General features: G+C 45.0%; 1 protein-coding gene across 4 annotated transcripts; it reads left to right on the top strand.

The window, feature by feature from the left end:
* Nucleotides 1–1,289: 1,289 nt before the first annotated feature.
* On the top strand, nucleotides 1,290–49,589 carry LOC139548231 (2-phosphoxylose phosphatase 1-like). Of its 4 annotated transcripts, none has more exons than XM_071357766.1 (6): nucleotides 1,290–1,484; nucleotides 12,331–12,474; nucleotides 26,851–27,039; nucleotides 32,738–32,864; nucleotides 47,186–47,325; nucleotides 47,429–49,589. In XM_071357766.1, exons 1-6 carry the CDS (start codon nucleotides 1,298–1,300, stop codon nucleotides 48,484–48,486), a joined length of 1,845 nt encoding a protein of 614 aa, XP_071213867.1. In that variant the 5' UTR covers nucleotides 1,290–1,297; the 3' UTR covers nucleotides 48,487–49,589. The 4 variants fall into 4 exon arrangements, with proteins under 4 accessions (XP_071213867.1, XP_071213868.1, XP_071213870.1 ...); XM_071357767.1 differs by lacking the exon at nucleotides 1,290–1,484 and adding an exon at nucleotides 11,153–11,306; XM_071357768.1 differs by lacking the exons at nucleotides 1,290–1,484; nucleotides 12,331–12,474 and adding an exon at nucleotides 19,244–19,404.
* Nucleotides 49,590–60,948: the final 11,359 nt, after the last annotated feature.

Here is a 60,948-nt window from a genome sequence, read left to right as displayed (position 1 = left end):
CCTAACCACTGTGACTGACCCAAAATGAAGGAAATATTTGATGATGTACAGACTCAGTGAGCATAGCCTTGCTATTGAGAAAGACTGCAGAAGGCAGACCTGGCTCTCAATAGAATGTAATAATCCTTTCCCTGTAGGCTTAGCGAGATAGGGAGGTGTATCCTGACTTTCTTATGCTGTGTGTGAACATCACACATCCTCTGGACTTGTAATACAGTTCCAAAACTGGCATAGAGCCAAAGGGAGAGCTTGAGAATTTGTTCCCATCATCAGAATAAGATTACAGCTTCCTAGTCTTTCTGCCAAGACTCACTACGATATCCCATGATCTTCCCCAGTGTTTTGGGAATACACTGTAACCAGTGTGTGGATGTGGGTACAGTGTAGTAGTTCTCTTAGGGCTCTTGGTCTAAAAAGGAATCTATGGCTTCTGCCATTTTTGGGCCTTCCTCTGACACCACCTGATATAATTTTTTATTGAACCTTTATTTAACTAGGCAAGTCAGTTAAGAACAAATTCTTATTTACAATGATGGCCTACCGGGGAACAGTGGGTTAACTGCCTTGTTCAGGGGACAAACAACAGATTTTTACCTTATCAGCTCAGGGATTCAATCCAGCAACCTTTTGGTTACTGGCCCAACACTCTAACCACTAGGCTACTTGCCGCACCTAAATGATATAGATGTCCTGACAGGGAGCTCGGCCCTAGTGATGTGCTGGACTGTTCGCACCACCCTCTGTAGCGCTTAGCGGTTGAGCGCGGTGCAGTTGCCATACCAAGCGGTGATGCAGCCAGTCAAGATGCTCTCAATGGTGCAGCTGTATAACTTTTTGAGGATCTGAGTGCCCATGCCAATTCTTCTCAGCCTTCTGAGGGGGAAGAGGAGCTGTCGTGCCCTCTTCGCAACTGTGTGGGTGTGTGTGGATCACTTGAAGCTCTTCACCCGCTCCACTACAGCCCTGTCGATGTGGATGGGGGCGTGCTTGCCTCCCTATTTCCTGTAGTCCACGATCAGCTCCTTGGTCTTACTGACGTTGAGGGAGAAGTTGTTCAAATAAAGCAATTCACTGTTAAATGCCATTACAGTACTGGATAGAGTAAATATACGCTTAACTCCTCACTCAATGATAAAACAGATGCATCTGGATGTAAAATAGCAATCTACAGTATTGTCACCAACAGTCAGTCTAATAGCCTTTGTGACATAAAGTCATGTGCTTGTATTGATCTAGTGTCAGACACAACTTGGCAGGGATGACCAGTTTGTTTCAGAAGTCAAAATGATCAAACCAGATGTATCATGAGAACCCACAGCTCTTCACAAGTGTTGGGGCTCCTGTGTGGTGCAGTGGTCTAAGACACTGCATCTCAGTGCATGAGGCATCACTGTGGTATCTGGTTCAAATCCACGCTGCAGCACTTCCGGCCGTGATTGGGTGGCACACAATTGGACCATTGTTGGCCGGGGTAGACTGTCATTGTAAGTAAGAATTTGTTCCTAACTGACTTGCCTAGTTAAATAACATTCCCTGAACCAGTGTTGTTGGTCTACTCTAGACACATGTTACTCATAAATATTTTTTTAAATAGGATCTTTAGCTCTCTGTCCAAATCAAATTTTATTGGTCACATACACATGGTTAGCAGATGTTAATGCGAGTGTAGCAAAATGCTTGTGCTTCTAGTTCCGACAATGCAGTAATATCTAGCTAGTAATCTGACAAATTCACAACAACTATCTTATACACACAAATGTACATATAAATATATGGATGAGCGATGGTCGTGCGGCATAGGCAAGATGATATGGTATAGAATAGAATACAATATATACATATGAGATGAGTAGTGTAGGAAATGTACACATTATTAAAGTGGCGTTATTTAAAGTGACTAGTGATACCTTTATTAAGTCCAATTATTAAAGTGGCCAGAGATTTTAGTCTGTATGTTGGCAGCAGACTCTCTATGTTAGTGATGGCTGTTTAACAGTCTGATAACCTGAGATAGAAGCTGTTTTTCAGTCTCTCGGCCCCCGCTTTGATGGACCTGTACTGACCTCGCCTTCTGGATGATAGCGGGGTGAACAGGCAGTGGCTCGGGTGCTTGTTGTCCTTGATGATCTTTTTGGCCTTCCTGTGACATCGAGTGCTGTAGATGTCCTGGAGGGCAGGTAGTTTGCTCACCGATAATATACATCAATATTATTGTCCGAAGCTATGCGGAACATATCCCAGTCCACGTGATCGAAGCAATCTTGAAGCGTTGAATCCGATTGGTCAGACCAGCGTTGGATGGACCTGAGCATGGGCGTTTCCTGTTTTAGTTTTTCTCCCTGCCAATAGCAGGGGGAGCAATAAAATGGAGTCATGATCAGATTTGCCAAATGGAGGACATGGGAGGGCTTAGTATGCATCGCGGAAGTTAGAGTAGCAGTGATCCAGAGTGCTACCAAATCGTGTCGCGCATTCAATGTGCTGATAGAATTTAGGAAGAATTGTTCTCAGATTAGCTTTGTTAAAATCCCATGCTACAATAAATGCCTCACATAATTATGTGTCCTCACATAATACAATGTCTTTAACTGAAATAAAATGACAATTGAATGATAAACAATGCTCTAAAATTGGTTTGCCAGAAGTTAGTTTCAGTTCACTATGGTTGACGTTCCTCCAGCTGACTGAAGAGAAGGGAACGTCTAGGTTCCTTTTCCCGCTATATTTGGGAGAGGTGAGTTGTGTCAGTGTGTCGACCATATTAGGGTGCTCCATGTTAGGAGCACCCTAACATAGATAATTGATTTGGGGAATACCTGGGAAGGCCCATGTGTGTAAAGTAGCTGAGGTGTGTTTGTGTCACATCCACCATATAAGGAGACTGTCACGGCATGGAGGGATATCCTTACAGCCAGTGTTGGGATCCTCATATTTTACAGGTATGTCTTTGTTCATGTAAATTTGTGGAAATGCTTTGGACATTAATAACGTGCTTTTCTGTTAAAAATGTTGTCTAGACCTAATACTGAGCTGAATCATTCTTATACTGTAAATTATTTCTTGAACTCCTTACCATTTCACCAAATTTGGAACTTAACCTTTCACCCAATTCTCTATATTACCACCTCACCTTACGTATTAACTAACCTGTACCTTCAAGTACAGGTTGATTTGGAAAACTTTCCTGATCACTTACTCTTTTGAAAATGTGTTTTTCTTGAACCAGAGATATGTCTGCAGAGACAATGATCAATGATCAACTAATATCTCTAGCCAGTTGGCTCCTGAACCTCTCTTTGAACTGACCTTCATACCGAGCAGCTGCTGTTAATATATCTGTGTGTATTTTACAGTGTGTGTGTGTGTTTGTGTGTGCACCAGTGGCAATGTTAAACTTTAACCCTTCGCAGGTGCTGGGTTTTTCCTCATGCCACATATGGTACTGGTTGACCTGGAAGAAAGGGGTCCTTTCCCAGCATTCTCTGCTGCTCACGTGTGTCTGGGCACCCAGACCCAGACTGAACCACAGTGACATGAGAGTTAAAAGTACACACTGTAGTTTGAAGAATTTGTGGAGGCCTCCAAATGATGAAAAAATAAAATGGGTCACGGCAATTCCATGGTAACGGAATTACGCTGAGACTCAGAAAACATTGATTCTTAATTGTAAAGTGAAGAAACGGAGTCTCAGCGTAACTCCATTACCATGGAAAATGACCTTGGTAAGATGTCAAGTAAATGCATTCTAATGGTAAGAGATGTCTAAGTAAGATGAGCCCAGACCTGACACAGACCAGAAACTGCCCTGGATCCAGAGTTTCCAGCGCTTCCCATTCAAGATCGGATCCGGAGGTACCTACGTCTTCGTCCTCTGTTCTGTCTCCCTCTCCGGTGGCTTCTACCTCGGGTTCAGATCCTCGGAGCTCCCAACCTTATCAGACCGTGAGGCTGCCTGAGAAACCGGCCCATTCAACATCACCAGCTGTCATCATAGGCAGCTCTATGGTGAGAAACCTCTCGGTCCCCAAGGCAAAAACCCTGTGCTACCCAGGAGCACGAGTACAGAACATCACAAGGCTGCTTCCTACTGTTCTACCACACATGCTGGGAGCTGACACTGCCGTAGTCCATGTGGGGTCAAACGACATCAGGAGGGCTAACTCTGAACATTTTATAATTGATTTTAAAGAACTGATTTTAGCATTAAAAGACTCCAAAAAACTGCCAATCATTTCAGGTCCAGTACCATCGTTGGGCCGCGGGTGTGAAAGATTCAGCAGACAGCTGGCATTACACATCTGGCTAAAAGACTACCGTAGCTCTGCTGGAGTCACTTTTATAGATAACTTTGACACCTTCTGGAAACAGAAGACACACTACAGGAATGACGGAGTCTATCCAAATCATCTTGGCTCCTGGACTCCTGGACGCATTTCAAGGCTGCGTTGAAACAGGATTTATCAATGACCCAAGATCAGCTCAGTTAATCCCTACCATTGTGACAATGAGTCGTCATAATGCGGCATCAAATGTACATTACCCTAGGGGCGTTGGCAGACACAATGTAAATAACTTAATTTATGTCCCCCTAATTGCCCTGAATACCTCTGTTGATCCTACAGCTATTGTATGCAGTAATCATCATGATCCAGAGTTACACTGTTAGCACTGAGGCGTGAATGTGTGAAATGCTTGATAGTGTATGTGATGTCAACAGAATAGTATATTTTCTGGGTGATTTAAATATTGACTGGCTCTCATCAACCTGCCCACTCAATAAATAACTTCAAACTGTAAGCAGTGCCTGCAACCTGGTTCAGGTTGTCAGTCAACCTACCAGGGTAGTTACAAACATCACAGGAATGAAATCATCAACATGTATTGATCACATATTTACTAATGCTGCAGAAATTTGCTTTAAAGCAGTATCTAAATCCATAGGATGTAGTGATCACAATATAATAGCCATATCGAGGAAAACCAAAATTCCAAAGGCTGGCCCTAATATAGTGTACAGTGGCAAGAAAAAGTAGGTGAACCCTTTGGAATTAACCAAGTTATGCAGAAATCCAGGTATCAAATGTAATCTGATCTTCATCTAAGTCAGAATAATAGACAAACATAGTGTGCTTAAAAAACTAATAACAGACAAATTATTGTATTTTTCTTGTCTATATTGAATACATAATTTAAACATTCACAGTATAGGATGGAAAAAGTATGTGAACCCCTAGGCTATTAACTTCTCCAAAAGCTAATTGGAGTCAGGAGTCAGCTAACCTGGAGTCCAATCAAAGAGACAAGATTGTAGATGTTGGTTAGAGCTGCCCTGCCCTGTAAAAAACACTCACAAACCTTTAGTTTGCTATTCACAAGAAGCATTGCCTGATGTGAACCATGCCTCAAACAAAAGAGATCTCAGAAGACCTAAGATTAAGAATTGTTGACTTGTATAAAGCTGGGAAGAGTTACAAAAGTATCTCTAAAATATTTGATGTTCATGAGTCCACGGTAAGACAAATAGTCTATAAATGGTGAAAGTTCAGCACTTTTGCTACTCTCCCTAGGAGTGGCCGACCTGCAAAGATGACTGCAAGAGCACAGCGCGGAATGGTCAATGAGGTTAAGAAGAATCCTAGAGTGTCAGCTAAAGACTTACAGAAATCTCTGGAACATGCTAACATCTCTGTTGACGAGTACACGATATGTAAAACCCTAAACAAGAATGGTGTTCATGGGAGGACACCATGGAAGAAGCCACTGCTGTCCAAAAAGAACTTTTCTGCACGTCTGAAGTTTGCAAAAGTGCACCTGGATATTCCACAGCGCTACTGGTAAAATATTCTGTGGACAGATGAAACTATAGTTGAGTTGTTTGGAAGGAACACACAACACTATGTGTGGAGAACAAAAAGCACAGCACACCAACATCAAAACCTCATCCCAACTGTAAAGTATGGTGGAGGGAGCATCATGGTCTGGGGCTGCCTCAGGGCCTGGACAGCTTGCTATCATCAACGGAAAAATGAATTCCCAAGTTTATCAAAACATTTTGCAGGAAAATGTTAGGCTATCTGTCCGCCAATTGAAGCTCAACAGAAGTTGGGTGATGCAAGAGGACAAAGACCCAAAACACAGAAGTAAATCAACAACAGAATGGCTTCAACAGAAGAAAATACGCCTTCTGGAAAGGCCCGGTCAGAGTCCTGACCTCAACCCGATTGAGATGCTGTGGCATGACCTCAAGAGAGCAGTTCACACCAGACATCCCAAGAATATTGCTGAACTGAAACAGTTTTGTAAAGAGGAATGGTCCAAAATTCCTCCTGACTGTGCAGGTCTGATCTGCAACTACAGAAAAAGTTTGGTTGAGGTCATTACTTCCAAAGGAGGGTCAACCAGTTATTAAATCCAAGGGTTCACATACTTTTCCCACCCTGCACTGTGAATGTTTACACGGTGTGTTCAATAAAGACATAAAAATGTATAATTGTTTGTGTGTTTTTAGTTTAAGCAGACTGTGTTTGTCTATTGTTGTGACCTAGATGAAGATCAGATGAAATTTTATGATCAATTTATGCAGAAATCCAGGTATTTCCAAAGGGTTCACATACTTTTTCTTGCCACTGAATAAGAGGTCATACAAGAAGTTTTGTAGTGATTCATATGTTGATGATGTAAATAATATTTGCTGGTCTGTGGTGTGTAATGAGGAGCAACCAGACACTGCACTTGGCACATTTATGAAATTGCTTATTCCAGTTACTAATAAGCACGTAGCCATTAAGAAAATGACTGGAAAAACTGTTAAATCCCCTTGGATTGATGAGGAATTGAAAAATGGTATGGCTGAGAGGGATGAGGCAAAAGGTATGGCAAATAAGTCTGGCAGCCCAACTGATTGGCAAACGTACTGCAAATTTAAGAAATCTTGTGACTAAGCTAAATAAAAATACAAATAAACTATACTATGAAACAAAGATAAATGTTATAAATAATGATAGTAAAAAGCTTTGGAGCACCTTCAATGACATTTTGGGAAAGAAAGCCAACTCGGCTCCATCGTTCATTGAATCAGATGGCTCATTTATCACAAAACCCACTGATATTGTCAACTACCTTGAGTTTTCATTGGCAAGATAAGCAAACATAGGGATAACATGCCAGCAACAAACGCTGACACTACACATCTAAGTATATCTGACCAAATTATGAAAGACAAGAATTGTACTTTTGAATTCTGTAAAGTCAGTGTGGAAGAGGTGAAACAATTATTGTTGTCTATCAACAATGACAAGCCACCGGGGTCTGACAATCTGGATGGAAAATTACTGAGGATAATAGCGGGCGATATTGCCACTCCTATTTAACACATCTTCAATTAAAGCCTACTAGAAAGTGTGTGCCCTCAGGCCTGGAGGGAAGCTAAAGTCATTCCGCTACCCAAGAATAGTAAAGCCCCCTTTACTGGCTCAAATAGCCGACCAATCAGCCTGTTACCAACCCTTAGTAAACTTCTGGAAAAATTGTGTTTGACCAGAAACAATGCTATTTCACAGTAAACAAATTGACAACAGACTTTCAGCACGCTTATAGGGAAGGACACTCAACAAGCACAGCACTTACACAAATGACTGATGATTGGCTGAGAGAAATAGATGATCAAATGATTGTGGGGGCTGTCTTGTTAGACTTCAGTTCGGCTTTTGACATTATCGATCATAGTCTGCTGCTGGAAAAACGTGTGTGATATGGCTTTACACCCCCTGCTATAATGTGGATAGAGTTACTTGTCTAACAGAACACAGAGGGTATTCTTCAATGGAAGCCTCTCAAACATAATCCAGGTAGAATCAGGAATTCCCCAGGGCAGCTGTCTATAATAAAGCGCTGCTCTGCCTTCTTAACAACACTATCAACAAGGTAGGTCCTACAGGCCCTGGTTTTGTCGCACCTAGACTACTGTTCAGTAGTGTGGTCAGGTGCCTGAACAGACTTAGGAAAATTGCAGTTGGCTCAGAACAGGGCAGCACGGCTGGCCCTTAAAAGTACACAGAGAGCTAACGTTAATGACATGCATGTCAATCTCTCATGGCTCACAGTGGAAGAGAGATTGACTTCATCGTTAGTTGTTTTTGTAAGAGGTGAATGTAATGAGCTGTTTAAAATACTAGCACACAGCTCGGACACCAATGCATACCCCACAAGACATGCGACCAGAGGTCTCTTCACAGTTGCCAAGTCCAGAACAGACTATGGGAGACGCACAGTACTACATAGAGCCATGACTACATGGAACTCTATTCCACATCAGGTAACTGATGCAAGCAGTAGAATCAGATTTAAAAAGCAGGTAAAAATACACCTTATGGAACAGCGGGGACTGAAGAGACACACACAAAGGTACAGACACATTGTGATATTGTTGTATGGTGGTAATGAACATGTTGTGTTGTGGATATGTGGTGGTGTAGGGATGTTATATGATGTACTGTTTTATCTTTAGCTCATTCAGTACAAACATAGTTCACTGTTTTATCTGTTGTTTTATATGTAATGTGGGTGCTTTGGTGTGTTTGGACCCCAGGAAGAGTAGCTGCTGCCTTGGCAGGAACTAATTGGGATCCATAATAAATACAAATACAAAAGATCAACATTTTTTGCAGTGCAAAATACAAACAGTGTGACACCAGTCATAAAACTAAACATCCGTGTCATGATGCAGATATACTCTCAATTAAAACAATTATTAGATACTGACTAGGCCTATATAAGAAACACACACACACACACACACTACTTCCAATCACACACACCCTCCCCATCCCATGACTCTTATTGCCGTATGGGCCTGTGGAAGAGGCCTCTCTAAGTGGAGGCACGTTTAGCAGGCAGCCTGGCTCATGTGACTGTCATACCTTCAGATATTACTGCAGGAACAGACCCAGGAATTTGAGAAAGACAGGCCAGCCCAGGACAGCCTGGGAGCCTCCACTGAACCAACGCCTGATTCAATCATCAATAATCAGAGACCTGCTTGCTGCACTCTGTACCCTGGCCCCAGGACACAGGAAGTGGCCCACGAGGGGCCATCTGAGAGTCACGGGACTGCAGGGATGCTCCTTAGTTAGGCGTCCTACCAGGTCAAATAGATGGGCTGTTCAAATCACACGATAAAAACAGCAAGAAATAAATCAAAAATGTGCATATTTTATACTATAACCAGCAATGAGATCACCAACATGATATGCATGAAGTGGTTCAGTGAAACAGGCCTAGTGTTATCAGACATTGTTATTGTCATTTTCAAGAAGCTTCCATGTGAAGCTACATTATCATGATATGGTATGATCAATAGACACTCAGTGACCTCAGTACAATATAGAAGGTATTTAAGCTGTGGAGGCTGCTTAGCGGAGGACGGCTCATATATATTAATGTCTGTAACGGAGCGAATGGAATGACATCAAACAGATGGAAACCATGTGTTTGATGTACAGTATTTGATACTATTCCACTCATTCCAGTCATTACCACGAGCCCGTCCTCCCCAATTAACGTGCCACCAACCTCCTGTGTATTTAAGTATGACTCAGAAGTATTTCTGTATGTAATAAAGCCCTTTTTTGGGGAAAAACACCTTCTGATTGGTTGGGCCTGGTTCCCCAGTGGGTGGACCTATGCCCTCCCAGGCCCACCCATGGCTGTGCCATTGCCCAGTCATGTGAAATCCATAGATTGGGACCTAATTAATTTATTTCAATTGGACTGATTACCTTATAAACTGTAACTCAGTAAAATCTTTGAAATTGTTGCATGTAGCGTTTATATTTTTGTTCAGTATATTTCTATGCGCCATCCAGCCACATAGGACATGTCTTACTCCAGAGTGGGCGTTCTTCCGTTGTGACAGACACAGATACTTGGTTTTGAAAACCAGAACTCAGAAGATCGTTGTAATTTCCCTTGTTTGATTCGCATTGTAATAGAATAGAGTGATTAACTATGGAAAGTTGCTCTGCCAAGCAACATAATCAGTGCTGTCAAAGTTCAATGTGTCCACAAGGTTGCGCTCTAACAAAGCAGTTCTCATTCAAAGGACTTCAAAATGAATCGTATCTTAAATCCCTTTGTTTCATTGTTTCCCCATCCTTCACCTACCCTGACGTGAAAGAACAGAGCAAATTAAATAACATTTGTTCTTTTTTGTCAGATTGGTGCTGTCACGGATTAGCCTCGTACAGAATGTAAGGTTACGAGATCCGGATTGTTCGTAGGAGGCTAGTCACGGACAATATACCACTTAAAAATACTGATGCTCACTAAAAGGTAGCCTACATCGTCTATCCACCCCTTGTCTTTTTGCCGAAAAGTTGATTTGACAATGATGTTCTTCTAACCAACCGTTTAATTCTAATGGTCAGCTCTACTGTTACAATAAAAGTATACTAGAATGGAGTAGAAACAGTATAGTTCTATATCCAACCTGCTGCTACATTCACTACATTCCTAAAGGAAATAATGTTATTTTTACATTTTCCCTGACACCAAAAAGTACTTGTTACATTTTGACAGGAAAATGGTCCAATTCATACACCTATCAAGAGAACATCCCTGGTCATCCCTACTGCCTCTTATAAATGTGTAAATAAATGTCAGTGTTGTAGTGTACCCCTGGCTATCCGTAAAGTAAAACATTTTTTTTTACATTGTGCTGTCTGGTTTGCATAATATAAGGATTTTGAAATTATTAATACTTTTACTTGTGATACTTAAGTATATTTAAAACCAAACACTTTTAGACTTTTACTCAAGTAATATTTTACTGGGTGACTCTCACTTTTACTTGAGTCATGTTCTATTAAGGTATCTTTTCTTTTACTACAGTATGACTTTTGGGTACTTTTTCCACCACTGTCAAAAGCATCGACTGATTATAGCCCTAGTATACGTAGAGGTATGGGCCGGGAAAAATAACCTTCAAGCTGTTTCTCTGCAAAATTATTCCTATTTTGATGCAATCGTTTAGAATAACTTATTTTATCACAACATCATATCGGTTGATGGCCATAGAATAATGGTGATGACAGGATGATCCTCCACGTTTCACACCAGAATAGTGGAGATGCGAGACAAAAGTAGAGTGGTTTCAGTTGCATATGAAAAGGGGAGTAGGAGGTTAGCACAGCAAAGTGGAGTCAGTAAGTAAGCAGGACCCAGGACAGCCACACGGATAGGTAGTTCAGAGGAGTAAAAGCCGGCACGGCGCTGGGTGGATTCAAGTTCTGATTGAGGCTCGCTACTTGGTAAGATGATCCGAAATAAACGACCAGCAAATATGGTAATTAGGCAGTTTAGCTATTTTCCCACGAGTTTGTCCTGAGTAGGTACATTGTAAACAAAGGCTTGGCGTTTTGTAATAACGGTGTTATTAAGGTAGCTACGAATTCCATGAAAACATTCGATTCTGCAAAAAAGTCGACAAGTTTACTACCACATATTTAGCTTTACAAGCTGTACATTTAGCTGTTATACCGGAAGCATTGATGCTACTATAGTGCATGTGTTCGATATAACAATATGAAAGTTATCTAGATAGCCAGTTCGCTAGCTAACAAATAATCCCTTCCCTTGTAGCTAGCTGGTCAGCATAGCATTGTAGCCGAGACGAGCAGACAAGCTGTCACAATGCGTCAACATTGTTTTAATTAGTGCAATCATCATGAAATAGTATCTCCTCGCAGGTAGCCTACTACAATGTTTCAGTAACGTTAATCACTACAGGAGTTCCACAGAAGAGTTTCATCACATTATGATGCATACAGGTTAGCTACATATAATAACATTTATACATTGAGAAGCAAAAACATTTTTGAGACAGTTTAGTTTCTCCAACAATTAACCTTATAATTGTTTCATATTTGCATGAACATGTTTTGAGAGAACATCTCAAGTCATGTAGACCGTTTCTGAGGAGAGGTGATTGAGGATAATGATTGAGGCACCATTTTTACCTCATCTAGCCATGCTCTTATTTTTAGTCTGTCTAATAGCAGGGTTGCGTTGTGTATAACTGACGTAAATGGTGGGTTTTTTACATGTTCTTTCTGTTTCCCTCCCTGATTGTTCCGACATCCCTGCTCTCTCATAGATCTATTCATAGAAGGCAGGCTGTATAGTGGAACATGCTACAAACTGGCGCTGACAACTTTCTTTAGTTCATTTGTGTGGTTCATTGTGTGCAGCAAAGTTTTTTCTTCTATTGGTTTAGAGGCGTGTTATAGGCATGTTTGTTTCATAATGTTGCTTGTCTTTGTTGTGCCTATTTAGACAGCAGGAATGGGGCAAGGTGTGGGTGGTTGACTGACAGGGAGACGGACCAATCACTTGTCAGGATGCTGGCTCGGAACCGCTTCATCCTCCTGGTGGTGGTGGGGGCGGTGCTGGCCATCGTGAGTCTCAGCCTCCAATTCTGTAAGTAAACTGTGTGTTTGTTTGTGTAGTGTATTGTCTCTACAGCTGCCATTATTTGTGGTTGGAATTTGTGTGTGATCGTGTGGTGTGTATATCCAGGTGTGTTTGTGTATGATCACACGGTGTGTGTGTATTATATCTGACCACTAGTGTTTTCCACTCCAAGCGATCCATTTACATGGAAACAAAGACAGGTCCTCTAGAGACATTCTATATATAGACCAGTCCTATCCACTATGATACCCTGAGATACTCTTAAGTGTTCCCCCAATGACTTGTCGGTAGAAAATGGCCTCTGCCTCCGTTAGGTCATTGTGCCCCATCTCGCCTGTGCATAGAAAAAAATTCTGTGTCCTCGATGGTAATAAATACAAGGAAACAGGCCAAGTCGATTTGTTGCGTAAGACTCTTACTGTGGGTGGATGGAAGAGTCCTTTCGCTGTTATATGGAAATAACATAATTAGAAAGAAGGCTAGACTGGAGAATATTATTGAGCTGCAAAAATAACATCCATATTTGAATGAAAAATCCTAGTCCCAGATTATGTTGGGTATGAAATATGCTGTATAGTGCGTACCTTTCTCTCTCTTTCTGTACCCTGCTCTCTTGCTTCAAGTCTTTACAGACGCCAGAAGAGATTGCAATTCTGTGAGTGTGTCTTAACTCTGCATTGAAAATGTGTGAACTGTGTGACCCTGTTGCCATCTCTCCTCTCCCTCTCTCTCAAAAGCAGAGGTGTGTGTCTGTCTGAGGGGGATTGTAGGCTGAAGTAACTTTAATGCACTACTTAAAACCATTCTCTGCTCCTGCCCTCTAATCTTCTCCTTTAGCAAAAACGAAAGGCAATAAAAGATTATGCTGAATGAAATCCCACTGTAAATTGTTACCATTGAGTGTGTGTGTGCATGCGTGTGTCTAGGCTCGTATGGGTCCCTTACTTTGTCATTGAGAATGTGTCTTGACTCTTGATTGATTTCTCGATCACTTGAGGCAACATGGGATTTATATAACCAAAGTATGGTCTGTGTTAGCGGCCTCTCCTTCCCTGTCATGTGATCTGTAGGTTGTCTGTGTGTTGGAGAGAGGCTGTCATAATTTATTCATCAGACTGCAAGTCATTATCCTCTACTACAGGGGAAGGCCCAGTGGGACAGCAGCACTTCATGTTCCATTGATTGTCATCCTTCTTTCTCCTCCACTTTCCCTCCCTCTCTTATCGGTTTTCTGCTTAAGTTATCTTTCTCTTTTTCTATTTTAGCCTCTGACTGTTATCTTCCTGTTTTGGTCTGTTCTTTCTTACGCTACTTCTCTCACTTTCCCTCCCTCCCTCCCTCCCTCCCTCCCTCCCTCCCTCCCTCCCTCCCTCCCTCCCTCCCTCCCTCCCTCCCTCCCTCCCTCCCTCCCTTCCCTCCTTCCCTCCCTCCCTTCCCTCCCTCCCTTCCCTCCCTCCCTTCCCTCCTTCCCTCCCTCCATCTTTCTTTTCTTTCTGATTATTTTGAACATTGGGAGAAGAAGCCAGTGTATAGAATTTGTTTGTGTGGATTTCAATTTGTTTGCTGAAACTTGATTGATTACGGTGTGTGATCCAGACAGGCAATAACAGATGGTTTGCCATGACTCTGACACTCTGCCTGCCTCTACGACCTCTCTGAAATCTGGACTGGGGTCGCCATGGCAGTAGAGGCGTGACACCTGTTTGACAAGCGACAGGGAGTCCCACAGTAAGAGAGGTGTGAAGCTTAGCGGAACAGAGGACGGAGAAGGAGGGAAACAAAAACAGGAGGAGGGATATGGCGAGAGAGATATAATAGAGGAAAGGAGAGACAAAGAGAGAGATGACAGGAGAGGGAATGGAAGAGGAGAGAGGGGGAGGCAATAACATCAACAGAGCGATACAGGAAAATATAGACTACAGGAATTGAAGAGAAGATAAAAGAGAAGACGAAAGGAGAGCAGAGAGAGAGAGAGCGTGATGGAGGAAAATACATGTATATAATGAGAAGAATGGAGAGGGAGAGAGAATAATCCACAGAGATGAAGAGAGATATAACATCAGAGGAAATAGAGAGAGGGGGAGAGAATAATCCACAGAGATGAAGAGAGATATAACATCAGAGGAAATAGAGAGAGGGGGAGAGAATAATCCACAGAGATGAAGAGAGATATAACATCAGAGGAAATAGAGAGAGGGGAGAGAATAATCCACAGAGATGAAGAGAGATATAACATCAGAGGAAATAGAGAGAGGGGGAGAGAATAATCCACAGAGATGAAGAGAGATATAACATCAGAGGAAATAGAGAGGGGGAGAGAATAATCCACAGAGATGAAGAGAGATATAACATCAGAGGAAATAGAGAGAGGGGGAGAGAATAATCCACAGAGATGAAGAGAGATATAACATCAGAGGAAATAGAGAGAGGGGGAGAGAATAATCCACAGAGATGAAGAGAGATATAACATCAGAGGAAATAGAGAGGGGGAGAGAATAATCCACAGAGATGAAGAGAGATATAACATCAGAGGAAATAGAGAGAGGGGAGAGAAAGGAATAGGCAGAGAGAGAGAATACAGGAACGAAAGCCAAACTAACAGCGACGTGTTTTGGAGGATAGCTATGAGTCAGTGACACGGAGACAGACAGCCCACAGGGATTAGAGGCAGACAGACAGATAGACCACAGGGATTAGAGGCAGACAGACAGATAGACCACAGGGAGTAGAGGCAGACAGACATATCGACCACAGGGAGTAGAGGCAGACAGACAGATAGACCACGGGGAGTAGAGGCAGACAGACAGATAGACCACGGGCAGTAGAGGCAGACAGACAGATAGACCACAGGGAGTAGAGGCAGACAGACAGATAGACCACGGGGAGTAGAGGCAGACAGACAGATAGACCACGGGCAGTAGAGGCAGACATACAGACAGATAGACCACAGGCAGTAGAGGCAGACAGACAGATAGACCACGGGGAGTAGAGGCAGACAGACAGATCATACATGTGTAACGGATGTGAAATGGCTAGCTAGTTAGCGGTGGTGCGCGCTAATAGCGTTTCAATCGGTGACGTCACTCGCTTTGAGACCTTGAAGTAGGTTGTCTGTGTGTTGGAGAGAGGCTGTCATAATTTATTCATCAGACTGCAAGTCATTATCCTCTACTACAGGGGAAGGCCCAGTGGGACAGCAGCACTTCATGTTCCATTGATTGTCATCCTTCTTTCTCCTCCACTTTCCCTCCCTCTCTTATCGGTTTTCTGCTTAAGTTATCTTTCTCTTTTTCTATTTTAGCCTCTGACTGTTATCTTCCTGTTTTGGTCTGTTCTTTCTTACGCTACTTCTCTCACTTTCCCTCCCTCCCTCCCTCCCTCCCTCCCTCCCTCCCTCCCTCCCTCCCTCCCTCCCTCCCTCCCTCCCTCCCTCCCTTCCCTCCCTCCCTTCCCTCCTTCCCTCCCTCCATCTTTCTTTTCTTTCTGATTATTTTGAACATTGGGAGAAGAAGCCAGTGTATAGAATTTGTTTGTGTGGATTTCAATTTGTTTGCTGAAACTTGATTGATTACGGTGTGTGATCCAGACAGGCGATAACAGATGGTTTGCCATGACTCTGACACTCTGCCTGCCTCTACGACCTCTCTGAAATCTGGACTGGGGTCGCCATGGCAGTAGAGGCGTGACACCTGTTTGACAAGCGACAGGGAGTCCCACAGTAAGAGAGGTGTGAAGCTTAGCGGAACAGAGGACGGAGAAGGAGGGAAACAAAAACAGGAGGAGGGATATGGCGAGAGAGATATAATAGAGGAAAGGAGAGACAAAGAGAGAGATGACAGGAGAGGGAATGGAAGAGGAGAGAGGGGGAGGCAATAACATCAACAGAGCGATACAGGAAAATATAGACTACAGGAATTGAAGAGAAGATAAAAGAGAAGACGAAAGGAGAGCAGAGAGAGAGAGAGCGTGATGGAGGAAAATACATGTATATAATGAGAAGAATGGAGAGGGAGAGAGAATAATCCACAGAGATGAAGAGAGATATAACATCAGAGGAAATAGAGAGAGGGGGAGAGAATAATCCACAGAGATGAAGAGAGATATAACATCAGAGGAAATAGAGAGAGGGGGAGAGAATAATCCACAGAGATGAAGAGAGATATAACATCAGAGGAAATAGAGAGAGGGGAGAGAATAATCCACAGAGATGAAGAGAGATATAACATCAGAGGAAATAGAGAGAGGGGGAGAGAATAATCCACAGAGATGAAGAGAGATATAACATCAGAGGAAATAGAGAGGGGGAGAGAATAATCCACAGAGATGAAGAGAGATATAACATCAGAGGAAATAGAGAGAGGGGGAGAGAATAATCCACAGAGATGAAGAGAGATATAACATCAGAGGAAATAGAGAGAGGGGGAGAGAATAATCCACAGAGATGAAGAGAGATATAACATCAGAGGAAATAGAGAGGGGGAGAGAATAATCCACAGAGATGAAGAGAGATATAACATCAGAGGAAATAGAGAGAGGGGAGAGAAAGGAATAGGCAGAGAGAGAGAATACAGGAACGAAAGCCAAACTAACAGCGACGTGTTTTGGAGGATAGCTATGAGTCAGTGACACGGAGACAGACAGCCCACAGGGATTAGAGGCAGACAGACAGATAGACCACAGGGATTAGAGGCAGACAGACAGATAGACCACAGGGAGTAGAGGCAGACAGACATATCGACCACAGGGAGTAGAGGCAGACAGACAGATAGACCACGGGGAGTAGAGGCAGACAGACAGATAGACCACGGGCAGTAGAGGCAGACAGACAGATAGACCACAGGGAGTAGAGGCAGACAGACAGATAGACCACGGGGAGTAGAGGCAGACAGACAGATAGACCACGGGCAGTAGAGGCAGACATACAGACAGATAGACCACAGGCAGTAGAGGCAGACAGACAGATAGACCACGGGGAGTAGAGGCAGACAGACAGATCATACATGTGTAACGGATGTGAAATGGCTAGCTAGTTAGCGGTGGTGCGCGCTAATAGCGTTTCAATCGGTGACGTCACTCGCTTTGAGACCTTGAAGTAGTGGTTCCCCTTGCTCTGCAAGGGCCGCGGCCTTTGTGGAGCGATGGGTAACGATGCTTCGTGGGCGACCGTTGTTGATATGTGCAGAGGTTCCCTGGTTCGCGCCCGAGGTCGGGGCGAGGGGACGGTTTAAAGTTATACTGTTACATTGATGCTGTTGACCCAGATTACTGGTTGCTGCGGAAAAAGGAGGAGGTTGAAAGGGGGGTGAGTGTAACGGATGTGAAATGGCTAGCTAGTTAGCGGGTACGCGCTAATAGCGTTTCATTCAGTTACGTCACTTGCTCTGAAACCTAGAAGTTGTGTTTCCCCTTGCTCTGCAAGGGCCGCGGCTTTTGTGTGTGGTATTGGTCGTGACAGTAGTGTGTGGTATTGGCCGTGACAGTAGTGTGTGGTATTGGCCGTGACAGTAGTGTGTGGTATTGGCCGTGACAGTAGTGTGTGGTATTGGTCGTGACAGTAGTGTGTGGTATTGGTCGTGACAGTAGTGTGTGGTATTGGTCGTGACAGAAGTGTGTGGTATTGGCCGTGACAGTAGTGTGTGGTATTGGCCGTGACAGTAGTGTGTGGTATTGATCGTGACAGTAGTGTGTGGTATTGATCGTGACAGAAGTGTGTGGTATTGGTCGTGACAGAAGTGTGTGGTATTGGTCGTGACAGTAGTGTGTGGTATTGGCCGTGACAGTAGTGTGTGGTATTGGCCGTGACAGTAGTGTGTGGTATTGGTCGTGACAGTAGTGTGTGGTATTGGTTGTGACAGTAGTGTGTGGTATTGTTGTAGACCTGTTTTAATTTTCTGGTGGGAGAGATGGAGGGAGGAAGAGCAGTCGTGGTCCATCCTGTGTTTAAGGTTTACGGTAGCAGCTGACTCTTTACCACAGTACAGGTGGTGTAAAACACTGAGGTGTAAGGCTGGAAGGAAGCCCTCATCAGTGTAATGGGCTCACCTTTTTCAACTCTCAGCCAATGCATACAGTCAGAACTACCTGCTAAACCCCTAATTACTGGCCCTGCTGTACGTTTCTTAAGGCCAGCTAGTTGTTGCGTAGACATGGCCCATTGATGTTGTGTGTGTACTGTAGGAAGATGCCTTAGGCTTGCATGTGTATTGCTTTGGTAGTATACCCTGTGTTTATGTGTGTGTGTGTGTGTGTGTGTGTGTGTGTGTGTGTGTGTGTGTGTGTGTGTGTGTGTGTGTGTGTGTGTGTGTGTGTGTGTGTGTGTGTGTGTGTGTGTTCATGCTCCAGGCATGTAAACAACTGTGTGTTTGCGGGTGTGTGAGTTGGCGATGATGCCCTGGGCTTGTGTGTGTGTGTTTCTTCTCTTCAGTGTGTGTGTGTGCGTGAATGTGTGTTTCTTCAGTGTGTGTATGTGTGTGTTTCTTCAGTGTGTGTATGTGTGTGTTTCTTCAGTGTGTGTGTGTGTGTGTGTGTGTGTTTCTTCAGTGTGTGTGTGTGTGTGTGTGTTTCTTCAGTGTGTGTGTGTGTGTGTGTGTTTCTTCAGTGTGTGTGCTCCTAGTCTGAGGTAGTCTGTTGCCTGTTACAAAAGGCCCTTTGTGTGGGCGACTGTGGCAGACCAGGGCAGTGAGCATGCCTCCAATTGGGCCGTGGGTCTGCCAAGTACGCAGGCGTGTGTGTGTTTGTCGGTGAGTGTGTTTGCGGGGAGAGGGGGACCAGTTCGGTGAATGTGTTCCAGTGTTTGTCGGTGAGTGTGTGTGTGGGGAGAGGGGGACCAGTTCAGTGAATGTGTTCCAGTGTGTGTCTGGCCCTCTATCCAGTGAGCAGATCTCAGAATGCTCTCCTTCGCTCACACACACCTCTTCCTCCTCTTCCTCTTTACCGGTGAGTCTATACTGATGCTAACTGACCGGTGAGTCTATTCTGATGCTAACTGATCGTCTATACTGATGCTAACTCACCATCTATATGGATGTTAACTGACTGTCTATACTGATGCTAACTGACCGGTGAGTCTATACTGATGCTAACTGACCGTCTATACTGATGCTAACTCACCGTCTGTACTGATGCTAACTAACCGTCTATACTGATGCTAACTCACCGTCTATACTGATGTTAACTGACCGTCTATACTGATGCTAACTCACCATCTATACGGATGCTAACTCACCATCTATACTGATGCTAACTCACCGTCTATACTGATGCTAACTCACCGTCTATACTGATGCTAACTCACCATCTATACTGATGCTAACTCACCATCTATACTGATGCTAACTGACCGTCTATACTGATGCTAACTCACCATCTATACTGATGCTAACTCACCATCTATACTGATGCTAACTCACCATCTATACTGATGCTAACTCACCATCTATAGTGATGCTAACTCACCATCTATAGTGATGCTAACTCACCATCTATACGGATGCTAACTCACCATCTATACGGATGCTAACTCACCATCTATACGGATGCTAACTCACCATCTATACGGATGCTAACTCACCATCTATACGGATGCTAACTCACCATCTATACGGATGCTAACTCACCATCTATACGGATGCTAACTCACCATCTATATGGATGCTAACTCACCATCTATACTGATGCTAACTCACCATCTATACTGATGTTAACTCACCATCTATACTGATGCTAACTGACCGTCTGTACTGATGCTAACTCACCATCTATACTGATGCTAACTCACCATCTATAGTGATGCTAACTCACCATCTATAGTGATGCTAACTCACCATCTATACGGATGCTAACTCACCATCTATACGGATGCTAACTCACCATCTATACGGATGCTAACTCACCATCTATACGGATGCTAACTCACCATCTATATGGATGCTAACTCACCATCTATACTGATGCTAACTCACCATCTATACTGATGTTAACTCACCATCTATACTGATGCTAACTGACCGTCTGTACTGATGCTAACTGACCGTCTGTACTGATGCTAACTGACCGGTGAGTCTATACTGATGCTAACTGATTGTCTATACGGATGTTAACTCACTGTCTATACTGATGCTAACTGACCGGTGAGTCTATACTGATGCTAACTGACCATCTATACTGATGCTAACTCACCATCTATACTGACGCTAACTGACCGTCTATACTGACGTTAACTGACCGTCTATACTGATGCTAACTCACCATCTATACTGATGCTAACTCACCATCTATACTGATGCTTACTCACCATCTATACTGATGCTTACTCACCAACTATACTGATGCTAACTGACCATCTATACTGATGCTAACTCACCAACTATACTGATGCTAACTGACCATCTATACTGATGCTAACTGACCATCTATACTGATGCTAACTCACCATATATACTGATGCTAAGTCACCATATATACTTATGCTAACTGACCGTCTATACTGACGCTAACTCACCATCTATACTGATGCTAACTGACCGTCAATACTGATGCTAACTCACCATCTATACTGATGTTAACTCACCATCTATACGGATGTTAACAGACCGTCTATACTGATGCTAACTCACCATCTATACTGATGCTAACTGATCATCTATACTGATGCTAACTCACCATCTATACTGATGCTAACTCACCATCTATACTGATGCTAACTCACCATCTATACTGATGCTAACTGACCGTCTATACTGATGCTAACTCACCGTCTATACTGATGTTAACTCACCATCTATACTGATGCTAACTCACCATCTATACTGATGCTAACTCACCATCTCTATTGATGTTAACTGACCGTCTATACTGATGCTAACCCACCATCTATACTGATGTTAACTCACCATCTATACTGATGCTAACTCACCATCTATACGGATGCTAACTCACCATCTATACGGATGCTAACTCACCATCTATATGGATGCTAACTCACCATCTATACTGATGCTAACTCACCATCTATACTGATGTTAACTCACCATCTATACTGATGCTAACTGACCGTCTGTACTGATGCTAACTCACCATCTATACTGATGCTAACTCACCATCTATAGTGATGCTAACTCACCATCTATAGTGATGCTAACTCACCATCTATACGGATGCTAACTCACCATCTATACGGATGCTAACTCACCATCTATACGGATGCTAACTCACCATCTATACGGATGCTAACTCACCATCTATATGGATGCTAACTCACCATCTATACTGATGCTAACTCACCATCTATACTGATGTTAACTCACCATCTATACTGATGCTAACTGACCGTCTGTACTGATGCTAACTGACCGTCTGTACTGATGCTAACTGACCGGTGAGTCTATACTGATGCTAACTGATTGTCTATACGGATGTTAACTCACTGTCTATACTGATGCTAACTGACCGGTGAGTCTATACTGATGCTAACTGACCATCTATACTGATGCTAACTCACCATCTATACTGACGCTAACTGACCGTCTATACTGACGTTAACTGACCGTCTATACTGATGCTAACTCACCATCTATACTGATGCTAACTCACCATCTATACTGATGCTTACTCACCATCTATACTGATGCTTACTCACCAACTATACTGATGCTAACTGACCATCTATACTGATGCTAACTCACCAACTATACTGATGCTAACTGACCATCTATACTGATGCTAACTGACCATCTATACTGATGCTAACTCACCATATATACTGATGCTAAGTCACCATATATACTTATGCTAACTGACCGTCTATACTGACGCTAACTCACCATCTATACTGATGCTAACTGACCGTCAATACTGATGCTAACTCACCATCTATACTGATGTTAACTCACCATCTATACGGATGTTAACAGACCGTCTATACTGATGCTAACTCACCATCTATACTGATGCTAACTGATCATCTATACTGATGCTAACTCACCATCTATACTGATGCTAACTCACCATCTATACTGATGCTAACTCACCATCTATACTGATGCTAACTGACCGTCTATACTGATGCTAACTCACCGTCTATACTGATGTTAACTCACCATCTATACTGATGCTAACTCACCATCTATACTGATGCTAACTCACCATCTCTATTGATGTTAACTGACCGTCTATACTGATGCTAACCCACCATCTATACTGATGTTAACTCACCATCTATACTGATGCTAACTCACCATCTATACTGATGCTAACTCACCATCTATACTGATGTTAACTCACCATCTATACTGATGCTAACTGACCGTCTGTACTGATGCTAACTGACCGTCTGTACTGATGCTAACTGACCGGTGAGTCTATACTGATGCTAACTGATTGTCTATACGGATGTTAACTCACTGTCTATACTGATGCTAACTGACCGGTGAGTCTATACTGATGCTAACTGACCATCTATACTGATGCTAACTCACCATCTATACTGACGCTAACTGACCGTCTATACTGACGTTAACTGACCGTCTATACTGATGCTAACTCACCATCTATACTGATGCTAACTCACCATCTATACTGATGCTTACTCACCATCTATACTGATGCTTACTCACCAACTATACTGATGCTTACTCACCAACTATACTGATGCTAACTGACCATCTATACTGATGCTAACTGACCATCTATACTGATGCTAACTCACCATATATACTGATGCTAAGTCACCATATATACTTATGCTAACTGACCGTCTATACTGACGCTAACTCACCATCTATACTGATGCTAACTGACCGTCAATACTGATGCTAACTCACCATCTATACTGATGTTAACTCACCATCTATACGGATGTTAACAGACCGTCTATACTGATGCTAACTCACCATCTATACTGATGCTAACTGATCATCTATACTGATGCTAACTCACCATCTATACTGATGCTAACTCACCATCTATACTGATGCTAACTCACCATCTATACTGATGCTAACTGACCGTCTATACTGATGCTAACTCACCGTCTATACTGATGTTAACTCACCATCTATACTGATGCTAACTCACCATCTATACTGATGCTAACTCACCATCTCTATTGATGTTAACTGACCGTCTATACTGATGCTAACCCACCATCTATACTGATGTTAACTCACCATCTATACTGATGCTAACTCACCGTCTATACTGATGTTAACTCACCATCTATACTGATGCTAACTCACCATCTCTATTGATGTTAACTGACCGTCTATACTGATGCTAACTCACCATCTATACTGATGTTAACTCACCATCTATACTGATGCTAACTCACCATCTATACTGATGCTAACTCACCATCTATACTGATGCTAACTCACCATCTATACTGATGCTAACTCACCATCTATACTGATGCTAACTGACCATCTATACTGATGCTAACTCACCGTCTATACTGATGTTAACTCACCGTCTATACTGATGCTAACTCACCATCTATACTGATGCTAACTCACCATCTATACTGATGCTAACTGACCATCTATACTGATGCTAACTCACCATCTATACTGATGCTAACTCACCATCTATACTGATGCTAACTCATCATCTATACTGATGCTAACTCACCATCTATACTGATGCTAACCTACCGTCTATACTGATGCTAACTCACCATCTATACGGATGTAAACTGACTGTCTATACTGATGCTAACTCACCATCTATACTGATGTTAACTCACCGTCTATACTGATGCTAACTCACCATCTATACTGATGCTAACTCACCATCTATACTGATGCTAACTGACCATCTATACTGATGCTAACTCACCATCTATACTGATGCTAACTCACCATCTATACTGATGCTAACTCATCATCTATACTGATGCTAACTCACCATCTATACTGATGCTAACCTACCGTCTATACTGATGCTAACTCACCATCTATACGGATGTAAACTGACTGTCTATACTGATGCTAACTCAGAGTTTTACCAGAGGATTGGATTTCTACGTATGCTATATAATTTGACACGTCAAGTTTTCCTGGTCATGGTTACACTGTTTTTGTACCTTCAAATGTCTTTCCCGTTTCCACTCCACTCTGTGGCTTTGCTTTACCCCGTGGTGGAATTTTGTATTTGTATTTATTATGGATCCCCATTAGCTGCTCTAGCTACTCTTCCTGCGATCCAGCAAAATGAAGGCAGTTATACAATTTATTAAACATTACAATACATTCACAACACCTTAAGTGTGTGACCTCAGGCCCCTACTCTACAACCACATATCTACATTACAAAATCCATGTGTACGTGTGTGTATAGTGTGTATGTTATCTTGTGTTTGTATGCACGTGTCTGTGCGTATGTTTGTGTTGCTTCAAAGGTGTACTTTTATCTATTTTTTTAAATCGGATTCTGCTGCTTGCATCAGTTACCTGATGTGGAATAGAGTTCCATGTAGTCATGGCTCTATGTGTACTGTGTGTTTCCCATAGTCTGTTCTGGACTTGGGGACATTGGAGAAACCTCTGGTGGCATGTCTTGTGGGGTATACATGGGTGTCTGAGCTGTGTGCCAGTAGTTCAAACAGACAGCTCGGTACATTCAACATATAAATACCTCTCAAATGGGGAGTGTGGGTTAATATGGATACCCTCACTTTAAGATAGTGTGGTTTGTATTTAGGCTAGTTCCTCTGTAGTCTGTTTCTAAAGAAATCTAATAACCAATGGAACTTTACCACAGAAACGTTATCATCTAAGGGTGGTGTGTGACCAATGCTGGATCTAGGCCTGTGGTGTTTCTACAGTCAGTTAGTTATTAGTTAGTAAGATAGTAAAAACATGATGTAACAATTTTATGACAGGAAGTGAAATACCAGTTAGGTCACTCCCTGCCTCCAACGTCTATCTCCAGCCCTAGTTTCCAACCCTCTCCTCTTTCTGTCTGCTGTGTTCAGGAAGTCTGAAAGAGGTCCAACCCAACTCCCTACCCTCTATCTCCCACCGTTACCTCCTACCCCTACCTCCTACCCACTACTCCCTACCTTCCTACCTCCTAATCTTACATCCTACCCATATCTTCCTACCCACTACTCCCTACCTTCCTATCTCCTACCCATATCTTCCTACCCACTACCCCCTACCTTCCTATCTCCTTCCCTTACTTCCTACCCATATCTTCCTACTCACTACTCCCTACCTTCCTATCTCCTACTGTTACCTCCTACCCATACCTTCCAACCTCCTACCCCTACCTTCCTACCCTTACTCCCTACCTCCCACCCTTACCTCCTACCACTATCCCCTACCTCCCCAGCCATCCCCAACACCCAGCAGTTCTGTCCAGCAACACTGTTGACTTTATGATCTCAGCTGGAGCTTGGAGGGAGGAGCTGGTGAAACTCTGTGTGTGTGCTTTGGTATGAGGGGGCGAGAGTTATGTGAGCCTGTGTGTATGTGTGTGTGTGTGTTTCTATGTTCCTGTACAAGTGTATGTGTGTGTGTCTGTTGGGGAGAGATTATTTAAAGGTTGTCATAGGAATGAAAGGGCCTCTCTCCTTGATGATTTGAAAGCGTCTTGCTCTGTCTCTCTTTGCAAAGTGATGTAATATTTACCTACTCCACTGCCCGGCTTCAGGACAACCAGGGTTTCTGAGGTTGTGTGTGTGTGTGTGTGTGTGTGTGTGTGTGTGTGTATTCCCAGGATCCTGTGTTTCTGAATGGAACTGCAGTTGTTCCCACACCGCTCTCCCCATTGGGTCACCTGGCCCAGGGGTCACAGGTTAATGGTTGTCAAGGCAACCCTGTGGTAGTGGTTAGGGGTTCTGTACAGGGTTCTGCTGCTGTTCACATGTAAATGAGCTGGGCTGAGGCTGGGCTAGGGCTGAGGGGAGGCTGGGCTGAGGGATGGCTTGGCTAGGGCTGAGGGGGGGCTAAGGCTGGGCTGAGGGGAGGCTGGGCAGAGGATGGGCTGGGGAAAAGGCTGGGCTGAGGGGAGGCTGGGCCTAAGACAGGGCAGAGGCTGGGCTGGGGCAAAGGCTGGGCTGAGGTTGGGGCTAGGACTGGGCTGAGGGGAGGCTGGGTCTAAGACTGCTCTGAGGCTAATAGATGTTATAGACCTTTATACAGGAGTCCTTTGAGCAATGGATGTCAGTGGTGTTTGTCACTACGGTTAGGTCTGCTTTGATGTTGTTTCTTTGCTAACTTTCCTCCCTCTCTCTCTCGCTCTCTCTCTATACTTCTCTCTCTCTCTCTCTATACTTCTCTCTCACTCAATCCCTCCTCTGCTCTTTCATTCAGTCTCTCTCTACCTGACAATCTCTTGAACATTGAGGAATTGATCCCCCCCCCCTTTCTCCTCTATCTCCAGTGCACCTAATCCCCACTACGCCCATGGGTGAGGAGCGCCCCCCCCAGGGTCAGGGTCAAGTTCAGGGCCAGGGGAAGAGCAGGAAGAGAGTGATCCCTGTCCCCTCCACAGAGGATCCTGATCCAGACCCCATCTCAGAGGCTTATGGTTACTGCAACACCCCCAACCGTTCTGAACAGGCCTGGGAGGGTGAGACACTCACACACTCACTCACTCACACACACATACATACACACACACGCGCACACGCACACGCACACAATCTAATCTGCTGTTCCATTGGTAAGTGGGAAGAAAGAGCAATGTTTCAGTCCTCTGCAGTCTGCTAGCGTGTTAGCCATTTGCTCAACCAATCAGTGAACACAGGTCAAAGCTCAGGGTTTAGAACAGAACCATATGGAGTCAGTCAGTCAGTAACAAGGAAGGCTTAGCCATGTGGAGAAATACAGAACATTTAGATGTGTTGTGTCATGTAAAGAGAATTGATGGACTGGTGTTGGGTCATGGTTAGCTAGAGTATAGAGAGGGTTAATAAAAAATAAAAACATGTTTTATTGTCCCATACACTGAATAGGTAACGTAAACTAACTCACTCTTGTACATCGCCTTGGTCTGTACAATTGACCTTATTTTAGCGCCCAAAAAACGTAATACTTCCAGATTAACTGTAATGTCAATACCATTGTAAAGCACAATTTCTCCCCTTTCCAACAAAATCCATGACGAGACCTCCACGCTGCCCGTTTCTGCATAATTCAAGCAGGCAATGAGCACCGCCGGGTCTTTTTAAAATGGCGGGTGGGGAAGCAAAACTAATGCGTGACAGTGAGAAGGAGAGATGTCATGTGGGGAAACGGCTTTTTTTCACTCGATCTGTCCAACTTATCACCTTATCGCCTCTAAAATGTAAATAAAACACTATAAAGAGTTTATATGTGTCATTACATACCTATTTGAAGGTTTGTGTCGAATTTGAATCGGGTTTTTAGGGCGGTGCTAAAGTGATCTTCAGAAGTAAACAGTGGCTTTTGAGAGTCATGATCGCTTGCAGAGATGATGCAAAAAATGACTAGGTATCCCCCCTTACTGTCCATTTCTTGTTTTTAAAGGATGAGAGAAGTGCTACACCTGGTGGAGAGAGATTGTAAGACAGAAATAGTTGCTTTATGCGTGCTGTACGTTATGACATGACACGCCACGATGTAACGGAGGGTCAGTTTTCTCAACTTTTCTCCAATACTATAGAGCCATTACCATGGCGATCAACGCTTGAGTAGAAACGTAGTTCACCCCCCCGATTTTGAAGTCAACACAGTCGCTAAAGTCCCATTAGTCTTCTTTGCAGCCTCGTTTGAATGTCGCGGTTGCGCACATTTGTACAGATTTCACTTTACAGTGAAATGTGTTGTTTTACAGAGTCAGCCATAGTAGTACAGTACAGTGTCTTTAACCCAACCCCTCTGAATCAGAGAGGTGTGGGGGGCTGCCTTAATCGACATCCACATCTTCGGTGCCTGGGGAACAGTGGGTTAACTGCCTTGCTCAGAGGCAGAACAATAGATTTTTACCTTGTCAGCTCGGGGATTCTATCCAGCAATCTTTTGGTTACTGGCCCAACAATCTAACTACTAGGCTACCTGTCGCCCCATAAAGGGTCAGGGTTAGAGGATAGAGTGGATAAAGGGTCAGGGTTAGAGTATAGAGTGGATAAAGGGTTATGAATAGAGAGGATAAAGGGTCAGGGTTAGATGATAGAGAGGATAAAGTGTCAGGGTTAGAGGATAGAGGATAAAGGGTCAGGGTTAGAGGATAGAGGATAAAGGGTCAGGGTTAGAGGATAGAGAGGATAAAGTGTCAGGGTTAGAGGATAGAGAGGATAAAGTGTCAGGGTTAGAGGATAGAGAGGATAAAGTGTCAGGGTTAGAGGATAGAGAGGATAAAGTGTCAGGGTTAGAGGATAGAGAGGATAAAGTGTCAGGGTTAGAGGATAGAGAGGATAAAGTGTCAGGGTTAGAGGATAGAGAGGATAAAGTGTCAGGGTTAGAGGATAGAGGATAAAGTGTCAGGGTTAGAGGATAGAGAGGATAAAGTGTCAGGGTTAGAGGATAGAGGATAAAGTGTCAGGGTTAGAGGATAGAGAGGATAAAGTGTCAGGGTTAGAGGATAGAGAGGATAAAGTGTCAGGGTTAGAGGATAGAGAGGATAAAGTGTCAGGGTTAGAGGATAGAGAGGATAAAGTGTCAGGGTTAGAGGATAGAGGATAAAGTGTCAGGGTTAGAGGATAGAGGATAAAGTGTCAGGGTTAGAGGATAGAGGATAAAGTGTCAGGGTTAGAGGATAGAGGATAAAGTGTCAGGGTTAGAGGATAGAGAGGATAAAGTGTCAGGGTTAGAGGATAGAGAGGATAAAGTGTCAGGGTTAGAGGATAGAGAGGATAAAGGGTCAGGGTTAGAGGATAGAGAGGATAAAGTGTCAGGGTTAGAGGATAAAGATTCATGGTTAGTTGGAGGATAGAGGGTCATGGTTAGTTAGAGGATAGAGGGTCATGGTTAGAGGATAGAGTGGATAAAGGGTCAGGGTTAGAGGATACAGAGGATAAAGTGTCATGGTTAGAGGATAGAGAGGATAACATGTCATGGTTAGAGGATAGAGAGGATAAAGGGTCAGGGTTAGAGGATACAGAGGATAAAGTGTCATGGTTAGAGGATAGAGAGGATAACATGTCATGGTTAGAAGATAGAGAGGATAAAGGGTCATGGTTAGGGGATAGAAAGGATAAAGGGTCATGGTTAGAGGATAGAGAGGATAAATGGTCATGGTTAGGGGATAGAAAGGATAAAGGGTCATGGTTAGAGGATAGAAAGGATAAAGGGTCATGGTTCGAGGATAGAAAGGATAAAGGGTCATGGTTAGAGGATAGAAAGGATAAAGGGTCATGGTTAGAGGATAGAAAGGATAAAGGGTCATGGTTAGAGGATAGAAAGGATAAAGGGTCATGGTTCGAGGATAGAAAGGATAAAGGGTCATGGTTCGAGGATAGAAAGGATAAAGGGTCATGGTTAGAGGATAGAAAGGATAAAGGGTCATGGTTCGAGGATAGAAAGGATAAAGGGTCATGGTTAGAGGATAGAAAGGATAAAGGGTCATGGTTCGAGGATAGAAAGGATAAAGGGTCAGGGTTAGAGGATAGAGAGGATAAAGTGTCATGGTTAGAGGATAGGGGATAAAGGGTCAGGGTTAGAGGATAGAGAGGATAAAGGGTCATGGTTAGAGGATAGAGAGGATAAATGGTCATGGTTAGAGGATAGAGAGGATAAAGTGTCATGGTTAGAGGATAGGGGATAAAGGGTCAGGGTTAGAGGATAGAGAGGATAAAGGGTCATGGTTAGAGGATAGAGAGGATAAATGGTCATGGTTAGAGGATAGAGGATAGAGAGGATAAAGGGTCATGGTTAGAGGATAGAGAGGATAAAGGGTCAGGGTTAGAGGATAGAGAGGATAAAGGGTCAGGGTTAGAGGATAAAGGGTCAGGGTTAGAGGTTAAAGAGGATAAAGGGTCAGGGTTACAGGATAGAGATGATAAAGGGTCATGGTTAGAGGATAGAGAGGATAAAGGGTCATGGTTAGGGGATAGAGAGGATAAAGGGTCATGGTTAGAGGATAGAGAGGATAAAGGGTCCGGGTTAGAGGATAAAGGGTCAGGGTTAGAGGATAGAGATGATAAAGGGTCATGGTTAGAGGATAGAGAGGATAAAGGGTCATGGTTAGGGGATAGGGGATAAAGGGTCAGGGTTAGAGGATAGAGAGGATAAAGGGTCAGGGTTAGAGGATAGAGTGGATAAAGAGTCAGGGTTAGAGGATAAAGGGTCAGGGTTAGAGGATAGAGATGATAAAGGGTCATGGTTAGAGGATAGAGAGGATAAAGGGTCATGGTTAGGGGATAGAGAGGATAAAGGGTCATGGTTAGAGGATAGAGAGGATAAAGGGTCCGGGTTAGAGGATAGACAGGATAAAGGGTCCGGGTTATAGGATAGCGAGGATAAAGGGTCATGGTTAGAGGATAGAGAGGATAAACGGTCAGGGTTAGAGGATAGAGAGGATAATGGGTCATGGTTAGGGGATAGAGAGGATAAAGGGTCATGGTTAGAGGATAGAGCGGATAAAGGGTCAGGGTTAGAGGATAGAGCGGATAAAGGGTCATGGTTAGAGGATAGAGCGGATAAAGGGTCAGGGTTAGAGGATAGAGAGGATAAAGGGTCATGGTTAGAGGATAGAGAGGATAAAGGGTCAGAGGATAGAGAGGATAAAGGGTCAGAGGATAGAGAGGATAAAGGGCCATGGTTAGAGGATAGAGTGGATAAAGGGCCAGGGTTAGAGGATAGAGAGGATAAAGGGTCAGGGTTAGAGGATAGAGAGGATAAAGGGCCAGGGTTAGAGGATAGAGAGGATAAAGGGCCAGGGTTAGAGGATAGAGAGGATAAAGGGCCAGGGTTAGAGGATAGAGAGGATAAAGGGCCGGGGTAAAAATGTTTTATCAACATTGAAAACTATTATTTTTAAATAGTTGAACCGAAACCAAACCTTGAGTCTTCTGCACAGGCCAGACGACTCAAGGCCACTGTGGTCTCGAAGAACATCTGACTGCTTAAATGGTTGGTCTCTCAGTCAGTCAGTCAGCACAGTACTATTTTCTTTATTCAAACCATGCACTCTCACAAACTCATGACAGCAACACTTCATATCAATAAGGATTGGAGTTACTTGTATCACATACTACTACAAGGTTATCTGTAAACCACTTCCTCTGATGTTGTGTTGGAGTAATACACCAAGAACAAGCCAAGAATGTATTTTATTATAAATCATCACTATTACTACCGTAACTAGCCTTACTATGACAGCTACAACCACTACTACTTCTATGATGATGTTGATGGTGATGGTGGTGGTGATGATGATGGTGGTGGTGGTGATGATGTTGATGATGTTGATGATGGTGGTGATGATGATGTTGTTGATGTTGGATGTTGTTGATGGTGATGGTGGTGATGATGATAGTGATGGTGTTGATGGTTGTAATGATGGGGTTGATGGTGATGATGTCATGATGGTGATGGTGTTGATGGTGATGATGATGGCGGTGATGATGATAGTGATTGTGGTGATGATGAGGTTGATGGTGATGATGGTGGTGATGATGGGGTTGATGGTGAAGATGTTGATGGTGACAGTGGTGAGGATGTTGATGGTGATGATGGTGAAGGTGTTGATGGTGATGATTGTGGTGATGATGGGGTTGATGGTGAAGATGTTGATGGTGACAGTGGTGAGGATGTTGATGGTGATGATGGTGAAGGTGTTGATGGTGACAGTGGTGAGGATGTTGATGGTGATGTTGATTGTGGTGATGATGATGATAGTGATGGTGTTGATGGTTGTAATGATGGGGTTGATGGTGATGATGATGATGTCATGATGGTGATGATGGTGGTGATGATGATGATGGCAGTGATGATGATAGTGATGGTGTTGATGGCGATGATGATGATGGGGTTGATGGTATTGATGATGGGGTTGATGGTGAAGATGTTGATGGTGACAGTGGTGAGGATGTTGATGGTGTTGATTGTGACAGTGGTGAGGATGTTGATGGTGATGATGGTGACAGTGGTGAGGATGTTGATGGTGATGATGGTGAAGGTGTTGATGGTGACAGTGGTGAGGATGTTGATGTTGACAGTGGTGAGGATGTTGATGGTGATGATGGTGAAGGTGTTGATGGTGACAGTGGTGAGGATGTTGATGGTGATGATGGTGAAGGTGTTGATGGTGACAGTGGTGAGGATGTTGATGGTGATGATGAATGTGTGGTCCTCTCCCCTCTCAGGACACAGCCCTGTGGACTACAAGCTGCTGTCTGTCCAGGTGATGATTCGCCATGGCGACCGTTACCCCCTTTACGCCATCCCCAAAACCAAGCGGCCTGCCATCGACTGCACCCTGTCCCCAAAGAGGTGAGAGCAACGCCCACTGACTGAACATCCAATGATGATGCAACAAATAGTCTCTCGTCTCCTATTATTCATTCATTAAGGCCTTCTGTTAAATAAAGATGGCCTCCTGAATTAACTGGAGTCTACTGTAAACTGGAGCTGGAGGGAATAGCTAACATTTACAGTGTACCCAAGACAGCGCAATACACAAGGGGTGGAACAGTGGCAAAGGTACCCACAGGACAAACAGAATAATATTAGGCTGAGGAGAGATTAAATAGCATTAATACAACAAAAAAAATGTAAATGTTAGCTATTCCCTCCAGCTCCAGTTTACATGACATCATTTGATCATTAGATAATTACATCATTAGACCATTAGATCATTAGATTAGATCAAATGCAGTTTTGACTGCAGCCAGAAAATGATACCACTTTGTCTTGTGAAATTACCCATCTCCCCTCTCTTACCCCCCCAGTCTTTTGAAGACTTTCTGGTTAGCATGTCGGTGGAAAACTTAAGCAATAATTGCTATGAAGAAGAGGGGAATGTGAGAACGAGCTGCTGTTGTTAGTGAAAGTGATTAGCCGTGGTTCTGCAGTGTGTGATTTGGAGCTACAAGATGTTCAGTCTGACTGTTAGATGTAGTGCTCCCTCCTGGGTTAGAGCTGAGATGTGTCTGCTAGGTGCATGTCCTGCCTGGGGCCACAGGTTCACTTTCACTGGCACCTAGGAGCATCAGAGTGATCCGACTACACGTTGAGCTCTAACACAGAGACATTCCTTATTTCAAAGTGTGACAGTGTTGACTGTCCAACAGTCATTCTGTCTCCATTTTACTTTCATCACTCTCATTTTCTCCCACTTGTTTTCCCTCCAGACTGTCACTGTGGTGTTGTGATTGCTGTTCTGCTGCTGCTCTCTGGTGCAGATGGATGTACACACACACACACACACACACACACACACACACACACACACACACACACACACACACACACACACACACACACACACACACACACACACACACACACACACACACACACACACACACACACATTTTGATATTTGATATCCTCTCTCTTTTTCATGTTCTCATCTTCCCATATCCTTTTCTGTCTCTGTGTATAACTGTCTCTTATTCTGTGTTCACCTCCCCCTCTCATTCATCTGTCATCCTGTCTCACCCCACTGCTCTGCCTCTCATCATGCAGATGGCACTTTCTGATAAGATATTATTTATAGAAAGGGAAGTCATTGCTGTGGCTATTGCTGCACATTCTCAAAAGCAAAGATCAGGGCAGGAAGGGCTCTCTCAGACCTGGCTTCCCTCAGTCTAAAGTGTGTGTGAGAGATTGTTTGTGTGTGAGGGCACTTGGGTTCTATCTACTTTGATTGGCACAACAGAGTGATCCCCTTTGACTTGCATAACCTTGGATCTTGACATGTCATTCTAAATAGATGGCTGATAAATTCCTCCCCAATCCTCTTTTTGGGATATCTTGGTGTATGGCCATTTGCAAATTCAACATGGGCATTTCATTCTGAGCTGATGGGTCTTGCAGAGGAAGAGTGAGTAATCTGAGTCATCTGTGGCCACTGGGCCTGGCCTTCACAGAGCTGAGAGGACTGGTGAATGTCTGCTATGAAGCCAAACTTTGGCTAGAAGATAATTACACATCTTCACTAATGTTTGGCATGTCACAAGAAGGCATAACCCAAATCACAGGAGGTTGGTGGCACCTTAATTGGGGAGGACTGGCTCGTGGTAATGACTGGAGTGGAATCAGTGGAATGGTATCAAATACATCAAACACAAGGTTTCCATGGTTTCCATGTGTTTGATGCCATTCTATTTACTCTGTTCCAGCCATTATTATGAGCCATCCTCCCCTCAGCAGCCTCCTGTGACTCAAACCCACATGAGCGCTCATGCATTGAGTTTGTGTCTGTACTCGCGCTCTCTCTCTCTGCCTTTCTGTCTCTCTCCCTCTTTCCCCCAGTGCACCCCTCTCTCTCTCTGACCAGTATTCAATGCCATCTGGCTCTCAGCACCGACATTCCACTCCAAGTTAGAGCTGAAAGGAGCGAGGGAGGAGAGAGAGAAATGGATAGATGCAAGGCGACACAGCCAAGTGGAGAGAGTGGGAAGGATCCACGGAGAGAAAACAAGAGTGTGAGACAGAGAGAGTGAGGGATGAAGGTAGACTTGGGGAGGTTGAAATGTGGACCTCCTGAGAGAAGATCTTTGTTTTGCTGGAGCTGCAATAAATCAAATCAAATGTTATTGGTCACATACACATGGTTAGCAGATGTTAATGTGAGTATAGCGAAATGCTTGTGCTTGTAGTTCCGACAGTGCAGTAATATCTAACAACAACTACCTAATACACACAAATCTAAAGGGAGGAATAAGAATTTGTACATATACACTACCGTTCAAAAGTTTGGGGTCACTTAGAAATATCCTTGTTTTTGAAAGAAAAGCAAATTTTTTGTCCATTAAAATAAAATTAAATAGATCAGAAATACAGTGTAGACATTGTTAATGTTGTAAATGACTACTGTAGCTGGAAACGTCTGATTCTTAATAGAATATCTACATAGGCGTATAGAGGTCCATTATCAGCAACCATCACTCCTTTGTTCCAATGGCACGTTGTGTTAGCTAATTCAAGTTTATAACTTTAAAAGGCTAATTGATCATAAAAAAAACTTTTGCAATTATGTTATCACAGCTGAAAACTGTTGTTCTGATTAAAGAAGCAATAAAACTGGCCTTTAGACTAGTTGAGTATCTGGAGCATCAGCATTTGTGGGTTCGATTACAGGCTCAAAATGTCCGGAAACAAGTAACTTTCTTCTGAAACTCGTCAGTCTATTCTTGTTAACAATGTCTACACTGTATTTCTGATCAATTGAATGTTATTTTAATGGACAAAAAATGTGCTTTTCTTTCAAAAACAAACATCTTTTTTTTAAATTTTTTTAAATTTTTTTTTGTATCCCCTTTTCTCCCCAATTTTCGTGGTATCCAATCGCTAGTAATTACTATCTTGTCTCATCGCTACAACTCCCGTCGGGCTCGGGAGAGACGAAGGTCGAAAGCCATGCGTCCTCCGAAGCACAACCCAACCAAGCCGCACTGCTTCTTAACACAGCGCGCCTCCAACCCGGAAGCCAGCCGCACCAATGTGTCGGAGGAAACACCGTGCACCTGGCCCCCTTGGTTAGCGCGCACTGCGCCCGGCCCGCCACAGGAGTCGCTGGAGCGTGATGAGACAAGGATATCCCTACCGGCCAAACCCTCCCTAACCCGGACGACGCTAGGCCAATTGTGCGTCGCCCCACGGACCTCCCGGTCGCGGCCGGCTGCGACAGAGCCTGGGCACGAACCCAGAGACTCTGGTGGCGCAGCTAGCACTGCGATGCAGTGCCCTAGACCACTGCGCCACCCGGGAGGCTACAAGGACATTTCTAAGTGACCCCAAACTTTTGAACTGTAGTGTAAATATATGGATGAGCGGCATAGGCATGGTGCAATAGATGGTATACGGTACAGTATATACATATGAGATGAGTAATGTGAGATATGTTAACATTATTAAAGTTGCATTGTTTAAAGTGACTAGTGATCCATTTATAAAAGTGGCCAGAGATATGAGTCTCTATGTAGGCAGCAGCCTCTCTGAGTTAGTGATTGCTGTTTAGCAGTCTGATGGCCTTCTCAACAGTATGTTATATTTCAGGAACTGTTTTTCCGTCTCTCGGTCCCAGCTTTGATGCACCTGTACTGACCTCGCCTTCTAGATGGTAGCGGGGTGAACAGTCAGTGGCTCGGGTGGTTGTTGTCCTTGATGATCTTTTTGGCCTTCCTGTGACATTGGGTGCTGTAGGTGTCCTGGAGGGCAGGTAGTTTGCCCCCGGTATTGTGTTGTGCAGACAGCAACACTGTCTGGAGAGCCTTGCGGTTGAGGGAGGTGCAGTTGCTGTACCAGCCGGCGATACAGCCCAACAGGCTGTAAAAGTTTGTCAGGGTTTTAGGTGACAAGCCAAATTTCTTCAGCCTCATGAGATTGAAGAGGCACTGTTGCCCCTTCTTTATCACACTGTCTGTGTGGGTGGACCATTTCAGTTTGTCTGTGATGTGTACTCCGAGTAACTTAAAACTTTCCACCTTCTCCACTACTGTCCCTTCGATGTGGATAGGAGGGTGCTTCCTCTGCTGTTTCCTGAAGTCCACGATCATCTCCTCTGTTTTGTTGACGTTGAGTGAGAGGTTGTTTTCCTGACACCACACTCCGAGTGCCCTCAATAGATACAGCAGACGTGTGTTTGAGCAGGCTGTTTTGTCTCCGGGGTGTGTGTGGATTATGTGTGTGTGCTTGGGAGAGAGAGATTTACATTTATAAAGGTCTTATTTATAAAGGTCTACAATCTGGGTCTGTTTTTATGTTGACCAGTGTGTAATTATGGGGATCTAGTCTGCACTAGCATATGGGTTATAGGCAGGATCCTAGGGGACTGTTGGAGTGTGTGTCTGTGTGTGTCTGCATGTAATTCCCCACAGCTTGCACTAGCATGCCAAGTCGACCCACTGTCTCTGTCTGTCTGCGGTCTCTCCAGCTGGAAACTATTCCCCCTCTTTAGCCTGCCTTTCTCTCTCTCCCTCTCTCTTTCTTTCCCTTTCCTGCTCTGTCTTGCTTGACAATTCAAAGGGATTTGACCACCAGTGAGATAGATATTGAGTGGGCAAGTCAATAGAATAGAAGAATGTTAAATCTAACACCAGCATAATGCATGATCCTTTAGTTAGATACTGGAGCTGCCTGGCCAACGTTAGTTAGAGACTGGAGCTGCCTGCTGAATGTTAGTTAGAGACTGGAGCTGCCTGGCCAACGTTAGTTAGAGACTGGAGCTGCCTGGCCAACGTTAGTTAGAGACTGGAGCTGCCTGCTGAATGTTAGTTAGAGACTGGAGCTGCCTGGCCAACGTTAGTTAGAGACTGGAGCTGCCTGGCCAACGTTAGTTAGAGACTGGAGCTGCCTGGCAAACGTTCGTTAGAGACTGGAGCTGCCTGGCAAACGTTCGTTAGAGACTGGAGCTGCCTGGCAAACGTTAGAGACTGGAGCTGCCTGGCAAACGTTAGTTAGAGACTGGAGCTGCCTGGCAAACGTTAGTTAGAGACTGGAGCTGCCTGGCAAACGTTAGTTAGAGACTGGAGCTGCCTGCTGAATGTTAGTTAGAGACTGGAGCTGCTTGCTGAATGTTAGTTAGAGACTGGAGCTGCCTGGCCAACGTTAGTTAGAGACTGGAGCTGCCTGGCAAACGTTAGTTAGAGACTGGAGCTGCCTGGCAAACGTTAGTTAGAGACTGGAGCTGCCTGCTGAATGTTAGCTAGAGACTGTAGCTGCCTGGCCAACGTCAGTTAGAGACTGGAGCTGCCTGGCCAACGTTAGTTAGAGACTGGAGCTGCCTGGCCAACGTTAGTTAGAGACTGGAGCTGCCTGGCAAACGTTAGTTAGAGACTGGAGCTGCCTGCTGAATGTTAGTTAGAGACTGGAGCTGCCTGGCAAACGTTAGTTAGAGACTGGAGCTGCCTGGCAAACGTTAGTTAGAGACTGGAGCTGCCTGGCAAACCTTAGTTAGAGACTGGAGCTGCCTGCTGAATGTTAGTTAGAGACTGGAGCTGCCTGGCAAACGTTAGTTAGAGACTGGAGCTGCCTGGCAAATGTTAGTTAGAGACTGGAGCTGCCTGGCCTACGTTAGTTAGAGACTGGAGCTGCCTGGCCAACGTTAGTTAGAGACTGGAGTTGCCTGGCCAACGTTAGTTAGAGACAGGAGCTGCCTGGCCAACGTTAGTTAGAGACTGGAGCTGCCTGGCCAACGTTAGTTAGAGACTGGAGCTGCCTGGCAAACGTTAGTTAGAGACTGGAGCTGCCTGGCCAACGTTAGTTAGAGACTGGAGCTGCCTGGCCAACGTTAGTTAGAGACTGGAGCTGCCTGCTGAATGTTAGTTAGAGACTGGAGCTGCCTGGCCAACGTTAGTTAGAGACTGGAGCTGCCTGGCAAATGTTAGTTAGAGACTGGAGCTGCCTGGCCAACGTTAGTTAGAGACTGGAGCTGCCTGCTGAATGTTAGTTAGAGACTGGAGCTGCCTGGCCAACGTTAGTTAGAGACTGGAGCTGCCTGGCAAATGTTAGTTAGAGACTGGAGCTGCCTGGCCAACGTTAGTTAGAGACTGGAGCTGCCTGGCCAACGTTAGTTAGAGACTGGAGTTGCCTGGCAAACGTTAGTTAGAGACAGGAGCTGCCTGGCCAACGTTAGTTAGAGACTGGAGCTGCCTGGCCAACGTTAGTTAGAGACTGGAGCTTCCTGGCAAACGTTAGTTAGAGACTGGAGCTGCCTGGCCAACGTTAGTTAGAGACTGGAGCTGCCTGCTGAATGTTAGTTAGAGACTGGAGCTGCCTGGCAAACGTTAGTTAGAGACTGGAGCTGCCTGGCAAACGTTAGTTAGAGACTGGAGCTGCCTGGCAAACGTTAGTTAGAGACTGGAGCTGCCTGCTGAATGTTAGTTAGAGACTGGAGCTGCCTGGCCAACGTTAGTTAGAGACTGGAGCTGCCTGGCCAACGTTAGTTAGAGACTGGAGCTGCCTGCTTAATGTTAGTTAGAGACTGGAGCTGCCTGGCCAACGTTAGTTAGAGACTGGAGCTGCCTGCTTAATGTTAGTTAGAGACTGGAGTTGCCTGGCAAACGTTAGTTAGAGACAGGAGCTGCCTGGCCAACGTTAGTTAGAGACTGGAGCTGCCTGGCCAATGTTAGTTAGAGACTGGAGCTTCCTGGCCAACGTTAGTTAGAGACTGGAGCTGCCTGCTGAATGTTAGTTAGAGACTGGAGCTGCCTGGCCAACGTTAGTTAGAGACTGGAGCTGCCTGCTGAATGTTAGTTAGAGACTGGAGCTGCCTGGCAAACGTTAGTTAGAGACTGGAGCTGCCTGGCAAACGTTAGTTAGAGACTGGAGCTGCCTGGCAAACGTTAGTTAGAGACTGGAGCTGCCTGCTGAATGTTAGTTAGAGACTGGAGCTGCCTGGCCAACGTTAGTTAGAGACTGGAGCTGCCTGGCCAACGTTAGTTAGAGACTGGAGCTGCCTGCTTAATGTTAGTTAGAGACTGGAGCTGCCTGGCCAACGTTAGTTAGAGACTGGAGCTGCCTGGCAAATGTTAGTTAGAGACTGGAGGGGCCTGGCCAACGTTAGGTAGAGACTGGAGCTGCCTGGCCAACGTTAGTTAGAGACTGGAGTTGCCTGGCCAATGTTAGTTAGAGACAGGAGCTGCCTGGCCAACGTTAGTTAGAGACTGGAGCTGCCTGGCCAACGTTAGTTAGAGACTGGAGCTGCCTGGCCAACGTTAGTTAGAGACTGGAGCTGCCTGCTGAATGTTAGTTAGAGACTGGAGCTGCCTGGCAAACGTTAGTTAGAGACTGGAGCTGCCTGGCCAACGTTAGTTAGAGACAGGAGCTGCCTGGCCAACGTTAGTTAGAGACTGGAGCTGCCTGGCCAACGTTAGTTAGAGACTGGAGCTGCCTGCTGAATGTTAGTTAGAGACTGGAGCTGCCTGGCAAACGTTAGTTAGAGACTGGAGCTGCCTGGCAAACGTTAGTTAGAGACTGGAGCTGCCTGGCAAACGTTAGTTAGAGACTGGAGCTGCCTGCTGAATGTTAGTTAGAGACTGGAGCTGCCTGGCCAACGTTAGTTAGAGACTGGAGCTGCCTGGCCAACGTTAGTTAGAGACTGGAGCTGCCTGCTTAATGTTAGTTAGAGACTGGAGCTGCCTGGCCAACGTTAGTTAGAGACTGGAGCTGCCTGGCAAATGTTAGTTAGAGACTGGAGGGGCCTGGCCAACGTTAGGTAGAGATCGGAGCTGCCTGGCCAACGTTAGTTAGAGACTGGAGTTGCCTGGCCAACGTTAGTTAGAGACAGGAGCTGCCTGGCCAACGTTAGTTAGAGACTGGAGCTGCCTGGCCAACGTTAGTTAGAGACTGGAGCTGCCTGGCCAACGTTAGTTAGAGACTGGAGCTGCCTGCTGAATGTTAGTTAGAGACTGGAGCTGCCTGGCAAACGTTAGTTAGAGACTGGAGCTGCCTGGCCAACGTTAGTTAGAGACAGGAGCTGCCTGGCCAACGTTAGTTAGAGACTGGAGCTGCCTGGCCAACGTTAGTTAGAGACTGGAGCTGCCTGGCCAACGTTAGTTAGAGACTGGAGCTGCCTGGCCAACGTTAGTTAGAGACTGGAGCTGCCTGGCCAACGTTAGTTAGAGACTGGAGCTGCCTGCTGAATGTTAGTTAGAGACTGGAGCTGCCTGGCCAACGTTAGTTAGAGACTGGAGCTGCCTGGCCAACGTTAGTTAGAGACTGGAGCTGCCTGGCAAACGTTAGTTAGAGACTGGAGCTGCCTGGCAAACGTTAGTTAGAGACTGGAGCTGCCTGGCAAACGTTAGTTAGAGACTGGAGCTGCCTGGCAAACGTTAGTTAGAGACTGGAGCTGCCTGGCCAACGTTAGTTAGAGACTGGAGCTTCCTGCTGAATGTTAGTTAGAGACTGGAGCTGCCTGGCAAACGTTAGTTAGAGACTGGAGCTGCCTGGCAAACGTTAGTTAGAGACTGGAGCTGCCTGGCAAACCTTAGTTAGAGACTGGAGCTGCCTGCTGAATGTTAGTTAGAGACTGGAGCTGCCTGGCAAACGTTAGTTAGAGACTGGAGCTGCCTGGCAAATGTTAGTTAGAGACTGGAGCTGCCTGGTCAACGTTAGTTAGAGACTGGAGCTGCCTGGCCCACGTTAGTTAGAGACTGGAGCTGCCTGGCCAACGTTAGTTAGAGACTGGAGCTGCCTGCTTAATGTTAGTTAGAGACTGGAGCTGCCTGGCCAACGTTAGTTAGAGACTGGAGCTGCCTGGCAAATGTTAGTTAGAGACTGGAGCGGCCTGGCCAACGTTAGGTAGAGACTGGAGCTGCCTGGCCAACGTTAGTTAGAGACTGGAGTTGCCTGGCCAACGTTAGTTAGAGACAGGAGCTGCCTGGCCAACGTTAGTTAGAGACTGGAGCTGCCTGGCCAACGTTAGTTAGAGACTGGAGCTTCCTGGCAAACGTTAGTTAGAGACTGGAGCTGCCTGGCCAACGTTAGTTAGAGACTGGAGCTGCCTGCTGAATGTTAGTTAGAGACTGGAGCTGCCTGGCAAACGTTAGTTAGAGACTGGAGCTGCCTGGCCAACGTTAGTTAGAGACAGGAGCTGCCTGGCCAACGTTAGTTAGAGACTGGAGCTGCCTGGCCAACGTTAGTTAGAGACTGGAGCTGCCTGGCAAACGTTAGTTAGAGACTGGAGCTGCCTGGCCAACGTTAGTTAGAGACTGGAGCTGCCTGGCCAACGTTAGTTAGAGACTGGAGCTGCCTGCTGAATGTTAGTTAGAGACTGGAGCTGCCTGGCCAACGTTAGTTAGAGACTGGAGCTGCCTGGCCAACGTTAGTTAGAGACAGGAGCTGCCTGGCCAACGTTAGTTAGAGACTGGAGCTGCCTGGCCAACGTTAGTTAGAGACTGGAGCTGCCTGGCCAACGTTAGTTAGAGACTGGAGCTGCCTGGCCAACGTTAGTTAGAGACAGGAGCTGCCTGGCCAACGTTAGTTAGAGACTGGAGCTGCCTGGCCAACGTTAGTTAGAGACTGGAGCTGCCTGGCAAACGTTAGTTAGAGACTGGAGCTGCCTGGCCAACGTTAGTTAGAGACTGGAGCTGCCTGGCCAACGTTAGTTAGAGACTGGAGCTGCCTGCTGAATGTTAGTTAGAGACTGGAGCTGCCTGGCCAACGTTAGTTAGAGACTGGAGCTGCCTGGCCAACGTTAGTTAGAGACTGGAGCTGCCTGGCCAACGTTAGTTAGAGACTGGAGCTGCCTGCTGAATGTTAGTTAGAGACTGGAGCTGCCTGGCCAACGTTAGTTAGAGACTGGAGCTGCCTGGCCAACGTTAGTTAGAGACTGGAGCTGCCTGGCAAACGTTAGTTAGAGACTGGAGCTGCCTGGCCAACGTTAGTTAGAGACTGGAGCTGCCTGCTGAATGTTAGTTAGAGACTGGAGCTGCCTGGCAAACGTTAGTTAGAGACTGGAGCTGCCTGGCAAACGTTAGTTAGAGACTGGAGCTGCCTGGCCAACGTTAGTTAGAGACTGGAGCTGCCTGGCCAACGTTAGTTAGAGACTGGAGCTGCCTGGCCAACGTTAGTTAGAGACTGGAGCTGCCTGGCCAACGTTAGTTAGAGACTGGAGCTGCCTGGCCAACGTTAGTTAGAGACTGGAGCTGCCTGTTGAATGTTAGTTAGAGACTGGAGCTGCCTGGCCAACGTTAGTTAGAGACTGGAGCTGCCTGGCCAACGTTAGTTAGAGACTGGAGCTGCCTGGCAAACGTTAGTTAGAGACTGGAGCTGCCTGGCAAACGTTAGTTAGAGACTGGAGCTGCCTGGCAAACGTTAGTTAGAGACTGGAGCTGCCTGGCAAACGTTAGTTAGAGACTGGAGCTGCCTGGCCAACGTTAGTTAGAGACTGGAGCTTCCTGCTGAATGTTAGTTAGAGACTGGAGCTGCCTGGCAAACGTTAGTTAGAGACTGGAGCTGCCTGGCAAACGTTAGTTAGAGACTGGAGCTGCCTGGCAAACCTTAGTTAGAGACTGGAGCTGCCTGCTGAATGTTAGTTAGAGACTGGAGCTGCCTGGCAAACGTTAGTTAGAGACTGGAGCTGCCTGGCAAATGTTAGTTAGAGACTGGAGCTGCCTGGTCAACGTTAGTTAGAGACTGGAGCTGCCTGGCCCACGTTAGTTAGAGACTGGAGCTGCCTGGCCAACGTTAGTTAGAGACTGGAGCTGCCTGCTTAATGTTAGTTAGAGACTGGAGCTGCCTGGCCAACGTTAGTTAGAGACTGGAGCTGCCTGGCAAATGTTAGTTAGAGACTGGAGCGGCCTGGCCAACGTTAGGTAGAGACTGGAGCTGCCTGGCCAACGTTAGTTAGAGACTGGAGTTGCCTGGCCAACGTTAGTTAGAGACAGGAGCTGCCTGGCCAACGTTAGTTAGAGACTGGAGCTGCCTGGCCAACGTTAGTTAGAGACTGGAGCTTCCTGGCAAACGTTAGTTAGAGACTGGAGCTGCCTGGCCAACGTTAGTTAGAGACTGGAGCTGCCTGCTGAACGTTAGTTAGAGACTGGAGCTGCCTGGCAAACGTTAGTTAGAGACTGGAGCTGCCTGGCCAACGTTAGTTAGAGACAGGAGCTGCCTGGCCAACGTTAGTTAGAGACTGGAGCTGCCTGGCCAACGTTAGTTAGAGACTGGAGCTGCCTGGCAAACGTTAGTTAGAGACTGGAGCTGCCTGGCCAACGTTAGTTAGAGACTGGAGCTGCCTGGCCAACGTTAGTTAGAGACTGGAGCTGCCTGGCAAACGTTAGTTAGAGACTGGAGCTGCCTGGCCAACGTTAGTTAGAGACTGGAGCTGCCTGGCAAACGTTAGTTAGAGACTGGAGCTGCCTGGCCAACGTTAGTTAGAGACTGGAGCTGCCTGGCCAACGTTAGTTAGAGACTGGAGCTGCCTGCTGAATGTTAGTTAGAGACTGGAGCTGCCTGGCCAACGTTAGTTAGAGACTGGAGCTGCCTGGCCAACGTTAGTTAGAGACTGGAGCTGCCTGGCCAACGTTAGTTAGAGACTGGAGCTGCCTGCTGAATGTTAGAGACTGGAGCTGCCTGGCCAACGTTAGTTAGAGACTGGAGCTGCCTGGCAAACGTTAGTTAGAGACTGGAGCTGCCTGGCAAACGTTAGTTAGAGACTGGAGCTGCCTGGCAAACGTTAGTTAGAGACTGGAGCTGCCTGGCAAACGTTAGTTAGAGACTGGAGCTGCCTGGCCAACGTTAGTTAGAGACTGGAGCTTCCTGCTGAATGTTAGTTAGAGACTGGAGCTGCCTGGCAAACGTTAGTTAGAGACTGGAGCTGCCTGGCAAACGTTAGTTAGAGACTGGAGCTGCCTGGCAAACCTTAGTTAGAGACTGGAGCTGCCTGCTGAATGTTAGTTAGAGACTGGAGCTGCCTGGCAAACGTTAGTTAGAGACTGGAGCTGCCTGGCAAATGTTAGTTAGAGACTGGAGCTGCCTGGTCAACGTTAGTTAGAGACTGGAGCTGCCTGGCCCACGTTAGTTAGAGACTGGAGCTGCCTGGCCAACGTTAGTTAGAGACTGGAGCTGCCTGCTTAATGTTAGTTAGAGACTGGAGCTGCCTGGCCAACGTTAGTTAGAGACTGGAGCTGCCTGGCAAATGTTAGTTAGAGACTGGAGCGGCCTGGCCAACGTTAGGTAGAGACTGGAGCTGCCTGGCCAACGTTAGTTAGAGACTGGAGTTGCCTGGCCAACGTTAGTTAGAGACAGGAGCTGCCTGGCCAACGTTAGTTAGAGACTGGAGCTGCCTGGCAAACGTTAGTTAGAGACTGGAGCTGCCTGGCAAACGTTAGTTAGAGACTGGAGCTGCCTGGCAAACGTTAGTTAGAGACTGGAGCTGCCTGGCAAACGTTAGTTAGAGACTGGAGCTGCCTGGCCAACGTTAGTTAGAGACTGGAGCTTCCTGGCAAACGTTAGTTAGAGACTGGAGCTGCCTGGCCAACGTTAGTTAGAGACTGGAGCTGCCTGCTGAATGTTAGTTAGAGACTGGAGCTGCCTGGCAAACGTTAGTTAGAGACTGGAGCTGCCTGGCCAACGTTAGTTAGAGACAGGAGCTGCCTGGCCAACGTTAGTTAGAGACTGGAGCTGCCTGGCCAACGTTAGTTAGAGACTGGAGCTGCCTGGCAAACGTTAGTTAGAGACTGGAGCTGCCTGGCCAACGTTAGTTAGAGACTGGAGCTGCCTGGCCAATGTTAGTTAGAGACTGGAGCTGCCTGCTGAATGTTAGTTAGAGACTGGAGCTGCCTGGCCAACGTTAGTTAGAGACTGGAGCTGCCTGGCCAACGTTATTTAGAGACTGGAGCTGCCTGGCCAACGTTAGTTAGAGACTGGAGCTGCCTGCTGAATATTAGTTAGAGACTGGAGCTGCCTGGCCAACGTTAGTTAGAGACTGGAGCTGCCTGGCCAACGTTAGTTAGAGACTGGAGCTGCCTGGCAAACGTTAGTTAGAGACTGCAGCTGCCTGGCAAACGTTAGTTAGAGACTGGAGCTGCCTGGCAAACGTTAGTTAGAGACTGGAGCTGCCTGGCAAACGTTAGTTAGAGACTGGAGCTGCCTGGCAAACGTTAGTTAGAGACTGGAGCTGCCTGGCAAACGTTAGTTAGAGACTGGAGCTGCCTGGCAAACGTTAGTTATAGACTGGAGCTGCCTGGCAAACGTTAGTTATAGACTGGAGCTGCCTGGCAAACGTTAGTTATAGACTGGAGCTGCCTGGCAAACGTTAGTTATAGACTGGAGCTGCCTGCTGAATGTTAGTTATAGACTGGAGCTGCCTGCTGAATGTTAGTTATAGACTGGAGCTGCCTGCTGAATGTTAGTTATAGACTGGAGCTGCCTGGCAAACGTTAGTTATAGACTGGAGCTGCCTGGCAAACGTTAGTTATAGACTGGAGCTGCCTGGCAAACGTTAGTTATAGACTGGAGCTGCCTGCTGAATGTTAGAGACGGGCTGCTTGGCGAACGGGATTTCATGATGTAATACTATTCTGTGGTGGAAGGCATAGATTTAAGGTCAATGTTTCAACCAATCGTGACAAACCTTGTCGAATCTGAGACTAATGATAGGATGTGATGTGGTTTTGGATGATGTCTCAGAACTGCTATGGAAACCAGAGTGTCCCTGTGTGTATGTGTGCATGCTCATGTATGTGTGTGTGTGCGTGCTTGTGTGTACCGCTGAACCCCTGCCACCCCATAAATAATCTTTAATCTGTAAAACTATGGTGCGGTTGAGCTGCAGCTCCCAGATTTGATGTATTAAACTGTAATCCTCTATCATCTCTAACCGTTTAGATCTTTGACTGATCATCCCCTGCCCTGACTGTACACTGACCCCACTGTGAGGGAAACATGATGCTCTTGTCTCTGTAGCCATGTCTCTGCTGATTGTGTTTATATAGCCCTCATACTCTATCTACCGCACATTGAAGTAGGCTCAGTAAGTGTTGTGTTAGACAGCTCCCTGGTGGTAGAGACATAACAGTACAAGACTGCATACTACTTTAACTCTAGTTTTCACCCCATACGAAGGGTTCTTTCCTTCCACATGTCACATATTAATCATGTCACTTAACCCCCCCTCTCTCTTTCATCTCTCGCCCCCCTTCCAGGAAGCCCTCCCACCCCCAGCTAAAATCTTTCATTGGTCACATGGCCCAGGGGGGGCATGGCCGCTGGGAGGGGACTCTCAGCTCGTTGCCCCGCCTCCCTAACCACAGCGCTTGTGAGATGGGCGAGCTCACTCAGACAGGTAACCAACCAATCAATCACATTAAAGATGTGTAAAGAACCACCCAAACCAGGCTGGTTTTATGTCTGAAATGTGCAACCAATCTCTGTCTTTCCCTCTTTAGGTGTAGTGCAGCATTTACGCAATGGCCAGCTCCTTCGCCAAGCCTACAAGCGCCACAAACTCCTCCCGCCCGATTGGTCGACCAAGCAAGTGTGGGTGGAGACTACGGGCAGGAGCCGCACCCTCCAGAGCGGGATGGCTCTTCTGTATGGGTTCCTGCCCGACTTTGACTGGAGCCGTCTGACAGTCCACCACCAGTGGAGCACGTTGTTCTGTGGCTCAGCCTGTGACTGTCCTGCTAGGAACCGTTATCTGGAGGAGGAGCAGAGGAGACAGTACCGCTTCAGAGCAGCAGACACTGAACTGGAGAGGACCTACGCAGACATGGCCCGTACGCTAGGTCTGCCCCCGCGCCAGCTCAGAGCTGCCAACCCTATAGACTCTCTGCTGTGCCACCTGTGCCATGGCCTGTCCTTCCCATGTGTGGCAGCAGGGAGTGCTCTCGGCAGTGGGGGCTGTCTGACTCTGGCCCAGTTTGCTGTGATCCGGAGGCAGCAGTTAGAGGACGAGGTGGACAGGAGGAGGGTGGGACTGTATCACCGCTACGCCGTGCTCGCCACGCACCCCTACCTCAACCGCACCGCCAACAGGTTGGAGCGTGTTGCCAAGGCCTACGCTCCGGGAAGAAAACCCCGCGCTGGAGGAGAGGAGGTGTTCACCCTGTCCTCGGCTCACGACGTCACCGTGGCGCCGTTACTAAGCGCCCTGGGCTTGGAGGAGGCATTGTTCCCGAGGTTTGCAGCAAGGGTTGTGTTTGAGTTGTGGAAGAGTCCGCACGCAACGCAGGGACAACGTAAGGGGCAACGGCAGAGCCAGAATAAGGCTTCTGGGGTGAAAGGGGAGAGGTCAAAAGGTGGTAACGAGGGGGACATGTTTGTGAGGGTTCTGTACAACGGAGAGGACGTAACATTCCATACCACCTTCTGTCGCTCACATGACCGCCATGCCACACAACCGCTATGCCCCCTGGGTAACTTCCTGTCTTTCGTCAGGAAAGACATGTTCGGGGTCCTCAACGCCACGTCCTACCACGACGCCTGCTACCGACGGACAGGCTGACTGACAGAGGGATGGAGAGAGAAAAGGAGGAAAGGAAGGGAATCATTTAGCTGATTTTGGAATTTGTTAATAGCTCTTTTCCCACGTTGATGGTAGTGCCCTATTGAACTATTTTAATGTCTTAAAACTTTGAAATTTTTCTAAAGTCAAAAAACATTCCTAGAAAGCATAGATACTGATCATACATGTCATGCACACAAACACACTGCAAAAATACATATTTTCACCAACAAATTCCTATACACAAACACACTGCAAAAATACATATTTTCACCAACAAATTCCTATACACAAACACACACATACTATATACACACTCTTCATGCCTTCTTGATCAGATGTCTTTGTCAATGAAGTTGGACTTCTAAACTGACAGCCTTGTGGTGTTGACAATCACACCCGGATACTTAACCTGCAAATATACACATTTGAACGTTGACCTTTCTACCATTTTTACGTTTTTTAAATGTTTGTAAGGGAAAGACATTCTGGGGTGAAAGTTAAGGACTCAGACACTTTATTCACACATTCCTGCATTCCAACTGGGAATGTTGAGATTCTGCTTTTCCCAAATTCCTGCATAGAAAAGGGGAACATTGAAACTGGAAACACGAATGCTGGATTAGTTCATATAAAATGTTGAATCTGCCATTTATAATTTGTCTTGATATTGTTCTGACATTTTGATTAAAATGGTGCTGGAGACCAATAGAATTAGGGTCGGTTTTTCTGTATAATTAATTCATTTGAGTTTACTGCTAAAAAAAGAGCTCAGCCACATACTGTACTTTCAGGTTGATTTCAATGTTAAGAATTAAGTCATCCCAACAATTTACACTCAATGTTTACTCAATAATGAAAATATTCCACACCTTAGTAAAGGCTAGTTTTTATGGTACTTAGATTTCACTGTTGCTGTAAGATGGTAATAACAGTTCATAAATATGTCATCAGTAATTGTACATTTTTCCACTACATGAAGGAAACCATTTTCCAGTTGGGACTATTTTTATTAATGATGTTCATAATTTAGAATAATTATAATTTTTACTGTAAAGCACATTACAGTCTGCAAAGAAGTAATAAAACTTGTTTCCTCACAACTGTCTCTGTATTGTGTGAAAACGTATGAGCTAACATTACTGTTCTGAATTCCCCAAGTCTCATAGACTAGACGTAATATAGTAAACATAAATCCAGGACAATCAAATTAGTATGCTATGTTATGTTTGAAATGGTTACATAAGATAGGTTACTTAGGCTTGACAAAATCCTGCAGAAAAAGTCCATGATGACTAGTCCTGCAGAAATCCTGCACAAACATGACAATTCCTTCAGGAATCCTGCAGGACCAAAACCTGCAGGATGTTGATATTCCTGCAAGACCAACTAAATCTCAGCACGAATCCGGCAGAACAATTCCTGTGGCAATTCCTTTAGGACCATGACAATTCCTGCAGGACCGAAACCTGAATAATTTTAATATTCCTGCAGGATATGGCAATTCCTGAAGGACCAAGTAAATCCCAGCATGAATCCCGCAGAACCGAATGCTGCAGGATTTTGATATTTCTGCAGGATATATCAATTTCTGCAGGACCAATTCCAGCACAAAATCATGCAGGATTTAGATATTCCTAGGACCGTATCGGTCTAGTCTCAGTCCTGACTTAAATTTTCTTGAAAATCAAACAAGGTTTGAATTTTGCTGTCCATCAATGATTCCCAACCAAATTGAATGAGCTTGAGAAATTTTTACAAAAACAATATGTTGCCCTAAGAGTTGTCCAAAGTTGGTAGAATCTTAATGAAAATTATTCACAGCTGTAATGGCTGCCAAATGTGCTTCTACCAAGTAATAACACAGATGTAATGACTAACGATAATCGTCTGGAGAAGGAGAGGAGGTCCAAAGTGCAGCGTGGTATGTATCCATAATACTTTTAATCAAAATGAATACACGAACAAAAACAACAAAACGACCAACGAACAGTTCTGACAGGTGCAACAAACACTAACCAGAAAATAACCACCCACAAACACAAGTGGGAAAACAGGCTACCTAAGTATGTCTCTCAATCAGAGACAACGATAGACAGCTGCCTCTGATTGAGAACCATACCAGGCCAAACACATAGAAATAGAAAACCTAGACCTACAACATATAATACCCACCCACATCACACCCTGACCAAACTAAAAATAGAAACATACAAAGCAATCTATGGTCAGGGCGTGACAGTACACCCCCCCCCCCCAAAGGTGCGGACTCCGGCCGCAAAACCTAAACCAATAGGGGAGGGTCTGGGTGGGCATTTCACCGCGGTGGCGGCTCTGGTGCAGGACGTGGACCCCGCTCCACCTTAGTTTTGGCCCACTTAGGTGGCGCCTTTGGAGCGGGGACCCTTACCGCCGACCCCGGACCGGGGACCCTTGCAGCGGGCCCCGGAAAGGAGGGAAACACTAGCTGCTCCGGACAGGAGGGAGACCCTGGTTGCTCCGGACAGGAGGGAGACCCTGGCTGCTCCGGACAGGAGGGAGACCCTGGCTGCTCCGGACAGGAGGGAGACCCTGGCTGCTCCTGACTGAAGCCCATCGCTGGAGGCTCCGGACTAGAGGGCGACGCTGGAGGCTCCGAACTAGAGGGCGACGCTGGAGGCTCCGGACTAGAGGGCGACGCTGGAGGCTCCGGACTAGAGGGCGACGCTGGAGGCTCCGGACTAGAGGGCGACGCTTGAGGCCTCGTGCCATAACTCCTCACTGGAGGCTTCGTGCCATGGATCATCACTGGAGGCTTCGTGCTATGGATCATCACTGGAGGCTTCGTGCCATGGATCATCACTGGAGGCTTCGTGCCATGGATCATCACTGGAGGCTTCGTGCCATGGATCATCACTGGAGGCTTCGTGCCATGGATCATCACTGGAGGCTTCGTGCCATGGATCATCACTGGAGGCTTCGTGCCATGGATCATCACTGGAGGCTTCGTGCCATGGATCATCACTGGAGGCTTCGTGCCATGGATCATCACTGGAGGCTTCGTGCCATGGATCATCACTGGAGGCTTCGTGCCATGGATCATCACTGGAGGCTTCGTGCCATGGATCATCACTGGAGGCTTCTTGCCATGGATCATCACTGGAGGCTTCGTGCCATGGATCCTCACTGGAGGCTTCGTGCCATGGATCATCACTGGAATGGAGATACACACAAGAGGCCTGGCTCTGGGAGAAGGCACAGGACTCACCAGGCTGGGGAGACATGCAGAAGGGTTAGAGCTTAGCACAGGCACAGAACTCACCAGGCTGGGGAGACATGCAGGAGGTCTTGTCCTTGGCCGAGGCACCGGATGCACTGGACCGTGGAGGCGCACTGGCGGTCTCGAGCGCAGAGCTAGCACCACTCGTCCTGGCTGGATCCCCCCTGTAGCCCAGCAAGTGCGGGGAGTTGTGCCCATGGTCCTTTGCCATCCAGAATTCCCTCCAATGTCCAGGAGTCCATGTTCCCACGCTGCTTGGTCCTTTGTAGGTGGGTGGTTCTGTCACGATCGTTGTCTCTGATTGAGAATCATACTTAGGTAGCCTGTTCCCACCTGTGTTTGTGGGTGGTTGTTTTATGTTTTGTGTGTTCACCTTACAGGACTGTTCGTTTATCGTTTTTGTTGTTTTGTCAAGTGTTTCATATTTTAATTGAAATAATGAACACTTACCACGCTGCACCTTGGTCCTCCTCTCCTTCTCCAGACGACGATCGTAACAACGACGTTCGTTTGAGGAAAAATGAGAGGACCAAGGTGCAGCGTGGTACGTGTTCATGACTTTTAATAACACTGAACACTAGAACAAAAAATAACAAAACAGAACAAACGAAACAGTCCTGTCTGGTGCAGACACAAAACAGAAAACAACTACCCACAAAACACAGGTGGGAAAAGTATGGTTCTCAATCAGAGACAACGATAGACAGCTGCCTCTGATTGAGAACCACACCCAGCCAAACACATAGAAATAGACTACATAGAACGAAAACATAGAATGCCCACCCCAACTCACGCCCTGACCAACCAAAATAGAGACATAAAAAGGATCTCTAAGGTCAGGGCGTGACAACAGAGGGGTGGAGACTTATACAATTATGATTTTTCTACAACTTTATTTTACTTTGAAAATGTGTAGGTTGTGTAGATCTGTATATATAAAATAATGTAATCACTTATAGATTTCATTTTAAGGCAGAAAAATTTGAAAAAAGTTCAAGGGGCTGTAGACTTTATATAGGCACTTGTCATGAGAATTTTCAATACCAATGACTATCAATCAATAGCTTTGACCAATCCCCGAGGTTTGTAAGACCATGGGTATACTAATAATTAGGCAAAGACTCAGCTTTATGCAAAAGGTTAGTACAGTTTATTCAGAGAACGTTCTAGTCCATTGTACAAAAACATCAATTTTATACTGGCTCCTTACGCACATACCTTCACACAAACAGTAGATATCCTACGCACATACATACAAGTTCAAATCTTAAGCTACGCCTTGCTCAGACAGTCTGTGTTTTTCAACTACACAGATACATTGTTTAATCTGCAACATGTTTCATAATTTTCTGCGAGCCAAACAGTTTCTCCCCTCCACGGGTGGAGACAGAATGTCCTGTAAGGAACACAGTAGTACAACTCGTCTGTCGATAGCTCCTCTTATCATTTGTTTCCCACTTGCACCCTGCTTACATACTAAAAAGGAACAAAAGGTCCTTGTTCTAATTCTAACTAAACTACACACATCATCAGATTATAGTTTTATGATTCTAATACATTTCATACAAGTATATGGTTTCAGAGTGGAATTATTTAATCATTATCTTTAGACATATAAATTATTTTATCAGCACTGTACATAGAAATCAACATTGATTTTGAATATTGATATTTCTGGGTTCTCAACTTTCAGATAAGAAGGAAAGTATGCCCCCTGGTGGTGAGAAGTTATGTCTGGTATAGGCTGCTACAGCCACGGACTCAAGATCCTGAGGTCCAGTGTCTATCAACACAGTGTCTACTTGTATTCACCTCAATTTTAGTCATTGATGTCCAGTCTCCCCTACTCTTGGTCATCTAGCAGGTTACAATGCCATGATGAATACATTAGTTATCATAGTGCTCGACAACTTTAGTTGAGAAGCTCTTCTGTAGTGCAACGGAGTTGCCCGTGCCTACTCAAATATAGCTCCTGTACCATCAAACAACTATTTCCACACAGAGAACACAATACTTGGCTATCATTGCCTTTTAACTTTATTAGGTGGAGATGGAGTATCATTCCTCTACACAGGAGTATCTAGACCACTCAAACTCAACTCTGGACCTCGAAGCCATCTTCCATTGATTTTTGTAATTGTCCCCCTCTAATCAGGGATTCATTCAGACCAGGGACACCAGCTTTGTGCAATTAATTATCAGGTAAAACAGAAAACCAGCAGGCTCCGGACCTCGTATGGTCAGAATCATATACCCCTGGTCTAGACTATAAACTTAGATAGACAACTTTAGTGCCCAAAAGCCCGTTTTAGCATTGGTAGCGCCACTTTGATGAAGTCAACTGGGTGGGCCTTCCTGTGGGTTAAGGAAGGATCACATAATTCCATCTAGGTCAGGCCTGGGCAATTATTTTCCATGGAGGGCCACATTAGAATATATTTTTGCCATCGTGGGCCAGAATGATATTACAGGATTATGCATAATGTGTATGACTGTGTTGACAGATATATCTACTGTAAATCATGTCCAGATATGCTACTTATTTTACTATGCACAGAAATAAACCACATCCATGTTCTCTTTTTGCTAAGTATTTTCATTATTAAACATGCAATGAACTACACGGAGGGAAAAGTACACTGTACATTCAGCACCACGGACAGAACTCTTGTTAACGGGTACGCACAAAAACACAAGAGAGAGCTCAACATTAAATTTAAACTACTCAATCGGTGTGAGGAGTGAAGTCTTTGATGGGCATTGACTAGAGCAGTGGAGTCAGGTGTAGTTTCTGATGTCGCTATGCGCAGGATTGCTGAGAGGTGAGAGTCAGTAAGAGATGATCTGTGTCTTGACTTGTTATTTGTGACCCAATTCAGGAAACTAGGCATATGTCGCAAGTCATGACTTCACAGGAGACCATTTTAAACATAATTTTTTTTTTAAATCAAAATGCGTTTTTGGCAGAAATGCCTTCTCGACCATGTGAACTTTCACATGCCTTAATATCAAACTTGTATGTCATTTGTAAATACGAGTAAAATTGTTAACTTCTTATGGCTGCAGGGGCAGTATTGAGTAGCTTGGATGAAAGGTGCCCAGAGTAAACTGCCTGCTCCTCAGTCCCAGTTGCTAATATATGCATATTATTATTAGTATTGGATAGAAACCACTCGGAAGTTTCTAAAACTGTTGGAATGATGTCTGTGAGTATAACAGAACTCATATGGCAGGCAAAAACCTGAGAAGAAATCCAAACAGGAAGTCTGTTTGTCCGGTCACAGGAAATCTGAGGTTGGTCGATTTTCAGCTCATCGCCTATCGAATACACAGTGGGATATGGGTCAGTTTGCACTTTCTACGGCTTCCACTAGATGTCAACAGTCTGTAGAACCTTGTCTGATGCTTCTACTGTGAAGTGGGGCCGAAGGAAACGGGAATGAGTCAGGTCTATCATGACCTGACCATGCTCTGACCATGCGCGTTCACGTGAGAGGGAGCTCTGTTCCATCGCACTTCTGAAGACAATGGAATTCTCCGGTTGGAACTTTATTGAAGATTTATGTTAAAAACATCCTAAAGATTGATTCATGTGACATGTTTCATGTTTCTACTGACTGTTACGGAACTTTTTGACATTTCGTCTGCTTTTAGTGAACGAAGTGGGAGTCCTGGGAGTGCATTCCGACGAAGATCAGCAAAGGTAAGTGAAGATTTATAATGCTATTTATAACTTTTGTTGACTCCACAATTTGGCGGGTAACTGTATGGCTTCCTTTTGTAGCTGAACGCTGTTCTCAGATTATTGAATATTGTGCTTTTGCCGTAAAGCTTTTTGAAATCTGACACAGCGGTTGCATTAAGAACAAGTGTATCTTTAATTCTATGTAAAACATGTATCTTTCATCAAAGTTTATGATGAGTATTTCTGTTATTTGATGTGGCTCCCTGCAAATTCTCTGGATATTTTGGAGGCATTTCTGAACATGGCGCCAATGTAAACTGAGGTTTTTGGATATACATATGAACTTTATCAAACAAAACATATATGTATTGTGTTACATGAAGTCCAATGAGTGTCATCTGATGAAGATCATCAAAGGTTAGTGATTAATTTTATCTCTATTTCTGCTTTTTGTGACTCCTGTCTTTGGCTGGAAAAATGGCTGTGTTTTTCTGTGATTTTGCGGTGACCTAACATAATCGTTTGTGGTGCTTTCGCTGTAAAGCCTTTTTGAAATCGGACACTGTGGTGGGATTAACAAGAAGTGTATCTTTAAAATGGTGTGAAATACTTGTATGCTTGAGGAATTTTAATTATGAGATTTCTGTTGTTTGAATTTGGCGCCCTGCACTTTCACTGGCTGTTGTCATATCGATCCGGTTAACGGGATTGCAGCCATAAGAAGTTTTTAAATTACGAGCCTAGTTGGTTTAGCCACAAAGAAAGACGGCGACCTTCCCACTAGCCATGATTGGCTGAGATAATGAGTGGGCTGGACATGCCAAGAGATGAGTTTGGATTGGTCTGCGGTGTTGCATATTGTGTCTATAAAATGAGCTGCTCGTAATGCAGTTTTTTTTTAAGATATAACTTTAGCCATGGAGAGCTGCAAATATGTTGCTACTGCTTTCAATAACATTTCTGCCCTGCATTTATCAGGTGCTATCTGTCACGGATCCCTCCCGGAACATTCATCATTACGCACACCTGTCCCCTATTCCCACTGATTAGTATTTGTATGTGTGCCCTTCGGTTTCCATTGGGCTGTTGATTATTGTTACAATGTCTGTTGGTGAGTGTGAGTACCTGTGCTGTGTGTTTTGGCTTTTGTGCCATTATGGATTGTGCAGATGATTACGGGTCTCGTCTCGTGTGTTAATCATTGTGCACGTGTGTTATTTATTCGAGGTACTCCTTGCTCTTTTGTTTTGGGTTTCTACCCTGTGTTTTGTTATGTGTTAGTTTGGTCTTCGTCCCCTTGCCTTTACACCGCACATTGTAATTTGGGTGCAATAAAAAAAACTATTACACATTCCTGCGTCTGTCTCCTGACTCATTCATACTGAGATGACACTATCGACAAAGGTCAGTGGGAAAAGTTGTGATGGACTACTTTCTGGACGATCGTGCCATGCAATGCTGACTCTCTCACTCTGACAATAACATGTTTTGAAATCAGTGGAACACAACGGGTCAAACAAGCTGTGCAAACTAAACAGAAACAACACAGGATGTCTGATTAAAGGGGTTGCAGTCGGCCGTGAAGCTTTCATCCATGTATACAGGTAAGAATCTAGCTACAGATTCAGATATACGTTCCTAAAGCTTGCTGTTAGCTAGTCAGCTGGAGTTCGATGGCTTTAGCTTTCTATGATAGCTTGCTATCGGTTTGTATTGATAGTAACGTTACTCTATGGATTGGGATTGTTGATGATACATTTACTAGAAGAGTGAGACCAAGTTGAGATGCTGGACCAGGTGGATAAGGTATGATATAAGGCAGTTTATTAAAGTGTAAAGATATCTGAAATAGCGTGCACGGACCCTTTCATCAAGCTCAAATGGAACTCTCTGAAAGAAGCCCAGATAACAGAGTGCATATACATTTTATACAGTACAGAAAGTAGGTTGAGTCTGGAAGTTCTGGTCCTCTGGTTGGTTCTGATGAGTTGGGCGAGGTCTCCTTCAGGCTAGTATCACTGTCCCATTGGCTCTGAGTAGAGTTCTTTGTCTTCAGAAATGTTCAGCTAAAACAGGAGATTAGGTGTGTGCGTAGATGTTCCTATTTTGACATTTCTGTGTGTCTCTGTAAAATGTTCAGACTGAAGAGGAGTTTTTGTGTGTGCGTAGATGTTCCTGTCTTATCTGTGTTTATGAAAGGTTTACGTCAGCCCTCTGTCCTTGGGTATGTGTGTGTCTCAGTACCTCGTGAAATACAGTACCAAGCACCCTTTTCTTGTCAGTGTTGATAAAAGGTCTATGTCAGCCATCTGTCTCTGGGTGTGTGTGGGTCTCAGTATATGCTATTAGTTTGTGAGAAACCCTGTTTTGAAAGAAGTTAGTTATAACAATGTAATAGGGATATGCTTGTGTTATATTAAATGGTATTTATTACAGGATTATATTTCATATTTTAGCTAGCTAACGTTAGCGTGACATGTTTTAATAACAAAAGACCCCAAGTTAGCTAGCGTCAGCCGAGGTTAGGTGGCTGGCTTGCTAGCTAACATTAACTTGTGTAAGAAGTGTGTGTAACATTAGTGTAGTTTTCTTAGAATGCCATTTTGCATTGCTAGTTATAGCCTAATGTTAGCTAGCTAACATATTGGTTAACTTTAGCTATGACAATCTGTTTGTATTGCTAGTTAAAGCTTGCTGTTAGTTAGCCAGCTGAAATTAAACAGTAGCTACAGTAGCTAACATTCCCTGTATGAACTGTGTAGTGATATCTCAGAATGCCATTTCGCATCTATTGTATAATAATGCTAAAATATTTGATGAATGACAAATTCCAGACAATCAGTAGAACACGCCTCACTCTAATCAACTAGGCATAGTCATCAAAAAGAGAGCTGGCCTAAGCAAGCAAAGGCAGCAGGAAAACACGTGTGGACCTGAATTGTGATAACTGCAATGGCCAAAACAAGAACAAGTTTGTGCTTTGGTATTGTCCCTGGTGGACTATGCACAAGCTCCACCACAATCTGAACCTTCACTTCCTGATCACAGGCCACACCAAGTTTGCCCATGACTGGTGCTTTCGGCCTCATCAAGCAGCGCTTCAGAAAGACCAGAGTGTCTTTGTCTGAGATTGCTGGTGTTGTGAAGGTCAGCACTATGACAGGGGTCAACATCCCACAGCTGGTTGGACTGGAGGATGGTACGGTGCTGGTGGAAAGCTATGGCTGGCAACAACACCTGACTCTGTACTTCAGGCCACTGTCACAGATCAAGCAATACAAGCACTTCAGGTAAAACATAATTTTCATTGTATGAGGTTATTCTTATCTAAACCTGGGAGGTGAATTGATGTTGTGCAGTGTTGTAATGTCTTCAGATGTATTTGTTATTCCCTGTTTTACAGCTTCAATGCTCTGGAGCCTGGTGTTGTCGCCAAGGAGCGTTTCAAAGTCTGGCGTTATACCTCGTAAGAATATCAACTACTGCGCCGTATCACTGCTCTCATCCAGGGCCAAGGAGAAATAGGTGAAATCTTTTACCTTGTCTTTCAACTGTTGTTCCATATTCTCTGCGATGTCCTCAACACGCCGTGTAACTGAACGTCTTGACAGGGAAACATTTTCAAACAGCTCTTTCTTGTCGGGGCAAAGTATTGCTGCAGAGTCAATTAAACATTCTCTAATGAATGTACCCTTAGAAAATGTCTTGATATGTTTAGCAATTTTGTGGGACAATACATAGCTAGCTCTCGCAATTCCGTCGTTTGCTGAATGCCGTTTTGTAAAAAATGCTTGCTGCTTTTGCAACTGAGAAACTCTTTCGATGCACTTGTCCTCTGCTCAGAAGACATATTCCTATATTTCTCTGCATGCTTTGTCTGGAAGTGACCGGACAAATTGTAGTCTTTTAAGACAGCGATGCGCTCTAAGCACATGTAACAGTATAGCTTCCGTCCCTCTTCTCGCCCCAGCGCCCCTCTGCACACATCAACAACAATAGGTAACGATTCGTTACCTATCGCTCCACAAAAGCAGAGCAAGGGGAACAATAACTTCTAGGTCTCAGAGCGAGTGATATTACCGATTGAAACGCTATTAGTGCGCACCACGCTAACCAGCTAGCCATTACACACCGGCAACACTCACCCCCATTTTGACCTCATCCTTTTCCGCAGCAGCCAGTGGTCCGGGTCAACAGCATCAATGCAACAGTATTGCTTCTGTCCCTCTCTTCGCCCCTACCTGGGCTCGAACCAGGGACTCTCTGCACACATCAACAACAGTCACCCTCGAAGAAACGTTACTTATCGCTCCCCGCTAACTAGCTAGCCATTTCACACCGGTTACGCACACAGCTTTCCCTGATACCTCAATAAATGAATATTTCGATGCCCACTCTTGCTGGAATACCCTACATTCATCGTCTACTTTCATCTTCTTTAAAAAACTAATTTTTGCGCAATTTCTAGCTAGCTACAATTTGTAACTGTGACGTGTGTCAGCCTGTCAGTCACTGTCTTACCTCGTGCAGTTGTTATTTACACTTGCCTTCAAAATAAATGTCCCACAAGCGGTGGCCGATAAATCATTACACAAAGGTGAGTATTTAATGGGCTTTTAATTTGAATAACAAATACGTTTTTCAAAACTTTACTATCGCAAATGTTTTATGTGATCTGAGCATGATTCCGCGGGCCGTATTGAATCAGGTCACAGGCCGCATAGGGCCGGCCTTTGACCAGGCCTGATCTAGGTCATCAGGAGGGATCACCCAATGAATTATACACTTGAGCAAACATTCCATAACTGCAGGTAGCAGTAAATCACCAACCTTAGCTTCATACCTTTTCAGACAACACACTCCATGTGGCAGTATGCACCCTTTCAGTTTGATTACCAACTCTTAGAAGTAGTAAATGTACTTCTTAATCGAGATGGCCTCAATGGCACTTCCTGTGCTCCCAGAGACACCATGATTTGTTGTTTATCTAAGTGTAACGGATGTGAAATGGCTAGCTAGTTAGCGGGTACGCGCTAATAGCGTTTCAATCAGTTACGTCACTTGCTCTGAAACCTAGAAGTAGTGTTTCCCCTTCCGCGGCTTTTGTGGAGCGATGGGTAACGCCGCTTCGTGGGTGACCGTTGTTGATGTGTGCAGAGGGTCCCTGGTTCGCGCCCGAGGTCGGGGCGAGGGGACGGTCTAAAGTTATAGGCCTTTGGCCTTCCCAAGACTCATTTTCATGTTCATTTACATCTCTATCACTAGATGGCAGTATACCTTCACTGATAGAAGCCACCATCACTCCGCCTGCCCCGGTGCCCCATCCACCAGCATCACAGAAATAGTTTATCATGAGTGCCACAGGGCTTAACGCACAATCAATATATTTTATATATGTATAAAAACTAAAGCGCTTACTCCCTCTTAGGCCCTAGCCCAGACCAGTGATGTGTCATCTCGATAAATAACATAATCCGACGATGACAAAACATCAATTCCGCAGGCTTATTTTCTAAAG

This window comes from Salvelinus alpinus, chromosome 21 (assembly GCF_045679555.1).
Source record: "Salvelinus alpinus chromosome 21, SLU_Salpinus.1, whole genome shotgun sequence".
In the NCBI taxonomy this organism is placed as follows: Eukaryota; Metazoa; Chordata; class Actinopteri; order Salmoniformes; family Salmonidae; genus Salvelinus; species Salvelinus alpinus.
Note: the sequence above shows the minus strand (reverse complement) of the source record. Positions and strands in the feature narration are given on the sequence as shown.

Coding starts and splice junctions, on each gene's coding strand:
- LOC139548231 (XM_071357766.1), top strand. CDS start 1,298: ATGTATCATGAGAACCCACAGCTCTTCACAAGTGTTGGGGCTCCTGTG. Junction 1,485..12,330: donor GGCCGGGGTAGACTGTCATT/GTAAGTAAGAAT, acceptor GTGCCTATTTAG/ACAGCAGGAATGGGGCAAGG. Junction 32,865..47,185: donor TGCACCCTGTCCCCAAAGAG/GTGAGAGCAACG, acceptor CCCCCCTTCCAG/GAAGCCCTCCCACCCCCAGC.